Here is a 60,948-nt window from a genome sequence, read left to right as displayed (position 1 = left end):
AATCCATAAAAAAGACAAAGCTTACTGGTCTGATAGAGCCCAAAGGAACTACCAAGGCTATAGCCATAGGACACCCTTCAAACATGGAACACAAGCCACTCCGGGAGATCACCTTTCAGTGAAATAATACATGTTGTTGTTACGTGCTGTCGAGTTGGTTCCAACTCATAGCGACCCTATGCACAACAGAACAAAACACTGCCCCGTCCTGTGCCATCCTTACAATCATTGTTATGCTTCAGCTCATTGTTGCAGCCACTGTGTCAATCCACCTCATCGCGGGCCTTCCTTTTTTTCGCTGACCCTGTACTCTGCCAAGCATGATGTCCTTCTCCAGGCACTGGTCCCTCCTGACAACATGTCTAAAGTATGTAAGACGCAGTCTTGCCCTCCTTGCCTCCAAGGAGCATTCAGGCCGTACTCCTTCCAAGACAGATTTGTTCATTCTTTTGGCAGTCCATGGTACCTTCAATATTCTTCTCCAGCACCACAATTCAAAGGCATCAACTCTTCTTCAGTCTTCCTTATTCGCTGTCCAGCTTTCACATGCATATGATGCGATTGAAAATACCATGGCTTGGGTCAGGCACACCTTAGTCTCCAGGGTGCCATCTTTGCTCTTCAACACTTTGAAGAGGTCCTTTGCAGCAGATTTGCCCAATGCAATCCGTCTTTTGATTTCTTGACTGCTGCTTCCATGGCTGTTGAATTCTGGATCCAAGTAAAATGAAATCCTTGACAACTTCAATCTTTTCTCCATTTATCATGATGTTGCTCATTGGTCCAGTTGTGAGGATTTTGGTTTTCTTTATGTTGAGGTGTAATCCATACTGAAAGCTGTGGACTTGCTCTGCATCAGTAAGTGCTTCAAGTCCTCTTCACTTTCAGCAAGCAAGGTTGTGTCATCTGCATAACGCAGGTTGTTAATGAGCCTTCCTCCAATCCTGATGCCCTGTTCTTCTTCATATAGTCCAGATTCTCATATTATTTGCTCAGCATACAGATTAAATAGGTATGGTGAAAGAATACAACCCTGACACACACCTTTCCTGATTTTAACCAATCAGTATCCCCTTGTTCTGTCCGAACAACTGCTTCTTGATCTATGTAAAGGTTCCTCATGAGCACAATTAAGTGTTCTGGAATTCCCATTCTTCGCAGTGTTATCCATAGTTTGTTATGACCCACACAGTCGTATGCCTTTCCCGAGTCAATAAAACACAGGTAAACATCCTTCTGGTATTCTCTGCTTTCAGCCAGGATCCATCTGACATCAACGATGATATCCCTGGTTCCACGTCCTCTCCTGAAACCAGCCTGAATTTCCGGCAGTTCCCTGTCGATACACTGCTGCAGCTGGTTTTGAATGATCTTCAGCAAAATTTTGCTTGTGTGTGATATTAATGATATTGTTCTAGAATTTCCACGTTCGTTGGATCACCTTTCTTGGGAGTATGGATCTCTTCCAGTCAGTTGGTCAGGAAGCTGTCTTCCATATTTCTTGGCATAGACAAGTGAGCACCTCCAGCGCTGCTTCTGTTTGTTGAAACATCTCAATTGATATTCCATCAATTCCTGGAGCCTTGTTTTTCGCCAATGCCTTCAGAGCAGCTTGGACTTCTTCCTTCAGTATCATCGGTTCCTGATCATATGCCTCCTCTTGAAATGGTTGAATATCGACTAATTCTTTTTGGTATGATGACTCTGTGTATTCCTTCCATCTTCTTTTGATGCTTCCTGCGTCGTTTAATATTTTCCCCATGGAATCCTTCACTATTGCAACTCGAGGCTTGAATTTTTTCTTCAGTTCTTTCAGCTTGAGAAACGCCAAGCGTGTTCTTCTCTTTTGGTTTTCCCTCTCCAGCTCTTTGCACATGTCATTATAATACTTCACTTTGTCTTCTCCAGAGGCTCTTTGAAATCTTCTGCTCAGTTCTTTTACTTCATCAATTCTTCCTTTTGCTTTAGCTGCTCGACGCTCAAGAGCAAGTTTCAGAGTCTCCTCTGACTTCCACCTTGGTCTTTTCTTTCTTTCCTGTCTTTTCAGTGACCTTTTGATTTCTTCATAGATGATGTCCTTGATGTCATTCCACAACTCATCTGGTCTTCGGTCACCAGGGTTCAATGCATCAAGTCTATTTTTGAGATGGTCTCTAAATTCAGGTGGAATATACTCAAGGTCATATTTTGGCTCTCGTGGACTTGCTCTGATTTTCTTCAGTTTCAGCTTGAACTTGCATATGAGCAATTGATGGTCTGTTCCACAGTCGGCCCCTGGCCTTGTTCTGACTGAGGATATTGAGCTTTTCCATCATCTCTTTCCACAGATGTAGTCAGTTTGATTTCTGTGTGTTCCATCTGGCGAGGTCCATGTGTATAGTCGCCGTTTATGTTGATGAAAGAAGGTATTTGCAATGAAGAAGTCGTTGGTCTTGCAAAATTCTATCATTCGATCTCCGGCATTGTTTCTATCCCCACGGCCATATTTTCCAACTACTGATCCTTCTTCTTTGTTTCCAACTTTCCCATTCCAATCGCCAGTAATTTTCAATGCATCTTGATTGCATGTTCGATCAGTTTCAGACTGCAGCAGCTGATAAAAGTCTTCTATTTCTTCATCTTTGGCTCTAGTGGCTGGTGGGTAAATTTGAATAATGGTCATATTAACTGGTCTTCCTTGTAGGCATATTGATATTATCCTATCACTGACAGCATTGTACTTCAGGATAGATCTTGAAACATTCTTTTTGACGATGAATGCAACACCATTCCTCTTTGAGTTGTCATTCCCAGGGTAGTAGACTATATGATTGACCAATTCAAAATGGCCAATACCAATCCATTTCAGTTCACTAATGCCTAGGATATCAATGTTTATGCGTTCCATTTCATTTTTGACGATTTCCAATTTTCCTAGATTCATACTTCATACATTCCAGGTTCCAATTATTAATGGATGTTTGCAGCTCTTTCTTCTCATTTTGAGTCGTGCCCCATCAGCAAATGAAAATCCCAAAAGCTTGACTCCATCCACATCGTTAAGGTCAACTGTACTTTGAGGAGGCAGCTCTTCCCCAGTCATCTTTTGAGTGCCTTCCAACCTGGGGGGCTCGTCTTCCAGCACTATATCAGACAATGTTCTGCTGCTATTCATAAGGTTTTCACTGGCTAATGCTTTTCAGAAGTAGACTGCTGGGTCCTTCTTCCTAGTCTGTCTTAGTCTGGAATCTCAGCTGAAACCTGTCCTCCATGGGTGACCCTGCTGGTATCTGAATACCAGTGGCATAGCTTCCAGCATCACAGCAACACACAAGCCCCTACAGGACAACAAACTGACAGACACGTGGGGCGTATAAAAAATTAGGAAACACTGGTGGCATAGTGGTTAAGTGCTACGGCTGCTAACCAAAAGGTCAGCAGTTCAAATCCACCAGGCACTCCTTGGAAACCCTGTGGGGCAGTTCTACTCTGACCCATAGGGTTGCTATGAGTCAAAATTGTCTCTACAGCAATGGGTATAAAATAATAATAATGACACCCGTGAGAAACATGCTCCATAGGAAAATCAACTATAACAGACCAAAAGGGCAACAATGTCCAAAAGCAGGGATGAGAAGGCAGGAAGGACCAGGGAAACCTGAAGAATGAAAATGGGGAGGAGGATAGAAATGGGATGGGGAAATTGCTGACACATTGCAGAGATTGCAATCAATGTCAGGGAAAAATTTGTGTATGAACTATTGGATGGGAAACTAATTTACTATGTAAACTTTTACCTAAAGCACAATAAAATGTTCAAAAAAAGAAACTGTACTTGGCTCCATTTGAAAATCACAATAAGACATGTAAAAGTAAGTATAGAATGGACCATAGTTGTAAATAATCTTAATTATTCCATAGGTGAAGACTTTTTTTTTTTAAATAATAATTGAGAGCATAATAAAGTTAACATAAAGCATAGAAAATTATTCTGGTAAGACACAATCTTTCGCTATCTAGGCAGATTACACAGGAAAAAAAGAAACTTTTCATATTGTAGATGAAGACAACAAACAGTAATCCAAGGAAAAAGATCATCAAAATTGAGCAAACTTGGCTAATATTTTTAACACATATCATAGGTTTTCTGACCAATATTATAAACCCAAACAAATACAATTTATTTCCACGTTTTATCCTTGATTATGCTCTTTGATATTCCGAAACAAACTGGCACTTTATTTTAGGACCAATCTCAGGGAGTCTATGAGGTCAGAACTAATTTCAGAATATCATTAAGGCGTTATTAAAATGTAAAAGCATTCATGGTGCTACCTTCAAATGATTCAATAGGTGAGCATTTTAATTAAACATATTTCAATTTCAATTTCTGATATGGTTAATGTCGATAGTTATCCCTCCTGCCCCAATGTACACACAAACTCTTAAAGGTCCTCAATAAATTTGAAGAGTTCAAAGGTATCTGGAGATAAAACAAAGAAACACACAAAACTCATTGCTTTAAGAAAAGCTACCCTTTTTCCTTAAGAAACACAAGCATGTACACAGCAGTATTTCTCTGAAGCTGTTTCTCCTAAGTATGGTCTCAACCACTAACATATAGTATAGTATAGCTTTTAAGAAACTAATCTAGTTCAATTTCACAGAGAACACTAAAGGAGTGGGTAAGTATGAACTAGATGTCCCACATCAGCTTTTTTAGTAGACTAGTAAGGTTCATAAATTCACATAACACAACTTTCTGTAGTCACACATACCCATTATTATTACAACTCATCAAAGTAGCAAAAATAAACATTCATTAACAGACCTGAAGTTATAGCCTCTCTGTAACATATAACTATAGGAAGCAAAAGCATATAAACTTAAAATTAGGCTTAGTACTCAATGTTTCAATATGAACAAGGAAGACTGAAGAAGAATTGATGCCTTTGAATTATGGTTTTGGCGAAGAAAACTGAATATACCACAGACTGCCAGAAGAACAAACAAATCTGTCCTGGAAGAATTACACCCAGAATGCTCCTTAGGAGCAAGGGTGGCGAGACATCATCTCACGTACTTTGGACATGTTGTCAAGAGGGACCAGAAGCTGGAGAAGGATATCATGCTTGGTAAAGGAGAAGGTCAGCAAAAAAGAGGAAGACGCTCAATGAGATGGATTGACACAGTGGCTACAACAATGGGTTCAAACATAGCAACAATTGTGAAGACAGCACAGGACCAGGCAGTGTTTCATTCTGTTGTACATAGGGTCGTTATGCAGTAGAGCCAACTGGAGGGTGCCTAACAACAAGCGGCATCAAGAAAGCTTCAGGCTTGAAAAGCGGGGCCTGCCTGGAAAGCAGAAGTGCGAAGACTTCTGGTTGGTGTGATCTCCCTGCTGTATGTGAGCTTGTGAGTCTTCCCAGTTAAAACATAGCTACAAGGTTACGGAGTAAGTGGAAAAGGAAGACGCCTGCTGAAAAGAGAAAAAGAATGTCCACAAGGTGCTCAACGGATTTAAAAATATTCTTAAAGTAGATGATGATGTTTTTAATGGAAGATGTTCAAGAGATAGCAACTGTTGTGGTACCCAAGCATTGCCAAGAGAAAAGCAATGTGAGGTGAATGATGAAAAAGATGACATGAAAATGGAGACCGACATTAAGAGAAACAAAAAGAGTTTTCTAGACCAGCACAGACAGTACCCATTATGGATGAACCGCAGGCAAAGAAAAAAGCTGAAGGCAAAGCAAGAGAAAGAAAAGGGGGAAAAAAAAAAAAAAAAACAGTGAAAGGATGAGCCTGGTAGATGCTTAAAAATTTGAAAACATGCCATGTGAGGAGATATTTGATTAAAATGTGTACATTGATTTCAGCTTCCACCAGAAGAAAACTATTTATTTCCGCGTGCTAACTTGGCCTTTTTCTTTGCTACAAACCAAACACAACTCAAGTTTGTTTGGGGAACTTGAATAAAATATTTTCTTTGGTGAACGAAAGCTATACTGATATGTTAATCGGGTGTTCTCCAGTGTTTAGGCGTTCTCAGCCGTCAAAATTCAGTCAAGTATGAATGTGGTTGTAATTGTTCTTACAACTTGATAAGTATAGTCAGTAAATGTAAAACAAATGACATTATACTGACAAATTTAAGCTAACTCAGTTTCGCAGAAAACTATTATGCAAAGGTAATTTTAAAATATAATGGCATTGGATCTTTTAAGCACTGCTTGTTTGGTATTTTAATTTTGTATAATTCAGAATAAAAGATATTTTGTGTTAAAAAAAAAAAAAAAGGAAAGAAAGAAATCTTCAGGCTTTACTATGAGTTCAATTTCTTGGGCCAAGTAGGAAAATAGGGCCTTTGGGAAGGTCCCAGAATGTAGTGGCATTAATTACAACACATGGGCAGCTGCTGTAATGCAGGTTCAGAATAACAATGTCTTAAACAAGATAGGTGTTCATTTCATTCTCCTATATCAGCATGAAAATGTGCTAACATGGCAATTCTACAGAATCAGGACTCAGGGTCTTTCTGCCTCACTCTGGCATTCTTAGGTGTTACCCTTGTCTGAGGTGCAAAATGGCACACCGCCATGTTCGTGCTCCAGCCAGTGGGAAGGGGGTGAGGGGAAAAGGAGGGCCCTTCTCTCAAAGGACCTGACTCTAAACTTGCTCACTCACTTCTATTCACATCCTATTGGCCAGAATCTAGTCATGTGGCCATTCCTAGCTGCAAAGAAGACTGGGAAATGTAATGTTTATCTGGGTAGCTATATTAGTTATTTATTGCTGATAACAAATCACTTCAAAATACAGTGGATTGAAGCATCAACAATTTATTATTTCTCACAGTTGTGTGAGGTGACAATTTGGTCGGCTCTGCTGGACTTGTCTGTGGCTGCGCTGCAGTAATCGAATGGCTTGACCAGGCTGGGAGATCCACGATAGCCTTGAGCATGTGTCAGGCAGTTGTGCTGGCTGTCGGCTGGGTGTCTCAGTTGTCTCCTCCACATGGTCACCCATTCTTCACTAGGCTAGATGGATCACCACGTGGTGGTCTCAGGGTTCCAGGAGAGCAAGAGCAGAAGCTGCAATGCATTTTAAGGTCTAAGCTCCAAAACTCATACAACATCACTTCTGCCACATTCTGTTGGTCAAAGTCACAAGACCAGCCCAGATTCAAAGGTGTGGAGAAATGGGTTCCACCACCAGATAAGAGGAGCAGCAATGTCACATTGCAAAGGGACAGGACACAGGGAGGCACAATTCATTGGGGTTCATTATTGTAACAATCTACCACAGTGGCCCAGATAAAAATTCTATTATTAAGTAAGAAAAAACAACTTGTTTCCATCAAGTCGATTCTGACTCATAGCAACCCTATAGGATAGAGTAGAACTTCCCCAGAGAGTTTCCAAAGAGCGGCTGGTGAATTCGAACTGCCGAAGTTTTGGTTAGCAGCCATAGCACTAAACCAGTACACCACCAGGGTTTCCAAGTAAGAAAAAGGAGGATGGTTATTGAAGGGATAAAACCAAAAACGAAACCCAGTGCCGTCGAGTCGATTCCGACTCATAGCGACCCTATAGGACAGAGTAGAACTGCTCCATAAAGTTTCCAAGGAGCGCCAGGCGGATTTGAACTGCTGACCCTTTGGTTAGCAGCCATAGCACTTAACCACTACGCCACCAGGGTTTCCATTGAAGGGATAAAGACCCTGTTTTTCTGAAGTGAGGAAACCCAGAACATGAAAACCAGGCTAGACATTCCTGGGTTTAGTGTTTGTCATCAGAGATTTAAAGCCCTGTTTATTAGTAACTCTGTGGCTATGCTAGGGCAATTTGTTACTTGAAATGATTTACTTCTCTAATCCGTCATAAAAGTCCTGTTTGTCTGAATTCAATACAAGCTTCCAATTCAAGGATACAGGTGTGGACTCTGAGCCCACAAGGCAGGTGACTGTGGGTACAAAGGCCATCTCCCTTCCTAGCTCAACTAAGAACTTCTGGAGATACTGAGGACATTTATCTTTCAAGTTAAGGAAGAAGAAATGTTTTATATGCATATAAAACTCTAGAAAACATCAGTGGTTCCCTGGAGATGGGGATGAGGGGCAATGGGGATTCACTGGAATGAAGCCCAGGGAAACTTTTAGAGTGACAGAAAAGCTCTATATCTTCATTGGTTGCGGTTACTTGGGTGCCTAAATTTATCAAGACCCATCAAAATGTACATTTAAAATGGGTACATTTTGGTAAAATAGGTACGTATTGAATAAATTAAACTTCAATGAAATTGATTTAAAAAAAATTTATTTTTGAACTACCATACAACCCAGAAATCCCACTCCTCGGAATATACCCTAGAGATACAAGAGCCTTCACACAAACAGATATATGCACACCCATGTTTATTGTAGCGCTGTTTACAATAGCAAAAAGCTGGAAGCAACCAAGATGTTTGTCAACGGATGAATGGGTAAATAAATTGTGGTGTATTCACACAATGGAATACTACGCATTGGTAAAGAACAGTGACGAATCTCTGAAACATTTCATAACATGGAGGAATCTGGAAGGCATTATGCTGAGCGAAATGAGTCAGAGACAAAAGGACAAATATTGTATAAGACCACTATTATAAGATCTTGAGAAATAGAAAAAACGGAGAAGAACACATACCTTTGTGGTTACAAAGGGGGGAAGGAGGGAGGGAGGGAGAGGGCTTTTTATTGATCAATCAGTAGATAAGAACTGCTTTGGGTGAAGGGAAAGACAACACTCAATACAAGGAAGGTCAGCCTAATTGGACTGGACTAAAAGCAAAGAGGTTTCCGGGATAAAATGAAAGCTTCAAAGGTCAGCGGAGTAGGGGCTGGGGTCTGGGGAACTTGGTTTGAGAGGACTTCTAAGTCAATGGGCAAAATAATTCTATTATGAAAACATTCTGCATCCCACTTTGAATTGTGGCACCTGGGGTCCTAAATGCCAACAAGCGGCCATCTAAGATACATCAATTGGTCTCAACCCACCTGGAACAAAGGCAAAGGAAGAACACCAAGGTCACACGACAACTAAGAACTCAAGAGACAGAAAGGGCCACATGAACCAGAGACCTACATTACCCTGAGACCAGAAGAACTAGTTGGTACCCGGCCACAATCGATGTCTGCCCTGTCAGGGAGCACAGTAGACAACTCCTGAGGGAGCAGGAGACCAATGGGATACAGACCCCAAATTCTCATAAAAAGACCATACCTAATGGTATGACTGCGACTAGAGGAATCCCAGAGACAATGCTCCCCAGAACTTCTGATGGCACAGGACAGGAACCATCCCCGAAGACAACTCATCAGGCATGAAAAGGACTGGTCAGTGGCGGGGAGAGAGATGCTGATGAAGAGTGAGCTAATTAAATCAGGTGGACACTGGAGAGTGTGTAGGCAACTCTTGACTGAAGGGGGGATGGGAAGATAGAGAGAGAGGGAAGATGGCAAAATTGGCACGAAACGAGAGACTGAAAGGGCTGACTCAATAGGGGGAGAGCAAGTGGGAGAAGGGAGTAAGATGTATGTAAGCCTACATGTGACAGACTGATTGGAATGGTAAATGTTCACTTGAAGCTTAATAAAAATTAAAAAAAAAAAAAAAGACCAGACTTACAGGTCTGACAGAGACTAGAGAAACCCCAAGAGTATGGCCTCCAGACACCCTTTTTAGCTCAGTAATGAAGTCACTTCTGAGGTTCACCCTCAGCCAAAGATGTGACAGGCCCATAAAACAAAATGAGACTAAAGGGGCTCACCAGCCTGGGGCAAGGACTAGAAGGCAGGAGAAGACAGGAAAGCTGGTAATAGGGAACCCAAGGTCAGGAAGGGGAGAATGTTGACATGTCATGGGGTGGGTAACCAGTGTCACAAAACAATATGTGTACTGTTCAATGAGAAGCTAGTTTGTTCTGTAAACTTTCATCTAATGTACAATTAAATATATATATAAAACAAAAAAAAAAACAAAAAAAATTTTATTTTTAAGTCAGGAAATTGTGTAGAACTCTGTAAAGGTCATCATGTGTGTGGCAACCCCAAGGATGCAAATGGCTACTGTCTCATTAGACACCCCTCAATGGTATCTTACGAAATGCTGAATAAAAACGAAACTCCTTACTCTGGCTTACAAAGCACATATGTCCAAGCTCCCGCCCTCCTTCCGGCCTCACCCTGTGTTACCCTCTGCCTGGAAAACTCTGCCCCTACTTGGGTCAAGAGTAGCCGCCCCTAGGGAGCCTTTCCTCCCAAGCAGGATTAAACCCTCCCTTTTTCCTTCTATCATTTTTGGAATAGGCCATCTAAGCCATGGTTTTTTTGTGTTTGGATGAACCCTATGAAATTGACATTTTAAAAATTTTTTTCCAAAAAATTGTAGCAAGTCGGCAATTTCATATGGTTCACCCTAATATTATAACAGCTAAGTAAGAGTCACTCTGTCCCCACACCTCCCTCGGACCTGCTGCCATTCCTCTAGCACTACCAGGACAGTAGAAGAAAAGCTCTGGAACCAGACAGAGACAGGTTGGAATCCCAGCTCCAGCCCCTTCTTATCTATATGACCTCAGGTAATTGGTATGACCTATTGGTACGGCCTCAGTTTCCTTATATATGAAATTCAGATAACAATTTAAAAAGTCGGTCACTTAGCAGAACTGGTGTGAGAATTAGGATGCATTGCCACTGGTATGAGAGACAAGCACCCACATGCATTGGTAAACCAAAACTCAATGCTATTAAGTCAGTTCTGACTCATAGCAACCCATAGGGTTTACAAGGCTGTAAATCTTTATGGAAGCAGACTGCCACATCTTTCTCCCTCAGAGTAGCTGGCAGATTGGAACTGCTGACCTTTTGGTTAGCAGACTCCATCTAAAGATGAGGACTACCCCGCCACAGCTATCAAAACTTTACATGCACATACCCTTTTGTAGCTCATGTTATTGGTGCCCCTCCATATCCCCACGGTCCTTGCCAGGGGCTGTGCTCACCTGTCAGACTTCCAACTGGCAGCACCTGTATCTCCTTCTCTGGCCACCAGAACATGCTCTGTCCATACCCAAGGCAGTCCAGGAAATTAATGTCCTCAGAGCAGCCCTCATTCTATAACTATGTATAATTGGTGTATAAATACCTCAGCTCCTTGTACCCAGTGGGATAACACTGAGATGCATGTTCTACACTGTTCCCAGAGCTCTCCAGTAGGATTTAACCTGTGGAGCCCCACAGTGGTGACTATGTTGATAACACACCCTTTATTGGCTACCTTCCTTTCTCCCCCTTCTTTATTGGCATTTCCTGGAGCCACCTCTTAAAAAAACTCCTTTCGCCAAAATTCTTGTCTCAGGGTTTGAATCTGGAGGAACCCAAAGTTCTAGGAATATATCCTATAAATAGTTCTTACACATATACAAAAATCACATATATTCGATTTATTAATTCAACATTATTGTAATAGCAAGAGATTGGAAATAATATATCAAAAAGAAACTGATTAAATACATTATGATACACCCACACAAGGAAATGTTCTGCAGGTGTATAAAAGAATGAAAAGGCAATTTATGGCTTGATATCAAGCAATGTCTGAGTTATACTCATGAAAAAGCGAAGTGCAGAGCAGCATAAATAAATAACGCTACCATTTGTGAGAAAAAGCTCACCCGTGGGTATATCCATGCAGCTGTGTGTATGTATGTTGCATAGGCCTAAAATCTTTCTGAAGGAGACCCCAAAATACATAACATCAGCTGCCCTTAAGGAGAGAACTTGAATGATGAGGGTGGGGGAGAGGATTTTCACCGCACGCTCTTGCATGTCTTTTGATTTTGTACGTGGACAGCTTTATCAATACAAAAATATAGAAGTAACATTAAAATAACAAATGAATGAAAACATAAAGGGAGGTTTATCATTCCTCATTTGACATAATTGTCGAGCCCCTCAGCTGGAGTGTGGGATGGTTGGGACAGGCTGGTGCTGGCTGACCAGCACCTGGCTCCACCAGCGACTTCTCCACAGCAGCTCAGTCCCAGCAGCACAGGCTCCTGCAAGACTGCACACTTCTCCATGACGGAAGTTCTCACTTAGGAGAGGGTCTCCCTTTATTTTCACCCATAAGAGCTGCCATCACCTCCATCCTAGAAGGTCTGACACCATCTTTGCCCACATACACAAGGAAGCCCCAGCAATTCTCCTCAGCCAGAGAGACTATTCTGTGATTCAGATGTTCTAAAGACATCTGAGTCACATGCCCTCACACACACCTGCACACATACACACATACACATGAATGGAAACCCAAGCAGGTCTTTTCTGGGTTAGATGTCACAACCCCAGTCTCCTAATGGATATGTCTGCCCAGCAGCATAGGGGCCTGCATGTTGGTCTGACCAAAGATCTGCTCCTTCCAGAAGAAGCCGTTCAGTAGGGAAGGAGTCATTACTGGGGTACGTCTGCTTGGGGAGCAGTTTCACTCATCATGTCCTTGTACTGCCGTTTGAAGAAACCAAGCTGTGGGGACAGAGAGGAGGTGTTTTATGGACAGAGGAATTGAAGTCAAAGAAGCCCAGGGAGGGAGTGCAAATTATGCGATCCAGGAAGAGAGCCAGAGGGACCAAGAGGCAAAGAATGATGTGGTGCATTCTAGATGGGACCTAGAAAAAAAGGGGCAGGGAGGAAAATAGCATGGATATTGGGGCCGGGGGGAGAAACACAATATTACAGTATAACAACAATAATAATCACTGTTCCTTTTATAGTGGTCTCACTGTGCCAGGGGCCATTATAACTGCTCTACATGTATTAACCCAATTACTTCCACAATCCCAGGAGGTGGGTGTTTATTCCCGTTTTATAGCTGAAGAAACTGAGGGATAGAGAGACTCTGTGAGTTGCCCAAGGTCACACAGCTATATTCCATGGTGGGAGTCAAGCCAAGTAATGGAGCTGCTGAGTTCCTGCTTTTAGAGCTGAGGGGTGGAGAAGGAGCAAGGAGGGGGGAGTAGGCGAGAAGAGAGACAACAAGGAAATACCTTGTACAGTCCCACGGTGATGAGGGCCAGAAGCAACAGCCCCCCCACGGAACTGCCCACGATGAGTGGTACAGGGTCGTGAATTTCATACTGCTCCACTTTGGTCTCTGTCTGGGGGAAAGAGACTCTGGATTTCTGGAAATGTCCTCAATCACACCTTTAGCACTCCCTGAACCACCCCCACCTCCCCACCCCCGCTATGCTCCCAACCCACCCCTCACTCTTCCTTTTCCCTCTCTTCCCTTTCTCTCTCTAACTCTCTTTATCCAAAGAGCTCCAGTAGCCCAGCTTTCCTCCTCCCTCCAACACTCCCTCTGGGCCCCCAGACAAATACCTGGGCCCTCACAAATGCCTGCTGTCCTGGAAGCAGGGCAAACACAGAATTGTTAAACAAGATCTCCGCTGTGCTCACAACCAGGAGGTAGTTATTCGCAGTCTGTGGAAGAGAGCAGTGTGGGAGCTGAACCCGTGGGCCCTGAAGTATCACATCTGCATTTGGCTGAACCTCAGGACCCCACATACCTTGATATACCAGTCAAATGAGAGATTGCCTTTGAGGGTGACAGTGAATTCTTCCTGGGTGCTGAAGGAAGGAATGTCACACTGGATTCTCCTGCAGACTGCAATAGAGCAGTTCTGGCAAGGGTTGGAGAGAAGGGAGATGACTAAGAAAGCTGGAATGTGGAAAACATCACCGTGGATTCAGCCCACTAAATGAGGAGGCCATGTTGGGTTCTAGCGAGGGGATGGAGCTGAGGGCCCACGAGTCCCACTCACCAGCACTGAGGTCTTCTTAATCTCAGCCAGGAAATCAGTGTGAGGAGGAAGCCTTTCTTCAGTGTAGCATGAATTGTAGATGTTCTGAGGAAAGAGAGACACTGTGAGAAGAGACAGCAATGAGGGCTCCTGGGACCATCATAAAGGAGAGATGAGACTGCCTGGGTCTAGGTGAGGACCAGACTGGGTGGCTCCAAAATCTAGAGGGGGAAAGAGATTTTAGGAAAGACCAGGGCCATGGAGGGAGGAGTTGGGGCCACCCCCTCAAGCCCAGCTAGACTTACCTGGGAGAAGTTGACCTGGACGTTGTCTAACACTGTCACCTTGTTCAGCAGGACAGGGACCAAGAAGACCACACTGATGGAGGGGCTCCTCTGCCCCAGGTTATTGAACTGCATTGGGTGTGGAGGGCAGAAAGGGAGTCAGGTTTCTGGGTCTGTCTCCTCCTGCCAGATCCTGAGATCAGCTTCCCACCTCCTACAGCCCAGTACACCTGAATAAGGCCTCATTTCCCCAGGAGTCCTGCCCCCTGGATGTTTTCTGGGAGGCAGTAGAGTGTAGTAGCTAAACACTAGAGAGCCAGAAAGGCTCTTGAGTGACCTTGGACATGTTTTTTTAACATCTCTGAGCCCCAGTTCCTTCATCTGTAAACTGGGAATGATGACAGTGCTTAGTTAGTTATCTTATGAAGATAAAATGAGTTAATTATTTACGTGTGTGTGTACATATACATATGTGCATGCTTGTGTGTGTAGAGAGTGAGAAGGAGCTTAGAACTGTGCTTAGCACATAGTAGGCACTTTATACATGGTTCCCATCATTATTTCTGCATTCCTATCACATTGATTTTCCTCCCCAGCCTCCTTCTCAGAACCCAGACTTCCCCAGCTCCCCACCTGATATTGATGCTCCATAATCAGGCTGGTCTTCTCTGACGCTGTGAAGTTGAGATATTTGGTAGAGTGCTCAAGGCTGATGGGATAAAGAAGGGGTAGGGGCAGGAGACAACACAGCATCAGGGCTGTTCTGGGAAGGCATCTGGGGCTAAGAGTGTAAAGGGGTGAAGAGGCACGTGGGTAATGTGACCCTGACGGATGCAGGTAAGATGATGTGAAGGGACAATGAATGTTGGACACAGTGTGGGCCAGTTTGGGCCATTCATACACACACACAAATATATAAACACATACACAGTCACACAGGTGCACATACGTCCTTAGACACATTACACAAATACATAATTGCCCATGTCCAGCTCAGTGGTGAATGCTGAGCTAAGGCAGCACCTGGTGACCACCATGTAGACAGCGTATTTCACAGGCAGTTCCAGCTGGAATTCGCTTTTGTTGGTCTTGGGCATGTTGTTCTCACTGAAGGGAAAGAGAAAGCTCTAATCAGCTCTTCAGAACTGAGACTCAACCTTTCCTTCCTCCTGTTCCTCACCGTCCACCTCCAATAGATCACCAATTCCTGTCATCCCTGCATTCTAACATCATTATTCTCTAACTCCTTCCCCCTACCTAGCCCAGACCCATCCCCACTGATATGGATGTCTGCAGAAACCTTCTCCTAACTGGTTCCCCAATTCAAAACTGCTCCCAATCCTGGGAAGTGACCTTTCTAGCATACAAATCCAATCATGACATTCCCATAAGTTAAACCGTAAATTCCCTAACATCACCTATCAGTCATTTTATGACATGGCTGCAGCCCATCTCTCCAGCCCATATCTAACCACCAACTCCCTAAATCCTGCATGAGGTGTTTAGACCCATACTGAGCTTCCATTCCTTAAACGCACCTTGATCTTTGCAGTCTCAGGACTCTGCCTGGTACTTGCCTCCTTCTTTCTACTTCATGCCCACCATCAGTTCATGCCTTTGCTTGGCTAACTCACAGTCTAAATCTTCAGAAGTTTTCTCTGAACACCAAGCTCCAAAGAATACTCTACATCCCCCCATTTAATCATTCATTTCATACTGTATTGTAATTGCCGATTTACTTGTTTATCTTTGCCACTAAAGTATAAGCCCCGTGGGGGCAGGAACTACATCTGTCTTGTCCGTGACTGCCTCACCAGCACTGACCGCAATGCCTACCACATGGTGGGTGCTCCATCAGTGTTTGATGAGCTGAAGGGAAATTCAGTAGGAAAAAGGGCAAAGATCCACCCTGGAAATGGGGCTGGGGCTTCAAAGGGGAGGACACTTGAAGGGGGGGAGCTGGGCACAGCACACCTGGTCACATTGGCTTTGAGGAGTAATTTGTTTCCAAAAGAAGCAGCAGAGTCCACGTCGAATGTGATATTAAAGGTGACCTGGATTTGGAGAAAGGAGAGGCAGTGATGAGAATAGAAGTAGCAACCCAATGTCCATCAACTGATGAAATAAAATGTCCATACAATGAAATATTATTCATCTATAAAAAGAAATAAAGTACTGATACACGCTACAACATGGATAAACCTTAAAAACTTTATGTTAACTCAAAGAAGCCAGTCACAAAGGACCTCATACTGTATGATTCCATTTATATGAAATGTCCAGTATGGACAAATCTATAGAGAAAGAAAGATTAGTGATTGCCAACTGTGGGAGAGGATAGAAGTATTGGAGGTGGTGATGGCTAAGGGCAGCAGGGTCTCTTTTTGAGGTAATAAAAAGGTTCTGCAATCGATGATGCTAATGCAAAACTCTGTGAATGTACTAAAAGTTTTGAAAGTGCACTTTCAAAGGATGGGTTGTACAGCTTGTGAATTATCTCAAAAAAGCTGTCTTTAAAAAAAGGGATTTACCAAAAAAAAAAAAAAAATCAAAGAGCTAAATTTCAGGAGAATATAAAAGGAGGGATAAAAGAAGGAGCCAATAGTTCTGACCTCAGAGTTGTCTGGGAAGATGGGGTGGTTTATGTTGCAGCTGCTGCTCTTCAGGCGCCCAGGCTCTTCAGGAGAGGGCCCAGACTCACAGACCAGGCGCCAGGATCGCTGTGAGCGCTGGTTCTGGAAAGCAAGGGAAGTAGAGGTGGTCATTTCAACAGCCATATTAGCTAAAGGGATGAGAAAAGGTCAGATAGAACCTGAGACAAATTCTGTCACCTGGGCCCCTGACACTCTCCGATAGGACAAGCCAGATGGATAGAAGAAGGTGACCTGAGTCCTGTAGGAGTCCTCACCCTGGTTTCTCACAGTCACAGTCACATTGAGGTCCCGGGGACCACCCACCACCAGTGTGTCCAGGCTGTAGGAGGAACCAAAGACCATGAGGTGCTGTGGCAAGTCTGCTCTGGTGGAAAAATGATGTGAACATTTGAAGAGAGAAGGGAGTAGACGAGACACCTGCAAGCGACTTGTGGTACACAAATAGCAGCTCCCTCACAGGCCAGGGGAAAAGAAAGTCTTGTCATGATGTAGGTTTAGAAGAGGCAATGAGGAAAAGAAACTCACTTCATAAAACTGAAGGTGATGCTGAGGTCATCCTGGCAGATGTTGTCATTGCCACAATTTTTCTCAAAGGGGAACTGTAAAAATAGAATAAAATCAAATGAAAAGAAAGGAAACAATGGAATGATGGGAAATAAAATAATAAGATGAAATATCAAAATAAAATTATATGAAATAAAATAAAATGAGCTTCAGTAATCTTGGCTCTGGTCTTTTCCATGCCCCAAACACAAAACCACCAAACCCACTGCCGTGGAGTCCATTCTGACTCATAGCAACTCTATAGGACAGAGTAGAACTGCCCCATAGAGTTTCCAAGGAGCACCTGGCAGATTCTAACTGTCGACCTCTTGGTTAACAGCTGTAGCATTTAACCACTACGCCACCAGGATTTCCAGTTTCCATGCCCACAGGGCCCCAACTCTAGCACTCACCAAGGCTGTGAAGAGTCTCTGAGCATCCACAGCCAGCACTGGACGGAGATTCCCGAAAGAGGGTGCGGGCCGCCCCACCAAAGAGAAGTTGAGGCGCAAGACGATGGGGGTCACTGAGTCCTCTACACAACCCTAAGAGACAATGAGGGTATGGGAGTGTGCCCTCCCCAGCTTCCCATATCCACCCCATGCTCGGAGGACCTGGGGGTCCAATCACCGGCCTGCTCACCGGTAACAATAGCTTCAGGGTGCCACAATTCACCGTCATCGCCAAGGTCCTTGTTTGTCTATGTGTACTGTTCTTTGTCTCATCAAAGATGGCACGGGGGTTTGGGCGGCCAGAGTCCAGAGCCAAGTCATAAGTGATGATGCTCTGGATCTGTCCTGAAGGGGCAGAATAGCACTGGGTGAGGAGTCCAGGCTTCAGAGTCAGAAGGAGAGGGGTATGAGGCACAACTCCATTGCTCCCCAGCTGTGTGATTTCAGCTTGTTATCTAACCTTTCTGAGTCTCAACTCCTTGTTTTTAAAGTGAAAATAATAACTGCACCTTCCCATTGGTGAAGATAAATGAAATAATGCCTAAAAGAATTTAGCACTGTACCTGCCACATAGCAAGTGCTCAATAAAAGATCACCTTCTATCATGTACCATGAAGTTAATAATTTTTCAGGCTGCTTTGGTTTCCAACAGCTTGATTATAATGCACCTTGATATGGCTATGTTTATATTTATATTAAAAAAAAAACTAGTTTTTTTTTGTAGAGAATCTTGATGTCTTTCATCAGTTTTAGAGAATTCTTAACCACTGTAGCTTCTTTTTTATTTTCTTCCTCCTCTCTTTCTGGGATTCCAGTTACATGTTTGTTAGCTCTTTCACCATGTCCCACACATCGCCTATGATTTGTTTCTTGTATTTTTCATCCTTTTTTCTCTACATGTTAATCTGAACTCTTTCATTTAATGTCTTTTGGTTCACTAATCTTCTGTTCTGCTTCTAATCTGCTATTAAAACTGTTTATGAAATTCTTAATTTTAGTCATTGTATTACTTCTAGAGTTTCCATCTGACTCTATTTTATGATTTTCAGGTTTTTGCCAACGTTCTCCATTCTTCTTTTAAAGATAGTAATTGTAGTTATTCTAAGGTCCTTATCTGGTAGCTCTAATTTCTAAATTAAATGTGAGTCTGTTTCTATTGTTTATTGTTTCTCTTTGCTGCTAATCAATTGTTTTATGGATCATAGGTCTTTGCTGAAATTCTCCATCCTTTCCATTGTATTCTGGAAGACATTAATTGTAGTTACTTTTAAATCCCTATCTAATATCTTTAATCTCTGAATTCACCCATGGGTCTGTTTCTATTGTCTATTGTTTCTCTTGGTTACTAATTAATTGTCTCAATGGAAAGACCTACGTGTTTGCCAAGACTCCTCTCAAATCTTTGTCTCTTAAGTCCTAGAAATCTGCTGAATTCCCTGCTCAGCTCTTTAGTTTCCCAACTAGTTTTCTACTGGATTTCTTAGTGTATTGAACTGAGCATGCATGGCTTAGGAGTCAGCCAATGACTTGAAAGGAGTTTCTGTGTAGATTTTGCAGTACCTTGCCTGTAATTTCCTACTCTCTAAGACCTTGTCTCTCAATTTCCAGCCATGCTGACTGCCCCTAACTCTGACTGCTGTCTCCTTAGACCAATAAGACTGCTTCTAGAAAGTTAATTGTGTTCTTCCTCCACCCTGTTTCTTTTTAGTACCACCATTACCATTCCCCCACTTCAATCATCAAGCTATTCTTTGAGAATACAGATAAAGGAAGAAGTCAGGCTGGTTGTGATAAAATGTATGCTTGAATGATTTTTGAATTTGTGTTTGGTTTAATCAACTCAATTTCCCCTTTAAATGAATTCTTTCTCACATAAAAAATCCTGGTTGATTCACAGATACGGTGTACTTAGTTCTCTGGAGAACTGAGAGAATGAGGGATGATTACATGCTCACTTCTTTGATGGGGTTTTCTGAGACTCTACGACTAGCACAGAGATAGCCTGCTCACTCAGCCAAACTTGGAGAAGGCTTGTCAGAGCCTTTGAGAACTGAGCTCTGGACAGTCGGAAGGCTGAGCAGACTTGGCTGCCATTTAACCTTTTCAGACTTACCTACCAAGCCTCACCTTCTCCCAGTCGGTCCCGTGTGATTTTCCGCACACGGAAGCAGACTCTGACCTCCCCAGCATTCTGGTTTTTCAGCACCTGTTCACGACATTCAAATGCATTCCTTGCCACTTCCCTGGGTGTGAACTCCATGGCAACATCAACTTTCAATACTGGCTGGGACCTGCAGAGACATCAAAGGATCATCAGGGGCCTCAGACAGCAAAGAGGCTCCTTCAAGAGAGGACACCTGGTGTGCTCCAAAGGGATTCTCACCTGAGCAGTAGCATATGCCCCTGGGCTCCTACAGCCAGGTCCACCAGACCATCCATTGTCATATCCTGGCCCCCACTCAGTGACTGACCAAAATACTGGAGCCGGGGAGACAGCTGAGAGCCTTCAACCCGCTGAGGCAAAAAAGAGGAGAGAATGAGGAAAAACAGTAAAATATGTCATTCAGTCACTCAGGGTGACCTGATAAGTTGAGGTTCTCTGGTCTCCACTCAAGTCTCATCTTCCATAACTTTGTTTAAGGAATTAGAGGAACTGTTTACCTTATACCACAATCTTAATATAATACCCAAAATTTCCATCAAATACCTGGGTTTTCCAGGGAAAACAAAAATTTTACAGGAAAAGAAAAGTACAGAGTATACTATTTGGCTCAACTGAATCTCATTTACATGGTCAGGATAATGTAAACACTAAGTATTTATCTAACAAAAATTATCATATAAATACAAGGAATGAATGAGACAGGAGGGCAGGGGAATAGAAGGGGTGTTAATGTGTGGCAAGAGCTGAGCTGAGAGCTCAACCGTTACCTCCCATAGTGGGAAATCATTGCTAAAATGAAAATCAAGAAGTAACAACATGATCATGTTATTTGGAAGTATGGAGAATCAGTGAAAGAGCTGAAAGTAGTTTCATCGAGAGAAGGGGAAATGTGTGTGTGGAAATTGTTATTTTTTTATAATGAGCCTTTTGGAATCATTTCACTCTTCAAACTGTGTGCAAAAATGACACTGAAAAAATAAGTCAAATAATAAGTTAAAAAGAAAAATTTTAAGCGATTTTGTCAACTGGAAGGAGGCATGGAGAAACATGGGATGCTGGAAACCTGTGCAATCTTTATCTAAGTGGTTGTTACTTGTGTTTACACATATGTAAAAATCCATCACTTCGGATTTGTGTACTTACTGCATGTATATTATATCTCAAATTTTTTTCAAGAAAAAAGTAACTGTATTCTGTTTGGAGGAAGCTGTGTTTTGAAATGCTGTGTTAGTTTGGAGAATCATACCAGCTCCACCCCACTCAGCCCCAATCCTAGGAAAAAAAGGCAGTGAAAAATGCAAACAGGAGAATAGGATAGCATGATCTTTCCCGTATTTCTTTAATCCCAAAGTCTGTGTGTGTGTGTGTGTGTGTGTGTGTGTGTGTGTGTGTACGCATCTGTGGACATATGAAGCACTCTCCCTTAACCTTGTCTTCCTTTTGAGGGTGACTTATGGTGGGAATGAGGGAGTCAGGGCTTTCACTGTTAACTATAGACTTTTAAATTTCTACAAGAATATAAATCCTCTGTAATAAAAAAATAAAATAAAACCAGAGTCTTTAACCTCCATTTACACAGCAAAACAGCAGGCACCAGTGAAAAGAAAAATAATTATAACGCTCGTATAGTTGTGGAGTGAGTCTCTGCTGCCCAGAGAGAAATGTGTAAGACAGCATTTCTCAGCTTTATCTGCATCTAAAGAACATATTTAACAACAACAAAAAAAATACTAGGGTCTGTACTTATATGGTGCAAAAGAAAATGAAGGAAATCAAAGGCTCAAAGAAGAAACTAGTCCACAGGACTAATAGCCCACACAAACCACAGCCTCTTCTAATCTGAGACCAAAAGAATTAGATGGTGCCCAGCCACCACTACTGACTATTTTGACTAGGGACACAGCAGGAGGTCCTAGATGAAATGGGAGAAAAATGTAGAAAAGTCAAATTCCTAAAAAAAGGCCAGACCAATTGGACTGATAGAGGCTAGAGGAACCTCCAAGACTATCACCCTAAGATACCCTTTGAGCTTGGAACTGAAGCGATTTCTGGAGTTCACCTTTCAGCTAAATAATAGGTTGACTTATAAAATAAACAATATAACCCTTGAATAATGTGCTCTATTGAACAATCAGCTGTACGAGACCAAACTGTCAACATTTACCCAAAAGCAAAGATGAGAAGGCAAGGAGAGGAAGGGAAGCTGTATCAATGGAAACAGAGAAAACACAATGGAAATAATGAGAATGCTGACACATTATGAAAACTGTAACCAATGGTATGGAACAATTTGTATACTACTTGTTAAATGAGAACCCAATTTACTGAGTAAGGTTTCACCTAATAAAATATTATTTAGAAAAATACAGGGACGTATATAACATATTATCCCATGTATATAAAATTCCAATAATCTGTGGAGGAAAATAATCAGACCAGTAGTTGCCTCTGGGGTGAGGTTAGGGGCAGGAAGTGACAAAGAAGGGGTAAAAAAAAAAAAAAAGAAGGGGTAGGAAGAAAATTTCTGGAGGATAATGATCTTTGGTATCAATAGGGGCACATATCACACAAATGTATGCATTTGTCAAAACTCATTGAAAGGCTAAAGACACTAAAAATTTGTGCATTTCACTGTCTGTAAATTTTACTTTAAAAAAAAAAAACTGTAAACAAACAGCAGATACATAGACCAATGGGACAGAATTGAGAATCTAGACATAAATTCATCCAACTATGAGCAGGTGATATTTGACAAAGGCCCAAAGTCTGTTAAACAGGGAAAAGACAGTCTCTTTAACAAATGGTGCTGGCATAACTGGATATCCATCTGCAAAAAAAATGAAACAAGACTCATACCTCACACGATGCTCAAACGCTAACTCCAAATGGATCAAAGACCTAAATATAAAACCCAAAACAATAAAGATCATGGAAGAAAAAATAGGGACAACACTAGGAGCCCTAATACATGGCATAAACAGAATACAAGCCATAACTAATGATGCACAAACACCAGAGGAGAAACTAGACAACTGGGAGCTCCTAAAAATCAAACATTTATGCTCATCCAAAGACTTCGCCAAAAGAGTAAAGACAGCCTACAGACTGGGAAAAAAATTTTGGCTACAACAAATCTGATCAGCGTCTAATCTCTAAAATTTATAAGATACTGCAAAACCTCAACAATAAAAAGGCAAATAACCCAATTTAGAAAAGGACAAAGGATATGAACAGGCACTTCACCAAAGAAGACATTCAGGTGGCTAACGGATATGTGAGGAAATGCTCATGATCATTAGCCATTACAGAAATGCAACTAAAAACTACAGTGAGATACCATCTCACCCCAACAAGGTTAGCATTAATCCAAAAAACACAAAATAATAAATGCTGGAGAGGTTGTGGAAAGACTGGAACAGTTATACACTGCTGGTGGGGACGTAAAATGGTACAACCACTATGGGAATAGATTTGACACGTCCTTAAAAAGTTAGAAGTACCATATAATCTAGCAATCTCACTTCTTGGAATATACCCTAGAGAAATAAGAGCCCTCACATGAATAGATACAAGCACACCCAGGTTCACTGCAGCACTGTTCACGATAGCAAAAAGATGGAAACAACCTAGGTGCCCATCAAGGGATGGATAAACAAAGCACGGTATAGTCACACAATGGAATATTATGCAATGATAAAGGACAACTATAAATCCGAGAAACATCTCATAACATGGATGAATCTGGAAGGCATTATGCTGAGTGAAATCAGTCAGTCACAAAAGGACAAATACTGTATGAAACTACTATTAAAAGAACTCAAGAAAAGGTTTAAACACAGAAGAAAACATTCTTTGATGGTTATGATGGTGGGGAGGGAGGGAGAGGGGTATTCCTTAATAGTAGTCGAGAATTATCATAGGTGAAGAAAAGGACAACACACAATACAGGGGAAGTCAGTACAACTGGACTAAACCAAAAGCTAAGAAGTTACCTAAATAGAACTAAACACTTAGAAGCACAGAGTAGCAGGGGAGGGGTCTGAAGACCATGGTTTCAGGGTACATCCAGGTCAATTGGCATAACAAAGTTTATTGAGAAAACATTCTCCATCCTACTTTGGTGAGTGGCATATTGTTGTTCTTTTTAGGTGCCGTGGAGTCAGTTCTGACTCATAGCAACCCTATGCACAACAGAATGAAACACTGCCCCGTCCTACACCATCCTTACAATCGTTGTTATGCTTCAGCTCATTGTTGCAGCCGCTGTGTCAATCCATCTCATTGAGGGTCTTCCTCTTTCCCACTGATCCTGTACTCTGCCAAGCATGATGTCCTTCTCCAGGCACTGATCCCTCCTGACAACATGTCCAAAGTAAGTAAGACGCAGTCTCACCCTCCTTGCCTCCAAGGATCATTCAGGCCGTACTCCTTCCAAGACAGATTTGTTCATTCTTTTGGCAGTCCATGGTACCTTCAATATTCTTCTCCAGCACCACAATTCAAAGGCGTCAACTCTTCTTCAGTCTTCCTTATTCGTTGTCCAGCTTTCATATGCATATGATGTCACTGAAAATGCCATGGCTTGGGTCAGGCACACCTTAGTCTCCAGGGTGACATCTTTGTTCTTCAACACTTTGAAGAGGTCCGTTGCAGCAGATTTGCCCAATGCAATCCGTCTTTTGATTTCTTGACTGCTGCTTCCACGGCTGTTGAATTCTGGATCCAGGTAAAAAGAAATCCTTGACAACTTCAATCTTTTCTCCGTTTATCATGATGTTGCTCATTGGTCCAGTTGTGAGGATTTTGGTTTTCTTTATGTTGAGGTGTAATCCATACTGAAAGCTGTGGTCTTTGATCCTCATTAGTAAGCGCTTCAGGTCCTCTTCACTTTCAGCAAGCAAGGTTGTGTCATCTGCATAACGCAGGTTGTTAATGAGCCTTCCTCCAATCCTGATGCCCTGTTCTTCTTCATATAGTCCAGATTCTCATATTATTTGCTCAGCATACAGGTTAAATAGGTATGGTGAAAGAATACAACCCTGATGCACACCTTTCCTGACTTTAAACCAATCAGTATCCCCTTGTTCTGTCCAAACAACTGCCTCTTGCTCTATGTAAAGGTTCCTCATGAGCACAATTAAGTGTTCTGGAATTCCCATTCTTCGCAGTGTTATCCATAGTTTGTTATGACACACACAGTCGAATGCCTTTGCATAGTCAAAAAAACACAGGTAAACATCCTTCTGGTATTCTCTGCTTTCAGCCAGGATCCATCTGACATCAACGATGATATCCCTGGTTCCACGTCCTCCCCTGAAACCAGCCTGAATTTCCGGCGGTTCCCTGTCGATACACTGCTGCAGGTGGTTTTGAATGATCTTCAGCAAAATTTTGCTTGCGTGTGATATTAATGATATTGTTCTGTAATTTCCACGTTCGGTTGGATCACCTTTCTTGGGAATATGGATCTCTTCCAGTCAGTTGGTCAGGAAGCTGTCTTCCATATTTCTTGGCATAGACAAGTGAACACCTCCAGCGCTGCATCTGTTTGTTGAAACATCTCAATTGATATTCCATCAATTCCTGGAGCCTTGTTTTTCGCCAATGCCTTCAGAGCAGCTTGGACTTCTTCCTTCAGTATCATCGGTTCCTGATCATATGCCTCCTCTTGAAATGGTTGAATATCGACTAATTCTTTTTGGTATGATGACTCTGTGTATTCCTTCCATCTTCTTTTGATGCTTCCTGCGTCGTTTAATATTTTCCCCATGGAATCCTTCACTATTGCAACTCGAGGCTTGAATTTTTTCTTCAGTTCTTTCAGCTTGAGAAACGCCAAGCGTGTTCTTCTCTTTTGGTTTTCCCTCTCCAGCTCTTTGCACATGTCATTATAATACTTCACTTTGTCTTCTCCAGAGGCTCTTTGAAATCTTCTGCTCAGTTCTTTTACTTCATCAATTCTTCCTTTTGCTTTAGCTGCTCGACGCTCAAGAGCAAGTTTCAGAGTCTCCTCTGACATCCACCTTGGTCTTTTCTTTCTTTCCTGTCTTTTCAGTGACCTTTTGATTTCTTCATGGATGATGTCCTTGATGTCATTCCACAACTCATCTGGTCTTCGGTCACCAGTGTTCAATGCATCAAGTCTATTTTTGAGATGGTCTCTAAATTCAGGTGGAATATACTCAAGGTCATATTTTGGCTCTCGTGGACTTGCTCTGATTTTCTTCAGTTTCACCTTGAACTTGCGTATGAACAATGGACGGTCTGTTCCACAGTCGGCCCCTGGCCTTGTTCTGACTGAGGATATTGAGCTTTTCCATCATCTCTTTCCACAGATGTAGTCAATTTGATTTCTGTGTGTTCCATCTGGCGAGGTCCATGTGGATAGTCACCGTTTATGTTGATGAAAGAAGGTATTTGCAATGAAGAAGTCGTTGGTCTTGCAAAATTCTATCATTCGATCTCCGGCATTGTTTCTATCCCCATGGCCATATTTTCCAACTACTGATCCTTCTTCTTTGTTTCCAACTTTCCCATTCCAATCGCCAGTAATTATCAATGCATCTTGATTGCATGTTCGATCAATTTCAGACTGCAGCAGCTGATAAAAGTCTTCTATTTCTTCATCTTTGGCCCTAGTGGCTGGTGGGTAAATTTGAATAATAGCCATATTAACTGGTCTTCCTTGTAGGCATATTGATATTATCCTATCACTGACAGCATTGTACTTCAGGATAGATCTTGAAACATTCTTTTTGACGATGAATGCAACACCATTCCTCTTTGAGTTGTCATTCCCAGGGTAGTAGACTATATGATTGTCCAATTCAAAATGGCCAATACCAATCCATTTCAGTTCACTAATGCCTAGGATATCAATGTTTATGCGTTCCATTTCATTTTTGACGATTTCCAGTTTTCCTAGATTCATACTTTGTACATTCCAGGTTCCAATTATTACTGGATGTTTGCAGCTCTTTCTTCTCATTTTGAGTCGTGCCCCATCAGCAAATGAAAATCCCAAAAGCTTGACTCCATCCACATCGTTAAGGTCAACTGTACTTTGAGGAGGCAGCTCTTCCCCAGTCATCTTTTGAGTGCCTTCCAACCTGGGGGACTCGTCTTCCAGCACTATATCAGACAATGTTCCGCTGCTATTCATAAGGTTTTCACTGGCTAATGCTTTTCAGAAGTAGACTGCTGGGTCCTTCTTCCTAGTCTGTCTTAGTCTGGAATCTCAGCTGAAACCTGTCCTCCATGGGTGACCCTGCTGGTATCTGAATACCAGTGACATAGCTTCCAGCATCACAGCAACACACAAGCCCCCACAGTACGACAAACTGACAGACACAGGTGAGTGGCATATGGGGTCTTAAAAGTTAGCAAGTGACCATCTAAGATGCACCAACTGGTCCCAACCCACCTGGAACAAAGGAGAATGAAGAATACCAAAGACACAAGGAAAACATGAGCCCCAGAGACAGAAAGGGCCATATAAACCAGAGACTCCATCAGCCTGAGACCAAAAGAAATTGATGGTGCCCAGCTACTACCAATGACTGCCCTGACAGGGAACACAACAGAGAGTCCCTGACGCAGCAGGAGAACTGTGGGGTGCAGAATTCAAATTCTAGTAAAAAGACCAGGCTTAGTGGTCTGAGACAGCAGGGAACCCAGAAAACATGGCCCCCAGACTCTTTGTTAGCCCAAAACTAAATCTGTTCTGGAAGCTGACTCTTCAGACAAAGATTAGACTGGAATATAAGACATAAAATGATACTCATGAGGAGTGTGCTTCTTAGCTCAAGTAGATACATAAGACCAAATGGGCAGCTCCTGTCCAGAGGCAAGATGAAAAGGCAGAAAGGGACAGGAGCTGGTTGAATGGACAAGGGAAATCCAGATTAGAAAGGAGGAGTGTGCTGTCACATTATACGTAGAGCAACTAAGGTCACATAACAATGTGTATATAAATTCTTGTAAGAGAAACTAACTTGAATGTAAACTTTCACTTAAAGCACAATAAAAAAGAAAAAAAACTGTAAACAAATATTGATTTCTACTAAATATACATGCTGAAGCTTAGGTGGAAAGTGGACAGATGCTACACCTTACTTTTAAATGAATTAAAATGTACATAAAATGGACTGATGGATGAATAGAAAAGGACAGATAAAAGGATGATTATGACATAGTAAATATAGTAAAATGTTACTGATAGGTGATAGATATATCAGTGCTCACTATACAATTCTTTCAACTTTGTTGTATATTTGAAAGATTTTCAAATAAAATGTAAAATGATCTACTGATACCTGGTGTTCCAACCTCAGAACAATTAAATCAGAACCCCTATTGGTGGGGTCAAGCCCCTGGGTGGCACAAGCAGTTTGCACTCAGCTACTAACCTAAAGGTTGGCAGTTCAAATCCACCCAGTGGCGTGAGGGAAGAAAGCCCTGGCGATGTGCTGCCATAAAGATTATAGCCAAAGAAAACCCCTACGGAGCAGTTTTACTCCGTAACACATGAGGTTGCCGTGAGTCAGAATTGACTTCACAGCAATAGGTTTGGTTTTTTGGTGTTATTAATGGGGTCCAAACATCTGCTTTTTTTTTTTTTTTAAGACCTTCAGGTGATTTTAATGTGTGGGCAGGGTTCTCTGGGATTTGGCAGAAGTTAGGGTACACAGAGAGAAAGGACTTAAGAAAAATGTGAGGCTGGAAAAGAGCTGGAGACTGAGGCCAGACAACAGAGATAGCCTAAGCTGGCTGCAGTGACAGAGAATATGACACAGGTGAGATGGAACCAGACTGTGAGGGTCCCTCCACACAGTAGGCTTCATAGGGTAGGCAACAGGGAGCCATTTTAGAGAAGTAACCAGTTGTGGAGACCAGGATGCAAGGTGACAACCTATCAAGACGTGCAACATAATTTGCTGAACTCAGCGCAAAAGAAAAATGCAGAGCCCCTTGTCCAAAAATTATGAAGAATTTCAAGACAGGGACAGAAGAGCATCGAACCAAGTGTAGGACCCTTCTGAGAGTGGGATCCTGTGGGACTTCACAAGTTGTGCATCCCTGAAGTGTACACTCCTAGTAGAGGGACCAACCATGGGGACTTCCCGGGGTGTGAGACTTTCAGTGCTAAAAACCAGGATGGGCTTGGGCAAACCACTGGTCATCTACCAGTATTTTAACTTAAATAAAGGAATTACATCCCAACACATCCAGCTTGCCATTTTATCATTTCTGACTCCCTCATCACTAAAGTGGAGGTAATGATCTCCCCCTCTCCACCAGGCACCTTCTGGTTTGTGGTGAGGATTAATCCAGCGGCTACTTTGAGGTTTCTCTGAAGTGTGTGTTATTATTCTTGAAGATTCTGCAATGGAAACCTGGGAGGACTGATCTAGCAATTGTTGGAACCGTTGTATTAGAAAGGGACAGATCATTGAAGAAGCAACTGTCATGACAAAGACAGTGACAGGGCCTCACCTGGCTGTGGGAGGGGCTGATGCCCAGTCCTGATGTTCCATGAAATAGGTAGACAGCACCCCGGTTCTCCTGCTCCCCCGGTGCCCCAATGGCCACATCTGTCAGCTTGTCTCCATTCATGTCTCCCAGCACTGTCAGGGCTGCCCCAAAGCGGCCCCATGGATGGCCCTGCTCCCCGCGGAGAACAGCCTCACACCGCCACTTGGCCCGCTGTTGAGCAAAACTAGTGTTAGCCCCAACTGGGACAACCCCTCCACCCCACACCTGGGGCCCACCCAGCCCAGGCCCTGTCAGTCACTCACCCCTTGGGGCAGGGGACAGACAGACACCTGGCCCCCCCGGGCCTGCTCATAGTAATGGGGGGCCCCAATGAGGACCAAGTCAGTGCTGCTGTCTCTGTTCACATCCACAGAGCAGAGGGAGGCTCCAAAATAGGAGCCGATCTGAAAGAAATGGGGCCAGGATCACATACCTCTTCCCACTAAAAGCGAAGCGGGGGGAGGGTTTCACCTTGAAGAAAAGTCACATCTGCTGGGGAAAGCCCTTTGGAGCCAATATGATCCTGTATATAATTCATGTTAAATTCTTATTTGAATGTGCTGCCAGCTAGAGGAGACTATTACAGTCAATGGGCCATGGGTGAGGATTTACCCCCAATGGTCTTCCAGGGAGATTATTACAGTAGCAAAGGAGAAGTTGGATTGGGCGATAAAGAGAAAAAAGCCTGGAAGGACAGACAGGACACCTATTCAATATATTGGACGTCTTTACAAAAAAACCAAACCCAGCGCCGTCCAGTCAATTCTGACTCATAGCGACTCTATAGGACAAAGTAGAACTGCCCCATAGAGTTTCCAAGGAGCGCCTGGCGGATTCGAACTACTGACCCTAAGGTTACCAGCCTTAGCACTTAACCACTACGCCACCAGGGTTTCCACTGGACGTCTTTAGGGGAATAAAAATTAAAACTGACAGTCTGATTGATGAAGAATCAACTGGCTTGAATTAAAAATAACTATTGCTACCCAGAAATTGTTTTGTGATATTGAAAAACAATGTTTACATATCAGTAAAAGAATTTTAAAAGGATGTTTAATATCAAGATGTAGAATTTATGTGTAAGATTTGTCCATTTAATCCATCATTCATTCACTCATTCATTCATTCAACAAATAAGGGTTTGCTGTTTGTCAAGTCAAGGCCAAGTTATGGAGACACAGCACCTTTTAGAACTTTCAGTGCAGGAGGGTGGGGGGAACGAATAGTAAATGGATAACCAGGGAGATGTATATACCATTTATGAACTGGGACAAGTTCTAGGAAGGAAAAATGTGAGAGGCATCATGCCACGACTCCCTGCAACCTGATTTCTGCCACATGTACCATTGAGGTGGCCTCACTGATAGCCCAGCAAAGGCATGTATGGTTTCATGAGTTTTGACAAACACATAAAATCATATAACCACCACCACAGTCAAGATACAGTTTCATCACCCTCATGCCCCATTATAATTAACCTCTCCCCGCTTGCAGTGATTGAGCCCAGCAATCACCGATCTGCTTTTTGTCTCTATAATTTTGCCTTTTCCTGAATGTCATATAAAGGGAATTACATAGTATGTCACCCGTGGGTTTGGCATCTTTCACCTAAGAAAAAAATTCACCTAGAATGATACATTTGAGGTTCGTCCATGCTGTTCTATGTCCATTCTTTTACATTGCTGAATATTGTATTCCGTTTTACGGATGTACCACAGTTTGTTTATCCATTTCCAGTTGAAGGACATTTGGTTTGTTTCTAGTTTTCAGTGATTAGAAATAGAGCTACTAGAAACATTTGCATGCAATTTTCATGTGGACACATGTTTTCACTTCCCTTAGGCAAATATCCAGGAGTAGGATTGCTGGTATGGTAAGTGTATGTTGAACTTTCTAAGAATTTGGCAAACTGTTTACCAAAGTAGCCCTGCCATTTTCCATTCTCATAGCACTGTATTAGAGTACCAACTGCTACATACTCCTGTCTGCACTTGATATTGCCAGTTTATATTTATCTCAGCCATTCCAACAAGTGTCCAGCATCCCTGGTGGTGCAGTGGTTAAGCGCTCAGCTGCTAAGTGGCAGGTCAACAGCTTCAACCCAATGGCCACTCCACAGGAGAAAGATGTGGCAGTCTGCTTCCCTAAAAATTTACAGCCTTGAAAACACTATGGTGAAGCTCTACTCTGTCCTTAGGGTCACTATGACTCCACAGCAGCGGGTTTGGTTTGTTTCAGTTTTAATGATCAATGACGTTGAACATATTTTCACGTGTTTTTTTGCTATTAGAATATCTTTTTTGTGAAGTGTCTCTTCAAATCTTTTGCTCATTTTTTAGTTGAGTTTTTAGATTTCTTATTGTTGAGTTCTGAGGGTTCCTTATATATTCTGCATATGTCTTCTGTCAGATAAAACCCCACTGCCGCCAAGTCGATTCCAACTCATAGTAACCATATAGGACAGAGTAGAACTCTCCCACAGGGTTTCCAAGGAGCACCCGATGGATTCAAACTGCAGACCTTTTGGTTAGGAGTCGTAGCTCTTAACCACTACACCACAAGGGTTTCCATATACAATGTAACCAAAAACAATTTTTGCAAATATTTTCCCCAGTTTGTGGCATGCCTTTTCATTCTCTTAATAGTGTCTTTCTCAAAACAAGCTTTTCTAATTTTCATGAAGTCTGATTTATTATTTTTTCTTTTTTGAATCATGCTTTTAGTGTCAGGCCTAAGAACTATGCATAACCCAAGGTCATAAAGATTATCTCTTGTGTTTTCTTCTGAAAGCTTTATAGTTTTAGATTTTACATTTTGTTCTATGACCTATTTTGGATTAATTTTTTATATGGTGCAAGGCATGGGTAGAGGTTTGGTTTTGGTTTTTTTGTTGTTGGTGTTTTTGCCTATGGATGTCCAATTGTTCCAGCACCATTTGTTGGAAAGATCCTCCATCAAATCGTCTTTATGTTTTTCTTGGAAATCAGTTGGCCATATATGAATCAATTTATTTCAGGACACTCTATTCTGTTTCACTGGCCTATGTGTCTACCTTTTTTCCAATGTCACCTTCTTGATTACTGTAACTTTATACTAAATCTTAAAATCAGTAGCATATAAATTCTTCACTAAATACCTCAGAGGTATTTATCTAAATTTTTTTTTAGAACTGTTTTGGATGTTCTACTTCCTTTGATTTTTCCATGTCAATTTTAGAAGCAGTTTGTTGAGTCTATAAAATCCCTTTTAGGGCTTTGATTGGGGTTGTGTTCAATCTATAAATAAATTTGGGGAAAATCAATACCTTAATATTCAGTCTTCTAATCCAGGAAAACAGTATACCTTTCCATTCATTTAGGTCTTTGATTTTTCTCATCACTGATTTATAGTTTTCATCATACAGGTATTATATGTATTTTGTTAGATTTACACCTAAGTATTATATAGGTTTGGTATTATTGTAAATGGTACTGATTTTTTTATTTAGATCTCCAATTTTTTGTTGCTAGTACAGAAATAGGAGCCCTGGGGGCACACTGGTTAAGAACTTGGCTGCTAACCAAACTGTCGACAGTTCAAATCCACTAGCTGCTCCTTGGAAACCCTATGGGGTATTTTTGGTTTAGTATAGAAATACAATTGGTTTTTATATATATTGATCTTGTATCCTGCAAACTTAATAAAATAATTTATAGTTATAAGAGCTTTTTTATAGAATCTTTGGAATTTTCCACAGAGTCAAGCATGTCTTTTTTTTTTTTCCTTGCCTTATTGCACGTGCTAGGTCTTCCAATATGATATCAAATACAAATAGAGAAAATAGATACGCTTGCTTTCCTTCCAGTTCTAGGACAAAAGCATTTTCTTTCACTATTAAGTATGATGTTAGTTGTAGGTTTTTTGTATGTGCTCTTTTCCAGGTTGAGAAAGTTCCCTTTAGTTCCTAGTTTGCTACAAGTTTTTATCATGAAAGGATGTTGTATTATGTCAAATTACTTTTCTGTATCTATTAAGGTGATCATATTTCTTTTTCTTCTCTACTCTCTTGCTATAGTGAAATTAAAAATTTTTTTCAAAATAGTTTTGTTTTATTGAGATAAAATTTACATAACACGATGTTGTTGTTAGATGCTGTCGAGTCTATTTTCAACTCATAGCAACCCCATGTGTCAGAATAAAACTACCCAATAGGGTTTTCTAGGTTGTAATCTTTATGGAAGCAGATCACCAGATCTTCCCTGCAGAGTTATTGGGTGGGTTTGAACTGCCAACCTTTAGGTTAGTAGCCAAGCACTTAACCATAGTGCCACCAGGGCTCCTTTACATAACACAGAATTCATTATCTTAAAGTGCACAATCAGTGGTTTTCCATAGATTCACAATGTTGTGTGAACATCACTACTACCTAGTTCCAGAACATTTCCATCGCCCCAAAAAGAAACCCTATATTTCTTAGCAGCCAATCCCAATTCCCCCTTTCCCCTATCCCCTGGTAACCACTAATCTACTTTCTGTCTCTCTTGTCTATTCTGGACATTTCATATTCCTCCTTTCCCCTATCCCCTGGTAACCACTAATCTACTTTCTGTCTCTATTGTCTATTCTGGACATTTCATATAAATGAATTCACACAGGTGTAGTCTTTTATGACTGGTTTCTTTCTCTTAGGAAAATATTTTTAAGATTTATCGGTATTGTAGCATGTATCAGCACTTTGTTCTTTTTATTGCCGAATGATGCTTCATTTTACGGATATACCACATTTCGTTTAATCGTTCGTCAGCTGACAGACACTTGGGTTGTTTCTACCATTTGTCTGTTATATATAATGCTGCTTTGAAGACCCACGCACAACTTTCTGTATGAATATATGCTTTCATTTCTTCTGGGAATATATCTAGGAGTAGAACTGCTAGGTCATGGGGTAACTCTACATTTAAATGCTTGAGGAACTGCCAGACTGTTTTCCAAAGGGGGTGCACCATTTTACATTTGAAACAGCAATGTTCGAGAGTCCCAATTTCTCCACATCGTGGCCAACACTTTTTTTTTAAATATCTTTTTAATATTCTAATGAGTGCAAAGTGGTATCTCATTGTGGTTTTGATTTGCATTTCCCTAATAATTAATGTTTTTTTTTTTTTAATAATGATGTGGAGCATCTTTTCCTGTGTTTATTGGCCATTTGCATATCTTCCTTAGAAAAATATCTACCCACATCTTTGCCCATTTTTAATTAGGTTATTCATCTTTTTATTAGAAAAGTTTGAAGTTTGCTTTATTATATTCTGGATACTAAACCCTTGCCAGATATATGATTCACAAATATTTTCTCCTGTTCTGTAAACTGTCATTTCACTTTCTTGATGGCGTCCTTTAACATAAAAGAGTTTTTTTTTTATGAAGTTTAATTTTCTAGTTTTCTTTGGTTGTTGTGCTTTTTGTGTCATATCTAAGAAACCATTGCCAAACTCAACACCATGAACATTCACACCTATGTCTCCTTCTAAGACCTTTATACTTTTAGTTCTTACGTTTAGGTGTTTGATTCATTTTGAGTTAATTTTTGTATATGATATGAGGCAAGGGTCCAATTTTATCCTTTGCATGTAGATATCCGATGTCCCAGCACCATTTGTTAAAAAGACTATTTCTTTCTCCATTGAATGATCTTGGCACTCTTGTGGAAAATCAATTAGCAATAGATGCATGAGTTTATTTTTGGACTTTCAATTCTATTCCTTTGATGTATAGGTCTATTTTTACACTAGTACCAAGCTGTTCTGATCATTCAAAATTTTTTAGTACGTTTGAAACCAGGAAGTGAGGGTCCTCCAACTATGTTTCTTTTTTTTCTTTTTTATTTCAAGATGGTTTTGGCTATTCTTGGACCCTTGCATTTCCCTATGAACTTTAGGATCAGTTTGTCCATTTCCGCAACACTGATGGATTTTTAAATGTTGAACAAACCTTCTATTGCCTGGGATAAACCACATTTGGTCATGACGCATTATCCTTTTTACATATTGTTGTATTCGATTTGCTAATGTTTTGTTGAGGATGTTTTGGCCTGTAGTCAACAAAGGGTCTTAAACTGAAGACTTATATAAACAGTTTCTCATTTAGAAACTTTACCTTCCCTCTATAGATTAGAAGGGGGGCAATTTTGGACTTTGGGAGACCAGTAAGTCCACATAAGAGATGACCATGGCCTGGATCAGGTTGATGGCTGTAGAAATGGAGGCAGTGGACAGATTCTGGAGGTTCCTGTCTCCCACCCTCCTTCCCAATGTTTTCTCTCATGACTCCATCACCCCATACACACACACTCTGAACTCCAGTTTTACTGAACTCTGACCTATGCTCTCTCCTTCCTTTAGCCCTTTTCTTCCCTCACACTTCACTTTTCTAGCTCCTCCACCTCAGGCCTTGGCTTAACTGTTCCTTCTTCCAGAAAGCCTTCCCTGATACCTTTGTGTGGATGCCCCCCTATTTTCAACCACAGCACCCAGACTGTCCCAGTTTAAGAATTTGTTTGTGTGACTACGTTTGCGTGAAGAAGCGGGGTGAGGGAATTGACCAGCCAGCCTTTCTCATGTAATCCTGAACTGGACACACAAAACAGAGAAGTAGCGTCACACCCACACTTGACTTCTGGAATTTCCCTACACATTCTCCCCCATCCCTCCCTTGTATGTATCAGGCACTGATGCCATCAAAATTCATGTGTTGATGAAATCTTCGGAAAGACTATGTGAAGATTTGACTATTAGCAAAGAATTGGGACAAGCTATTCAGGTGTCAGGGCAAACTTGTTTGATCCACATATGATATATTAACTGTAGACCAAAGAGAGCCTCTGATAAAAAAAATTAAAAGAAAAGACATAGAACTGTATGTACAATATTGTGGGTGCGGTTCTGTTTCAGGGATTTGCAAGAATGGTTTTGAACAAGGATTTTTGCCTCACAAATCAGCCTCTACAGCAACCATACTGCTTGTGCAAGGTGATAATGAAAATATTTAACAGCTGGGGCTGCACAGGCACAGTCCAGTGGTTTTGCTAGAGTAGGTCCTAGACGCCCCTGAGGTGTCCTGCCTTGGCCTCATAGTCCCTAAATCATGGGGAAGTCCGAAGCATTCTGGGGGAGGGGCCAGAGTACATTGGCAGAGGGAGCATCTCAGGGAAGCAGCTCTTTATTGACAGGTACAGATATATTTCAATACTTTAATAGCTAGTATAACTGTAACAGTTCAGGTACTGGTTGAATAAAGTCTCTGGGAACAGGTAAACTGGTAGAGAGCTCTGTACAAGCCAAGTATTGTTATTTATTGTTGTTAGAAAAGCTGAGAGCACAACATTGTCAAATGCAAAGCCCTCTGCGGACTCCTTCACAAGGCTCTGCCATGTATCACATCTGGCGATGCCCCTTCTGGCATCCCTCAGCCCCCACAGAGCCTCTGTTTGCACATTCATGCTACACACACTGTGCACTCACCTGGCTCCCCTGGACAGAAGCATGTGTCTTCCAGGTGCCAACATCCTGTTTGAACATCACCACCAGGCCAGTATGTTGATATCGAGGTGCCCCCAGAACCAGACTCTGTACCCGGTTTCGCAAGATGACTTCAGCAGCATAACCTGAAAACAGTGGTCTAAGGGGAGAAGTGCTTTCCCTTGCAGACACTGCTCCCTCTCCGACAAGCAGGCCCATCCCTTGGGTATGAACAATGAGATAGCCCCATGCTTGTTAAGTTAGGGCCTCTGGTCCCCATACTATATTCTACTTTGTAAACATAATTAAAGTTAAATTTTGAAATTTTTCTCTTTAAATCTATTCCAAAGGCCTGTGAAAGAAGTAAAGACATCCACGCGAGTTGAGTTACACCACATGCTGCTCCTTTCTTTGAGTAACCTTGCCCTCCCCACTTACCTAAGTAAGCATCATTCATGTCTGAATCCACTCTGGTTGTGTTGATGAAGGTCACTTTATTCTCTGAAGTTCTCAAAAAAGCTCCACCAGCCCAGTCAAAACTCCCCACGGCACCCATCAAGGGACCATTCTGGGGAAAGGGTTAGATCAGAATTGACGAGAAAGGGAGGAGAAACTTCTGCTGCCCATCAAAACAGTACCCCTCAATGAGTACCCAGCACAGAGAACCCCAAACCTTTGTGCTTCTTCTCTACCCCCCACAATCTAATGGGGGGCCACTTACAGATGTGATGGCAGCACTGAAGCCTTCCTGAGACATCTCATACTCAAATGAGCTGCTGCTTCCTGTCTGAGTACCTGTGAGGAGGAGAACTTTCTACATTAAGAAAGCAAAAGAATCTAAAACAGGGGCTGTAAATGCAAATGCCTATGGTGGCCAGACAAAAAAGACTCGGGTGGGAATTGTGTTGCAGTGGAGTTTGAATCCACACCAGCTGCTCCTTGGAAACCCTGTGGGGCAGTTCTATTCTGTCCTATAGGGTCACTGTAAGTCAGAATCAACTCGATGGCAGAATTTGATCTTTTTGGTTTTGGAAAACACATGTTCTTTTTCTTAAAGGTGTGGCTGAATTGACTCGACGGCGGTTGAGTTTGGTTTTAGTTTTGGTTTCACTGCTATTCAGCTCTACCAAGTGGGAATATGGTCCTTGAAGTGTCTAATCTTCCAAATTCCCAAGAGAAGCCAGAAATTCAGATTGTATCAGAAATTCCACAATTTTGAAGTTCCTTTATTCATCAAAGATTTATTGAGCACCTTCTGTCTGCCCAGCATTGGGATATAGAATTGAACCAAACAGACAAATGTTGGCAACACATCCAAATTTTTGGAAGTATACTATGTGGGATTTGGCTCCCCTGCCTTCCAAATTTCAAACTATAGCCAAGACTTGTAAAATTAGAGAGCCTAGATTCCTCAGTTGCAAAGAAATTGACCAAAAGAGGCCAGGATGACTGGATCCTGGAGGAATTGGAGAGAGAGTTGGTGTTGAGGGTCAGGATACCAATGGTTGAGAGGTCCTAGTTTCTAGAGGGGAACAAGTGTCTAGGTGAGGGGCTGTCTCTGGAGGTGCCTTGGAACACAGAAGCCTGACTCACCCTCAATTGCAAAGATCTTTTCTTGCAGCTGGTTTTGAATAGTCTTCAGAGCTTCAAAGTTATCCACCTGGAACACGTGTTCAGAAGATGGCTTGCTTGCAATGATATCAAGCTCTTCACGGTTTTTCTTACTAAAAAAGGCATCTCCCACCTGTTACCAAGGAACAGAGACCAAAGAAGACACTGTCTGGGGGCAGCAGTCCTCATCCAGCAAAGAAAATTCTTAAGGAAAAAATCTGAAACATTATTTGTCACATGAGGGAATGTACCAGAAGGCCCCTGGGACAGGGCTTTTGGGTACAGGGGGCAGGTTGTGTGCTGCACAAGAGCACTGTGCCGAGGGGGGAAATTGGGGGCTGAAATCTAGCCTTTGAACCATTTGCTATGCTATGCATTTTGGTGCAGGGTTGGTCTCCCCCAAGAAGTGGAGTCTTCTTGACATGAAGGTGCTCCTGCTTGCCAAACCACACACCCATGGCAATGCCTTTTTCTAATTCACACAAGTTTTTGTGGTAGTTTGATTACCTTAATGGTCTCAACTCTTTAATCTTTCCTATATCCAAGTCTTTTCCCCCAAAACTTTGCTGTGCCTTCCTACTCTTGGTGGGGCAAACTGTCACACTCATTTTCTCTGGATTCAGGCATGTGTCTTGCTATGGTCACTGGCTGTTGTCAAATGTGATGCAAGCGAGGCTTGAAAAAGCACTTCCACATTTCCACCTGCTCCTTTGTTCCTTGCCTTCACCATGAGGACATGCCCAAGGTAGCCCATTGAAGGATGAGATACTGGGAACAAAGCCAAGTCACCCCAGTTGTCCCAGCCAAAGTAATTCCAATCCAACAGAAAGAGCTAACAACCCCCAGACATGTGACAGAGGTCAGCCAAGAGAAGCAGCTGGCCATAGATCTTCGGTGAACCCAGCTGAGACCAAAAAACTGCACAGCTGACCTACACACTTACTGTTTTAAGCCACTGAATATTGGATGGTTTGTTACACAATATTACTGTGACAATAGAGGACTAATACAGGTGTATATGCACTAGCAGTGACTCTTGCCCTGCTTTGATTTTATTGATATTTTCAAGTTGAAGATAGGGTGAATCCAGTCAAAAACCCTCCAAGGAAGCATCAGGCCCAAGAGCCACATTTCCTACCCCAATGACATAGCGAATGACCCCTTCTCTGTCTGCTTCGGGAATGACATCCTCGTAGTTCAAGGGATCGCCGTACTTTTCTCCATCTGTGATGACAACTAAGATCTTAAGGGCATTCTTCCGGGCCCCATAGCTGCTGTGAAACAGTTCCCTTCTGTCCAGGGAAGAGAAGTGACAAAGTCAAATGCAAGTAGACAGAAGTACTATTAATGCTCAAGAGGAAATGTCAGCTGAGTCACAGACACAGGTACAGCTGGACTTGTCTAGGAGGGTCTCAGTTTCCTCTGAGACTGACACTGAAATGTGGCTGCCCAAGATCTGGAAAGGTACCATGGGAGCGGGGGGACAGTGGGAGAAAGGAATGTGGAAAGGAAGTTCTCTTGCCTTTATATACTTTTGCATAGCTTGGTTTTTTTAGACTAAGCATTATTAATTTAAATTTTTAAAAATTAAAAATAAATAAGCCCTCATCGAGCCTCTGCTGGAATGCTGCCACTGCTCTTCAGCTCATCTTCCTGGACTTTTGTCCCGACATCCACTATTGCCTCTACACACACGCACACACACACACAGAAGCTGAAATCAGAGTGAGCATTCCAAAACACCAATGTGGCGATGTCTCCTCATTAGTTAGTACCTTCAATGAATCACCACTAAGACATAAAATCCAAACCTTTGGTTATCTTTAGTGACCTGGCCTCAACTAGCCTTTCTATCCTCCCACCAGCCACCTCCACACTTTCTCCCTTTACTCACACCTTTACTCACAACTTGTTATTTTAGGAACATCCCATCACAGTCATTCCTCAACACTTTCACACATGCTGCTCCCTCCACCAGAAACATCGTTTACCCCATCCCTGACTGAACAACTCCCTTCATCCTTCAAAGCCTAGCTGAGAGTATAACCTCCTCCTTCCACCCTAAGCAAAGAGGGAAGAACCTTACACTACTTTGCGGATTCCTGTGGCAGTGTGTGTCCACCCATTTAGCTGTCTTATTGGCTTCACCAGCGATCTTGGGTTAGGATTTTTCTTGAAATTATTGAAGGTGAAATGAGTCCAGAATTCATTGGAGTACTGCATCAAAGAGAACTGGGAACAGGCACCTGGCATTATACTGGAGAAGGTGCTCCCCCCCGCCGCCCCACTCCTTTAGACATCTCCCCCCCCCCAGGAAAATGCTTTGTTTACCCAAGCAAGCCCTACATAAATCTTAAAACACCCACCCTCCAAATGCCTTCTCTCCACTGCCCCTCAATTCCTCTGCCTCACCAGGACAGAGATCTGCCATATAGCTCCCACCTCTCAGTATTAGAACTCAACCAGAGAGGACATGTGGGTTTCATCCCCCAAGCCAACCCATATCCATTGATAGGGCTGAAATGAATGCTGAGTCTGCATCTAGACACAGCTGGAAAGAGAATCATGAAAGAAAATCATGATTGAGTGGCAATGTCTGCAACTGAAGAAGAAGAGGACTCATTGGCCCTCACCAAGGTTTTGGAATCTTTGAATTGTGCCATCACAGTTGAGACAAATTCCTTCATACGCTGAAAGTCAGTTGGGTTAATGCTACCGGAGCCATCAATCAAGAAGGCGATGTCACTTTCCTGTCGAGGACATTCTAGGCAAGAGGAAAAAGAATATGAATTGATTAATTAAATAATTAGAGATTCAATGTTCATTTTTTGCACGTCATCTCTCTGCTGAGCACTGAGGATAAAAGGATAAATAAGACACAACCCAGGCTCCAAGTGAAGCAAAAACATGGACAAAGTGATATGGAAGAATTTGGTTAACTCTTTTTTTTTTTTTCTATCTGAGGAAATCAGGGAAAGCAATGATATTTGAAGTGGATCATGAAGAATAAGTAACAATTTTCCAGAAATACGAATGGAGAAATAAATTACAGACAGAGGGAATAAACCAAAAACAAACAAAACCCGCTGCCATTAAGTTGATTGCAACTCACAGCTACCCTATAAGGGATTGCATTATGTCCCCCCAAAAATGTCAGCATTAACTTGGTTAGGCCATGATTCCCAGTATTCTGTGGTTGTCTTCCATTTTATGACTGTAATTTTATGTTAAAGAGGATTCAGGTGGGATTGTAACACCCTTACCAGGTCGCATCCTTGATCCAATGTAAAGGGAGTTTCCCTCGGGTGTAGCCTGCCCCACCTTTTATCTCTCAAGAGATAAAAGGAAAGGGAAGCTAGCAGAGAGTGGGAACCTCATACCACCAAGAAAGCAGTGCCAGGAGCAGAGTGTGTCCTTTGGACCTGAGATTCCTGAGCTGAGATGCTCCCAGACCAAGAGAAGACTGAGGAAAGGACCTTCCTCCAGAGCCAACAGAGAGAGAAAGCCTTCCCCTGAATTTGAACTTCTAGCCTATTGGACTGTGAGAGAATAAACTTGTCTTTATTAAAGCCATCCACTTGTGTTATTTCTGTTATAACAACACTAGATGACTAAGACGGAACCTATAGGACAGAGTAGAACTGTCCCATAGGGTTTTCAAGACTGTAAATCTTTACAGAAGCAGACTGCTACATCTTTCTCCCATGGAGCAGTGGTGGGTTTAATTTGCAAACCTTTCAGTTAGCAGCCAAGTGCTTAACCACGGAGCCACCAAGACTCCTTAAAGGAAATATAGCACATATGAAACTGTGCTGTATGTTTTTCTCTGCCCCATCCTCAATTCTTCTTTCTACCTTTCTCCACCCTGCCCTGTGACCCAGGAGAATGGCACATAAAGACCATATGAACAGGGATCTCTCCTGCTCGGCTTGACTTCTCGTTGGATTTGGCCAATTAGGAGCCTCAGAAGGAGATTAAAGGGAGGGAGCAAAGTGACATCAGGGTATATTCCCCTTGGCTCCCCTGCAAGGTTGCTTTAGGCCAGCTCTGTCCCTGACAGAAGACCACTGCTTTTCTCAAGGAGGTCTGCTCCACTCCTCTCTCCTTCCAAGTTCTGGTAACCTCTCTTTCTCTTCATCTCATCTGCTGAGGGGTGGTAACAGGTGCTTGCCCTAAGTTACTGGACCATCCCTTGTAATTTCCCTAGACCCTACCCCCACACTTTTATCCTAATTGGAGTGTGCCATCTGTTACAGTTGGGACTCTGACTGATGTAGAAGGAATGGAGGCTAAAAGGATTCTGGCACAATCAAGAAATGGAAATGGAGAGACAGAAAGGGCCACATAAACCAGAGACTACATCAGCCTGAGACCAGAAGGACTAGATGTTGCCTGGCTACTACCAACAACTGCCCTGACAGGCAACACAACAGAGAATCCCTGACGGAGCAGGAGAACAGTGGGATGAAGACCTCAAATTCTCATAAAAAGACCAGAATTAATGGTCTAACTGAGACTGGAGGGGTCCCAGAGGTCATGGCCCCTGACTCTCTGTTAGCCCAAGACTGGAACCATTCCAGAAGCCAACTCTTCAGACAGGAATTGGACTGGACTATAAGACAGAAAATGACACTGATGAGGAGTGAGCTTCTTGGTTCAAGTAAACACATGAGACTATGTGGGCAGCTCCTGTCTGCAGGAGAGATGAGAAGGTACAGGCAGACAAGAGCTGCTTGAATGGACACGGAGAATACAGGGTGGAGAGGAGGAGTGTGCTGTCACATTAGGGGGAGAGCAGCTAGGGTTACATAGCAAGATGTGTATAAGTTTTTATATGTGAGACTGACTTGATTTGTAAACTTTCACTTAAGGCACAATGAATTTTTTTAAAAAATGGAAATGGCACTAAAGGGGTAAATGTCTGCGATGGGGATGAAGACAAAGCTATGACGTTAAGCAAAGACCAGATTGGGAAGGGTCTGTCTACCTCAATAAACCAAACCAAAAACCCATTGCTGTCGAGTCAATTCTGACTCATAGCAACCCTATAGGACAGAGTAGAATTGCCCCATAGGGTTTCCAACGAGCGCCTGAGTGTATCTGAACTGCAACTTTTGGTTAGCAGCCGTAGCTCTTAACCACTACTCCACCAGGGTTTCCACTCCAATAAGAAGTTTGACTTTATCCTCTAGGAAGTGGGCAGCCACTGAAAATTCTTAGAAAACCAAGTGAGATGATTCATTTTGTATTTTAGGAAAATTGCCATATCAGTGAGGTGTTTATTGCTGCTCTATTCATGATTGCCAAACCCTGAAAACAACACAAACATCTTTCAGGGAGTGAATAGATGAGCTGGTGAATGAAACTGTGATAAATTCAAGCAATGAAATTATTCAGCAGGAAAAATGGTATGAACTACTGATACACACACCTACTTGGATGAATCTCAAATGGTGTATGCTAGGTGAAGGAAGCCAATTCCATTTATATGACATTCTTGAAAAGACAAAACTAGAGTGATGGAGAACAGATCATTGGTTGCCAGGGGCGAGGGAAATGGGTAGGAGGTGACTGACTGTGAAAGGATAGACAAAGGAGTCTTTGGAGGTAATAGAATTGATTATGGTGGTGGTTACACAAATCTATACATACATCAAAATTAATAGAACTGTATACTAAAAGAAAAAAAGTCAATTTTACAGTATGGTAGTTGAAAAATAAATAAAATGAAATTTGCCCAAAAAAAGCATTGATTTTTTTTCCCCCAGGCAAGCAGACCTTAACGTTTATACAGAAAATATACACAGAAGAGTAGATAGGAAATTTTTTTAAGATCTCAAAGATATGTTGTTAAGTGAAAAAAATCAAGGCGCAAAACAGTGTACAAGGCTACAGATACCTATGTGTATAGAGGAGTCTTGGTGGTACGGTGATTAAGAGCTTGGCTGCTAATCAAAGGGTCAGCAGTTTGAATCCACCAGTTGCTCCTTGGAACCCCTATGGGGGAGCTCTACTCTGTCCTATAGGGTTGCCATGAGTCGGCATCGACTGGACAGCAACGAGTTTGGTTTTTTGGTGTTTGTAAATAAATGAAGCATTTCTGGAAGAAGTCACAAGAAACTGCTAATAGTGGCTGCCTCTCAGGAAGGAAATAGGGGGCTGGGGAACACAGGAGGAGGAGATTTTTACAGTATATCCTCCTTTGGTGCCATTTGAATTTTGAACCAAGAGCAGTATTATCTACTTTAAAAGAAATGAATGTGTTTAACAGAAACAATCTTAAACTCATGAAAATGAGGAATAAAGAGAGAAATGCGGGGGAAGTAGCTGAAGCGCCGGGACAGGTAGCTGAAGCTCTGGGACTGGATGAGATCATGCAGGAAGAATGTGTGGGCAAGAAGAGACACTGTATCCTCAGTGCCCCTGAGCACACATACGAATATATAGATATGAAGATACTGAAGTAGGGCAAGGCGGTAAGAAGTGACAGTGGATGGGTGGGAATGATTAGAAGGGATGGTAAGGGAAGGCCTCTTTGAGGAGGTAACATCTGAGCTGAGATGACAATGAATTGTCAGCCACACTGAGACCTGGGGAAAGAGCACGGCAGGCTGAAGAATAGTAAATGCAAAGGTCCTGAGGCTGGTACAAGCTTGGTATGGTTCTTAGAAAAGAAAAGTGGCCAGGATGGCTGGAACACAATGACTGAGGTGGAAGGGATGGGAGAGAATTTGGAGACGTGGGCAGGGGCCACACCATCTAGACCCTCAAAGACTATGGTTGGGAGACTCGGGCACTTACTCTAAGGACAGTGGTTGTGACATCTGTGAAATCAGATGGCCCGGTTCCCTTCTCTCACAAAGGACTATATTAAGATCTGCGTTAAAATGCAAAGCCCTAGGAGTTCCTTTCTCTCTATTATAACCCATTTGCTCAGCCCTCTGTGTCTTAGACCTTTAAGTCACCCACCAGGCCATGAATAGGCCCCAATCCAGCCCTGCCCCCATCCCTCCTGTCTCCTGCTGCCCATTGTGCATTCTGCCAAAGGCAACCTACCTCTGAGGGTCTCAGGAAACCTCCGGGGCTGCTGAAGTAAGTTGGATCCAAACATGAAGCAGAAGCCATTCACATAGGTGTTCTCCTTGCAGATTTGGTGCACAGTGGGGCCGCAGGCCTGGGGAACAGAATGCCCGTAGGAGGAGCTGACCCTGCTTTCTGGTCTTTTTCCCTCAGCATCTCTACCCTCCACAAGACCCCTGATCCCAGTGCCTCTGAGCTCTCAACTCCTCCCACTACCATCCCATCCCAAGACCCAGGCCAACTTACCAACAGCCGGGAAGGGGTGGTAGTGGCTGCCAGAGAGAGCCCCAGGGACATATTCACAGCCTGCAAGGGGACTGAGGAGGCAGATATGAACACAGTTACCCTCAGAGGCATGGAGGGGACAACTTTGGGGCTCACTGGACTGTGGAAAGCTGATCTGGGACCACCTCGGCCCTGGGAGATAGGAAAGTCAAGGGGGGCATCTAGGTCATGGGACAGGAACATGAAGAGGCTATCTAAGGGTATCTGGGGTAGAGTCTGTGGACTACACTAAAGACTGAGGAATTGGAATCTTCAGTCCCCACCATGGACATCCCCCCACCCCCCACCCAGAGCACAGGAATGCCCAGCAAGTTGAGTCCAGGTGTATGCACAGGTAGGACTCTACACCTGGGTCCCAGCCATAGGCAGTGACCTACCCTGCAGGGGGATGGGCTCACACCTGCCCACGCTGTAGTCACACTGGTAGAGGCTGCCAGTTTGGTTGGGAGCCTTTATCTCCTGGGGGGCTCCAACCACCATGCTGTGGGGAGATGTAGGAAGAGATCACCATGGGGACAGTAAGAACTCTCACATTTTGGGAGAGACAGCAACCATGGAAAAAGTTCTACAGCCCAGAGGAACGTGGGGGAGCAAACTCTCACACAGATTCTCCAATTCCCGGAAATAAGAGAAAGAATTAGAGAAGCAAAATATGGGAAAATTATAAGCCTTGGAATGGGAAAGCCCTTTCTAAGAATAACACAAAATCCAGATGTCACTAAAGACTGGTAAATTTAACCGCATAGAACTTTTTAAAATAAATGTCTGCATGTAATAAACTAAACTACCATAAACAAAGCTGGGGGAGGGAGGTTAGAAACTCATATCCTAGATTACTTTCCTCAATATAGTGAAAAAAAAATCCCACTTCTGTCTAGTCAATTCCTACTCAGAGTGACCCTGTAGTCAAAGCCCTTACAAAAAATAAGAAAAATAAATAAATAACCTAATAAAAATTCGGGCAACAGAAAAGAAAAAAGTGTTTACAGAAAAGGAAATAAATCACTCATAAAAAAAGTGACGAAATTTAAAATTATACTGAGAATTCCAACTGCCTTTTTTGCAGAGATGGAAAATCTCATCCTAAAATTTGCATGAATGTGCAAGGGACCCCAAAAAGCCAAAACAATCCAGAAAAAAAAAGAACAAAGTATGAAGTGCTCACACTTTCTACTTTCAAAACTTTCCATTTTACAATAATCAAAAGAGCGTGGTACTGGAATAAGGCAAGACGCATAGATCTAAGGAATGGAAGTGAAAGTCCAGAAATAGATCCAAACATCTATGATCAATTGATTTTCCATAAGAGTGCCAAGACCGCTCAACAGGGAATAAATACTCTTTTCAACCAATGGTGCTGGGACAACTGGATATCTACATGCAAAGAATGAACCTGGAGATACAACTATTGGTCTCTACTCATCTGGAGCAAAAGAGGAGGAAGGAAACCAAAGACACAAAGAAGAAATTAGTCTACAGGACAAATAGTCTACACGAACCATGGCCTCATCTACCCTGAAACAAGAAGAACTAGTTGGTGTCCGGCTATTATTACCACCCATTCTAATCAGGGTCACAATAGATGGACCCTGATACTAAAAAGTGGGAGAAAAATATGGAAAAGAACCACAAATTCCTTAAAAAAAAAAAAAAAAAGACAGACCTACTGACCTGGTTGAGACTGGGGGACTCTCCAAAACTACTGCCCTGAGATATTCTTCAAACCTTGAACTGAAACTAACCCCTGAGGTCACCTTGTAGCTAAATAACAAATTGGCTCAAAAAATAATGAATATCGCTCTTAAGTACTGTGTTCCTGTTAAAAAATCGCCTATATGAGGCCAAACAGTCAATAATTACATTACAACAAAGGTAAGGCTATAAAAAGGCAGGGACTAGATTAATAATGAAAACAGAACAACCAGAATGGAAATAATGAGAATGTTCACACATTGTGACGAATGTAAACAATGTTACTCAACAACCTGTGTAAAAATTGTTGATGGGAACCTAACTGCTGTGTAAACCTTCACCAAAAGCATGATAAAACACTATTTTAAAAAATGAAGCTGAAACCATGCCCCAGACCTTACACAAAAAAATTAATTCAAAATGGATCAAAGACCTAAATGTAAGAATTAAAACTATATAACTCTTAGAAGAAAACATACAGGTAAATCTTCATGATCTGATTTGACAATGAATTCTCAGATATCACAACTAAAGTACAAGCAACAACAGAAATAGATAAATTGGACTTCACCAAAATTAAAAACTTGCATGTCGAAGGACACTATTATAAAAGCAAAGAGATAACCCACAGAGTGGGAGAAAATATTTTCAAATCATACAGCTGATAAAAGCCTAGTATCAAAAACCTAGAAAGAACTCTTACAACTCACCAGCAAAAAGACAAACAACCCAATTAAAAAATGGGCAAAAGATTTGAAAGAAAGAAGATATATGAATGGCCAACAAGCTTATGAAAAGATGCTCAACATCCTTAGCCATCAGAGAAATGCAAATCAAAACTACAGTGAGATGCCACTTCACACACATGGTAATAATAACAAGTGTTGGCAAGAATGTGAAAAAATTGAAACCCTCACAGATTGCAAGGTGCAGCTCCTTTGGAAAAGAGTTTGACCATTCTTCAAAAAGTTAATCATGAGTTACCATATAACCCAACAGTTCCATTCCTAGATATATATAAAAAAAAAGATATATACCCCCCAAAATTGAAAATAATTGTTCAAATAAAAAGTTGTACACAAATGTTCATAGCAGTACTATTCACAATAGCCAAAATGTGGAAACAATGAAAATGCCCATCAACTGATGGATGAATAAGCAAAATAAGGTGTACCCATAAAATCAAATATTATATGACCATAAAAAGGAATGACGTACTGATACATGCTACAACATGGATGAATCTTGAAAACTTCAGGCTAAGTGACAGAAGCCAGACATGAAAGGCCACATATTGTATGATTCCATTTATAGAAAATATCCAGAATAGACAAATTTATAGAAACAGAAAGTAGATTAGTGGTTGTCAGGAGATGCAAGAACAGAGGAATGAGGAGGGACTGCTTAATGGGGGCTCCATTTGGGGTGATGAAAAAGTTTTGGAACCAGATAGTGATGATAGTTGCACAACACTGCAAATGTACTAAAATGTACTAAAAGTCATTAAAGTGGTAGATTTTATATTATGTGAATTTTACCTCAATTCAAAAAAACCTAAATTAAGATGCCATTTCTCACCTACCCAAATTGCAAAAATCACTGTTTTATAACACACTAGTTTTGCAAGGTGGTAGGGAAGTAAGTGTTTTCATAAATGTCTAGTGCAAGTGTAAATTGTTGCCACCTCTAGGGAGGGTAGTCTGGAAAAACTGTTAAAATTACTTTTGCATGTGTACCCTAAGATCCAGCAATCCCACTTCTAGGAATTTATTTCAAAATATGCTTGCACATGTGCAAAATGACAGCAGTGCTTACACGGCAAAAGTTTGGAAACAATCTAAATGTCAACTATGAAAAAATTTTTTTAAAGAAAAGATTTAACGTAATGTAAATGTTATAGTGCTTCCATATAATGGAATACAATGAAAGCATAAAAAAGAATGAGGAAGCTCTTTATGTACTTATCTGGCAAAATCACCAAGCCAAATAAAGAAAAGAAAAAAAAAGGGCAAGGGACAGTACGTAGCAGAGGCCGGCAACTTTTTCTGTAGGGCCAGATAGTAAATATTTTAGGCTTTGCAAACCAGACAGTCTCTGTCTCAGCTACTCAATTCAGCCATTGTAGCTCAAAAACAGCTACAAAAAAAATCAAACCAAACCCACTGCCTACAAGTTGATCCTGACCCCTAGCGACCCTATAGGGCAGAGTAGAGCTGCCCCCATAGGGTTTCCAAGGCTGTAATCCTTTACGGAAGCAGACAGTCACATCTTTCTCCAACAGAGTGGCAGATGGGTTCTAACCACTGAACTTTCAGTTAGCAGCCTAGTGCTTTTAAAAAATAGCCACAGACAATAAGTAATGAATGAGTAGAGCCACGTTCAGTAAAACTGTATTTACAAAAACAGGCAGCAGCCCACAGGCCATAGTTTGCCCAGTCTCTGGTAGAGAGTATAAGGTGTGGTAGAAATTGTGGGTAGGTGGGGAGGTGGGATGAGAATGCCTATGTATATAAAAGCACAGAATCTCTCTGCAAGAACTCACAAGAAGCCATTTGCTGGAGTTCGCTCTTAGGAAGGGAAATGGGAGAAGAGAATGAGAGGGAGACTTTTTACTATCATCCCCTTTTGTATTTTTTGAATTTTGAATTTACCACCACTACTATTAAAAAAAAAATTTTTTTTAGTTTTTTACTATTTAACATTGTGCTGGAAGTCCTAGCTAGAGCAATAAGGCAAGAAAAAGAAATAAATGGCATCCAAATTGGTAACAAAGAAGTAAAACTGTCCCTATTTGCAGATGATATGATACTATACACAGAAAACCCAAAAGACCCTACGAGAAAACTACTGGAACTAGTAGAAAGATTCAGCAGATTAGCAGGATACAAGATAAACATACAAAAATCAGTTGTATTCCTATACACCAGTAAGGAGAATGACGAAAAGGAAATTAGGAAAACACTACCATTTATAATATCCCCTAAAAAACAAAATAAAATACTTAGGAATAAACCTAACCAGAGATGTAAAAGACCTATACAAAGAAAACTACAAAACACTACTGCAAGAAACCAAAAGAGAACTACATAAATGGAAGCACATGCCATGCTCATGGATAGGTAGACTCAACATTGTGAAAATGTCAATTCTACCCAAAGCAACCTACAAATATAATGCAATCCCGATCCAAATACCAACAGCATTCTTTAAAGAGGCGGAAAAACTAGTCACTAACTTTATATCAAAAGGGAAGAGGCCCCGATAAGTAAAGCACTATTAAAGAAGATAGTAGGAGGGCTTGCATTACCTGACCTCAGAACCTACTATACAGCTACAGTAGTAAAAACACTCTGGTTCTGGTTCAACGACAGATACATTGACCAGTGGAACAAATTGAGAACCCAGATGTAAATCCATCCACCTATGGTCACCTGACCTTCAACAAGGACTCAAAGTCCATCAAATGGGGAAAATACTGTCTTTTTAACAAACAGTACTGGCAAACCGGATGTCCATCCGCAAAAAAAGAAACAGGACCTATAACTCACACCAAAAACTAATTCAAAATGGATCAAAGACCTAAATATAAAACTATGAATATCATAGAAGAAAAAAATAGAGTCAACGTTAGAGGCCCTAATACATGGCATTAACAGAATACAAACCACAATTAACAACATACAAACTCTAGAAGACAGGCTAGACAAGTGAGATCCTCTAAAAATTAAACACTTATGTTCATCAAAAGACTTCACCAAAAGAGTAAAAAGAGAACCTACAGACTGGGAAAAAATTTTTGGCTATGACAAGTCTGACAAAGGTCTAATCTCTAAAATCTACAGGAAAATCCAACACCTCTACAATAAGAAGACATAATCCAATTTTTAAAAAATGGGCAAAGGATATGAACAGACACTTCACCAAAGAAGACATTCAAGTAGCTATCAGACACGTGAGGAAATGCTCATGATCACTAACCATTAAACCAAAACTCCAAACCCGTTGCTCATAGTGACCCTACAGAACAGTGTAGAACTGCTCCATATGATTTCCAAGGAGCCCCTGGTGGATTCAAACTGCTGACTTTTTGGTTAGCAGCTATAGCTCTTAACCACTGCTCCACCAGGGTTTCCCACTAGTCGTTAGAGAAATGGAAACCAAAACTACAACAAAATACTATCTCACCCTAACATTACAGGCGCAAATTAAAAAAAAAAAACCAGAAAATAACAAATGTTAGAGAGGCTGCAGAGAGATTGGAGCTCTTATGCACTGTTGGTGGGAATGCAAAATGGTACAACCATTTTTGGAAAACGATATGGCACTTCCTTAAAAAGCTAGAAATAGAAATACCATGTGATCCAGCAATCCCACTCCTAGAAACATATCCTAGAGAAATAAGAGCTGTCACATGAATAGATATATGCACACTCATGGTCATTGCAGCCTTGCTCACAGCAGCAAAAAGATGGAAACAAGCTAGCTGCCCACCAACAGATGAATGGATAGACAAACTACGGTACATACACACAATGGAATACTATGCAATGATAAAGAACAGTGATCAATCTGTGAAGCATCTCACAACATGGATGAATCTGGAGGGCGTTATGCTGTGTGAAATAAGTCTATAACAAAAGGACAAATACTGTATAAGACCGCTACTATAAAAACTCACAAAAAGGTTTACACACAGAAAGAAACAATCTCTGATGGTTACGAGCAACGAGAGGAGTTGGGATGGAAAACACTAAATAGACAAATTCATTGCCATCAATCCAATTTTGACTCATACCGACCCTAAAAGACAGAGTAGAACTGACCCATAGGGTTTCCAAGGAGCACCTGGATGATTCGAACTGCCGACCTTTTGGTTAGCAGCAAAACTCTTAAAGCCTCCAAGGTTTCCAAATAGAAGATAGATAAGTGGTAATTTTGGTGACGGGTAAGACAGTACACAGTACTGGGGAAGCCAGCACAAATTCTCCTAGGCAAGGTCATGAAAGCTCCATAGACACGTCCAAACTCCCTGAGGGAACAAATTAGTGGTCTGAGGGCTGTGAGGACCATGACCTCAGGAAACATCTAGCTCAATTGGCATAACATAGCTTATAAAGAAAATGCTCTACGTTCTACTTTGGTGAGTAGCATCTGGGGTCTTAAAAGCTTGTGAGCAGCCATCTAAGATACTCCACTGATCTCACCCCAAATGGAGCAAGGGAGAATGAAGACAACCAAAGACACAAGGGAAAGATTAGTCCAGAGGACTAAAGGACCACAAGTATTACAGCCCCCACCAGACTGCATCCAGCACAACTGTATGGTACCCAGATACCACCACTGACTGCTTTGACAGGGATCACAACAGAGGGTCCCAGACGGAGCTGGAGAAAAATGTAGAACAAAATTCTAACTTACAAAAAAAGACCAGCCTGACAGAAACTGGAGAAACCCCAAGAGTATGGCCCCTGAACATTCTTTTAACTCAGTAATGAGATCACTCCCGTGGTTCACCCTTCAGCCAAAGATTAGACAGGACCATAAAACAAAACAAGACTAAATGAGCACACCGGCCCAGAGGAAAGGGCAAGAAGGGAGGAAGGGACAGAAAAGCTGGTAATGGGAACCCAAGGTCAAGAAGGGGAGAGTGTTGACATGTTGTGGGGTTGGCAACCAATGCCACAAAACTATATGTGTACTAATTGTTTAATGAGAAACTAGTTTGTTCTGTAAACCTTCAACTAAAGTACTATATATATATATATATATATATAAGAAAATAGCCATTTTTTCAAGTATTTAAGTCCTAGAGGGAAAAGGTATGAGGCAGGAAACTCCACCAGAGGTTCTTACCGGGATCCCTCAAACTGGACCACACTCTGTCCAAAGCCCCTTGCATTCTCTTGGAAAATCATTGCATTTTCCGTGTCCAGGTTGAACCCGTGACATAAGGCCAGGCCTGGAGGGAGAATAAAGGGGTAAGAGTCAGGCAGAGAAAAATTTCCTCCCTGCTCCGTGCATCTTCATACCAGGATCCACCCTAACCCAGCATCCTCACATCTGCCTCCCACCTAGGTCCAGCTCTACTAGCCTGGGGCAAGGATCAGCACGCTTTTCTATAAAGGGCCAGATGGCAAACATTTTAGGCTTTGTGGATCAAGGGACGAAATAGAGTATACTATGTAGATACTTATATAACAAGAGAGAAAATACATTTCCACAAATTTTGATTGAAGGAATTCTGAATATAACAATAATAATTAAGCTTGTTCTTTTTGTAATACAAGTCTACTAATGAGACAAATGGTATTCTTTGGGAGAGATAACATTTAATTTAATTGGGGTTCAAAAATTCATCTGTAAAAACCATTCTTAGTGTCACATGTTGTACGAAAACACTCTGTGGATCACATTTGGCCCACAAGCTGTAGTTTTCTGACCTCCAGCCTGAGGTCTACTCAGACCACCACTTTGGGGCACATTCGGCCCTTCTCTGGACTCCACTCAGCTCCTGAGCTCACAGGAGTTCTTTCCTCCAATGTCCCCGTTCTGCTGATTTGCCCAATAATCAAGTTCCTTTTTATAGTCTCTCCATTACATAAATTCCTTCCTGCACAACTCTCAAGCATTTTCTTTCCTTCTTTGATCCATTCTCCACAAAACGCAGTCATAAAAGGAGGCAAACTTGAATCATTTTGCTCAGTCATTCAACAAACATTTACCCCCTGGATCCTTAAAAAATAGAACTGGAGGCAAAGTGAAGGTAGTTAAGGTACCGTCCAAAAGGAAACATGCCAGAAGAGAAGTCCAATACCAGTCATGCACTGTCGGGCAAGTCACTTCACCTTTCTGGACCTCAGTTCCCTCATCCGGAAAGTGAAGAGTACCAGCCAGATCCCCTTGCCCAGTCTATGGGCTTAGTCATTTGTCCGTGTTTCTCTGGCCATCCCATCTCGGTTTAGCTCTACTCTCTGCTTCTTAAACCATTTATCTTTCTCCATGCCCTCTTTCCCTCCCCCAGTCTAACCCCTAGCTATTCTGCACCCTCAGTCTCCACTCACAGACCCAAAAGTTCCTTCTCCCCACCCTGAGGACCTCCCCTCACACCCCTTGCATACCTGTCAACAGAAAGAATTTGGTAGTCATCCTAACCATGGCTGAAAGGAGCAGGAGCCACAGGACTCCAGGGGCCACTGAGATACCTCAGGAGAGTCACCAAAGCCAGAGAGGGCAGAAAAAAGAGAAGTAGGAGGCAGAAGTCTGATTAGAGACTCAAAGGAAGAAGGCGGGGGCTCAGTGAGCGCACAGCTTTGCTTGACCTTCCTCCCACGACCTCCTGCAGTCTGTTCTCCCTCCCCACCTAGCTTCCTGGCCCAAACCATCAAGGATACTATCAAAAAAGTGTAATTTGTCACCCACTAATTTCTGGGGTTGACCAAAGCATCATGAAAAGAAAGCTGAATAGACTTAGGACCTGCCTCTGGAAAAGTGTCTCTGTGTCTCCCCCTAAAACAAACTGCAAAATGTCCTTTCTGCAGCCCACAGAAATAAGAGTTATCCACTTTTGTAGCCATCGTCGAGGACAACTCAGGAGCAGAGGAAACATGTACTCTTTGAATAACATTTTGCTTTAAAAAAAAATAAAAGTGCTCTAACCCTTTGCCTAGAATTTTCACTTCCAAGAATTTATCCTAAGGAATAACTAAGAAGTACAGTCAACGACATATATACAAGTTTGTTCATTGCAGCATTGTTTTTAGTAGTGAAAAACTAGAACAACATAAACATCTCACACCAAAGTAATGGTTAAATGATGCCTCATTGTGTGGTATATCTTTACATTTCATTGCGTGCTGTCACTTCCAATGATTCCAAAGACACAGGAAAATACTTTTAGCATCAATGTGTATGAAATACGTAGAATAGCAAACTGTGTCATGTATGTGACTGTTACAAGTGATTCACAACCCAATAACCTACACAGTCTTTCTCTAACGCTTTTTCTTTTGCCTCTAGTACTACTTTCCTAAAACCCAAATGGAGATAAATGTTTGCTGACTATAAAAAGACCATAAAAATTCTGTATAGTTTGTTTTTAAATTATCTGTTTAAAAATATATATGTGCAGGAACCTCAAGGGTTAACAGTCGTTATACGCAGATGATAGGATATGGGCTGAGTTCCAGTAACTTGTTGCTTCATAGCAAACCACACCAAAACTTAGTGGCTTAAAACAACAATTTATTATTATCTCTCACGGTTCTGTGGGTTGACTGACCCCTACGGGGTTGTTCTCACGTGGTTGCAGTCAGATCGTGGCTGGGGTCAGAATCATCCAATGGCTTGGTTGGGCTGGACTTGCAAAATGGGCCACTCACATGGCAAGCAATCCGCCCCGACTGTAGGCGAGGAGCTCAGTTGGAACTGTGGACTAAAGCACTTACCTGTGACCATTCCACTTGGTTTGACCTTTTCACGATTTGGTAGCTAAATTTCAAGAGCAAGTATTCCAAGAGACAGGAAGTGGAAGCTGCTAGTCTCTTCAGATCTTGATTTGTAAACTGGCACAGAATCACTTTTACCATATTCTGTTGGCCAACCAGTCACAAAGAATTGGTGGCGATCTTTAATCTGTCATAGAATTATCTCCTGTGTTTTTTATTTAAAACTTTTATACAAAAAAATGAGTGACTTTTATAATCAGGGGAAAAAAATAATTTAAAAATAACAAAATGCCTATGCTTGTTAAGAGGTTAAACAAAAAAAAAAAAACCCCCGTTGTCATCAAGTCAACTCTGACTCATAGTGACCCTATAAGACAGGGTACAACTGCCCCACATGGTTTCCAAGGAGCACCTGGTGGATTCAAACTGCTAGCCTTTTGATTAACAGCTGTAAAAAGACTGAGGAAAGAGGACGAAGACCATGGGCCCAGGTTGAGAAAATACAAACTTGTGTGTGGGGTTGATTAGTTTAAGAGATAAGCTGTGGTTCTTTGGGTAAGTGTTTTCACTGCTCTTGATCAGACATAGCAACTCCTCCCTACCCTGAACAGTGGCTGAGGGTCCACTCTCTGTAAGGTATAGGCAGAATCTCACAATGTCCCACCTGCAAAGCCTTTCTCAATGACCCACCAATGGGTGTGTACCTGATCAGGTGACAGCAGGTGGGTACCTGACCCCAGGCCAGTCCATCTATAGACTACCAGCCATTCCCTCCCACCTGTCTCCCACCCTCACTCTTGATAAAATCTTAGCTTGGATTCCCCTATAAATGGACCCTGAAACAAGAATTTGAGTGTAAGTACTTTATTTGGGACTTGATCCAGGAAACATGGATGGGGGAGCGGGAAAGGGAAGGAGCCTACGAAATAAGTTACCACTGTGGGCAACTGGAGCTCAATCCACTAAGGAACTCTAGAAACCAATGCAGAGCACATCTCAAAGTTATTCCATCTGAGGGGCAAGGGAACTAGATTTTTACCCACAACTCACACCAGCTATTGATTGAGGGGTGCTCTGTAGGGAAGCCTTAATTCTCTGGCACTCCCAGTCTGCCCTGCACCCAGGCAGAGGAGGATCCAGAGAGAGCCCTCAGGTGAGCAGTTATAGGTTCTGACAGCTGGAAATCTGGCCATCTTGAATGAGAATGTTAAATGCTGGTGGGAAAAGGATGAAGTAGCTACAGCATCTGCTACAGGTACTCAAATATTTTTTCATAGCATTTATTGTTATCTTTGATAATTATCCAATATATTTATTCATTGTCTATTGTCTGACTTCCCTACTAGAGTATATAAACTCCATGAGAGCACAGATTCTTATCTGTCTTATTCACCATTCTCTATAGAACAGTGCCTGGCTCATAATAGACACCAAATAAAAATTAATTGAATGAATGAATGAGGTGACATGGAATGAAAAGATAAACTAATCCATTCAGATTCACTTTCCCAGGGAATGTGAACTAAGAAATAAGACCTACTGAGAGAAAGACCCAGTTAGCAATGAGAGCTGAGGGTGAAAACTCAAGATATGGATTTGGAGCAAGAGAGAGAACTTGTATAAGCTGAAGTTATAAGTAAGCAGGAGAAGCTGGCTTGTTAGTGAGAGAAGATTAGCACTGACTTGCAGAGGGAGAGACACCGTGCATGAGGGACAGTGTGATCCCCAGAAGAGAGAATTAGAGAAATACCCTGAAGACGCCTCTGCTTCAGATGGATTTTCAGTTCAGACTATGGATTTCTGTATTAGAAAGAATAGGCTTGGAGTCCCTGGGTGGCACAAACAGTTAAGCACTCGACTACTATCTGAAAGGTTGATGGTTCAAACCCACCCAGAGGCACCTTAGAAGACAGGCCTGGCAATCTGCCTCTGAAAGGTCACAGCCTTGAAAACCCTATGGAACAGTTCTACTCTGCACACATGGGGTCCCATGAGTCAGAATAAACTCGATGGCAACTAACAGCAACAGCAACAAGGATAGGCTAGGTTATGCTGCAGTAACAAACAGTATCAGTGCTTTATATAACAAAAAAATCTCAATGCCTCGAAGTTTATTTCTCAGTCCTCCAAAATTCACTGCAGAGCTAAGAAACGCTCCCTGGAAGATATCCTCCATGTGTTACCTCAGAATTCCAATCTGCTTTATTTCATCAAGGTTCCATATCAGCACATGCCTCCATGATTACCAAGGCAGAAGACCAAAGAGCACAGACAACTGCACGCAGGCTCTTCAGTGCTTCTACCCAGAAGTGACACTCATCACTTCTGCTCACATTTCAGTGGTCAAAGAAGTCATATGTCCACACCCAGCTTCAGGGTCAGAAAAGTACAATCATCTCTTGTACCTGGAAACAGAGCAAAAAATTAGTAATCAATGACAAAGCCCATCATGGAAACCTAACTGCAAATTGTCCAGAACTTGAAATAATTCAAGTGAAACCAGTGTTTCTAATATCGAATCAACCTAAGACAACTTGCTGGGGGATTCTAAGGTAAAAACAACCACCATTTGCCTACTGCTTTACAAGGTAACATCTTTTCTGATACACATGTTCAAACTGTATGTTACATATTGTTACTATTATTTTCTTTTCCATTGGGCAGAAATTCTATGTTTAATGTGGCCAAATTTATTAGCCTTTTCTGTTACTTGTTTAAGAAATCTCCAAGTTTAGAAAAAGATAAGTATCTTCTCAAATACTTGTTCTACTTAAGTATTTAAGTACTTACTTGGTATAGAGTTGTGGTGCGTGTGTGCAGACATGCATGTGTCATATGCAGTAGGGAATTGAATTTCATTTTTGTCCATACGGATAAATAATTTTCCAGTTCCATTTATTGAATTGTAACTTTTTTTACCTGTAAAGAATCTAATTTTTTACTGCTCATCTATTCTCTACCCAAGTCAATATAAAGCAAAATCCTAATATTACATGTCACCACTGGTGTAATCTCTTTTTAAGTCTGTGAAAAACTGAATGCCTATAGCCCAACTCCAAAGGCACATCTAGGAAACTACTTCAAAGGAAAGAATTGTTCTGACCCACTTATTGTCTTCCGAAGTGCAAAAATGATGGGTAGCAGTAACATCCCATCATAGCTCTATTTCCTTCTTGAGGTGAGTTCAATGGGCAAAAAAGTCATTATTTGCGGACAGTATGATTAACTACGTTGAAAATCCAAGATCGTTAACTGACAACTTATTGATTAATCTTGTTCAGTGAGTTCAACGTATAAAAACTTAATGCATATTTTGTTGAGCAGTGATAATTAATTAGAAAATATAATAGAAAAAACACCATTCATAACACCAAAAAAGCTATAAAATCCCTAGGCATATATATAACAAGAAATATGCAATAACTGTGTGATGGATTGAATTAAGCCCCCCCAAAAATGTGTGTATTAACTTGGTTAGGCCATGATTCCCAGTATTCTGTGGTTGTCCTCCATTTTGTGATTGTAATTTTATGTTGAGAGGATTAGGGTGGGATTGTAACCACCTTTACTCAGATCCAAAGTAAAGGGAGTTTCCCTGGCTTGTGGCCTGTACCACCTTTTATCTCTCAAGAGATAAAAGGAAAGGGAAGCAAGCAGAGAGTTGGGGACCTTATACCACCAAGAAAGAAATGCTGGGAGCAGAACATGTCCTTTGGACTTTGGGTCCCTGTGCGAAGAAGCTCCTGGTCCGGGGGAACATTGGTGAGAAGGCCAAGAGAGAGAGAAAGCCTTCACCTGGAGCCAACACCTTGAATTTGAACTTTTAGTCTGCTTTACTGTAAAGGAATAAATTCCTCTTTGTTAAAACCACACACTTGTGGTATTTCTATTATAGCAGCACTAGATAACTAAGACAAACTGTATTTTTTTAAACTGTTAGACTTTTCTAAAGAACATAAAAGAATAGAAAGACATGCCATATTCATGGATGATAACAATCCCTCAGGTTACTCAGTAATTTGGTATAATTTTTCTCAACAGAATTTTTATGGAATTTCACAAGCTGATTCTAAAATTTAGCTGGAAGATAAAATGCACACTAATAGCCTAGAAAACTGCAAAATATACGTTACTATTTTTTTTTATAACATGCCATGATATGGCATGTTCCATAACCAAACATGCCATATCAAAGCAATACCTTAAAGCTATAGTAAGTAAAAATATGGTGTAAGCTTGGGAATAAATACATAAGACCAGTGGAAAGGATACAGACTCTACATATAGAAATCTGGTATTTCCATAAGAAATAATATATTTCTCTTAAAGAAAAAAACAAACCTTTTTTGATCCCACTTCCCCCACCAACCACCACCCTATTTTTTTATTGAAATGCATTCCAATCAAGCTTTCACCCCACTCCCCCACTCCACAAAAAAACTGCTTTCATCAAGGTCACCAAGGGTATGTGGTTAACATGAGTAGTCAGTTCTAACTTTTCATCTTAAGTGATTCACCAGCAGCTTTTGACAACTGACCAATCTTTCTTGGAACTGCTTTCTACTTTTGGCCTCTGGGGCCCAACCATCTCCTTATTCTTCTCCTACCATTCCAGTGCCTTCTTCTCAGTGTCTTTTGTCAATCCCTCCTCCTCTTCTCAATCTCTTAAGGGGAGCTTCTCAGTCCTCAGACCTCTTTTTTTATCTATGTTCTCCCTTGCGTGGTGTAACGCAGTCTCGGGTTTTAAATGTCATCTATAAGCTAATGAGTCACTATGAGTCAGAATCAACTCAATGGCAACTAAAACAACAACATATGCTGATGACTTCCAGGTTTATGTCTCTCTCCTGAGCTCCAGCCTCAAATATCCAACTTCTCACTTGAT

At 41.7% G+C, this 60,948-nt stretch overlaps 1 protein-coding gene across 3 annotated transcripts; it reads right to left on the bottom strand.

Moving 5' to 3' along the window:
- Positions 1-6,513: 6,513 nt before the first annotated feature.
- Positions 6,514-54,866, bottom strand: ITGAM (integrin subunit alpha M). 3 transcript variants are annotated; one of them, XM_064294835.1, is made up of 30 exons: positions 54,738-54,866; positions 53,473-53,578; positions 46,305-46,408; positions 45,889-45,959; positions 45,619-45,736; positions 41,196-41,326; positions 40,649-40,794; positions 39,701-39,854; positions 38,545-38,695; positions 37,673-37,746; positions 37,390-37,519; positions 36,955-37,097; positions 29,719-29,859; positions 29,417-29,626; positions 20,141-20,271; positions 19,885-20,048; positions 17,948-18,102; positions 17,719-17,850; positions 17,288-17,361; positions 16,940-17,081; positions 16,721-16,843; positions 16,083-16,162; positions 15,132-15,215; positions 14,742-14,817; positions 14,130-14,237; positions 13,846-13,929; positions 13,591-13,704; positions 13,403-13,504; positions 13,069-13,179; positions 6,514-12,547 (listed from the first exon to the last, which is right to left on the bottom strand). In XM_064294835.1, the coding sequence occupies exons 1-30, from the start codon at positions 54,772-54,774 to the stop codon at positions 12,476-12,478; spliced, it is 3,468 nt and encodes a 1,155-aa protein (XP_064150905.1). In that variant the 5' UTR covers positions 54,775-54,866; the 3' UTR covers positions 6,514-12,475. The 3 variants fall into 3 exon arrangements, with proteins under 3 accessions (XP_064150905.1, XP_064150906.1, XP_064150907.1); XM_064294836.1 differs by having other exon boundaries at positions 13,069-13,175; XM_064294837.1 differs by lacking the exons at positions 45,889-45,959; positions 53,473-53,578; positions 54,738-54,866 and having other exon boundaries at positions 46,305-46,391.
- Positions 54,867-60,948: the final 6,082 nt, after the last annotated feature.

This window comes from Loxodonta africana, chromosome 12 (assembly GCF_030014295.1).
Source record: "Loxodonta africana isolate mLoxAfr1 chromosome 12, mLoxAfr1.hap2, whole genome shotgun sequence".
In the NCBI taxonomy this organism is placed as follows: Eukaryota; Metazoa; Chordata; class Mammalia; order Proboscidea; family Elephantidae; genus Loxodonta; species Loxodonta africana.
This window is presented reverse-complemented; position numbering and strand designations above follow the sequence as displayed.

Bases quoted from the DNA above. Each gene is read 5' to 3' on its own strand.
- ITGAM (XM_064294835.1), bottom strand. From the start codon at position 54,774: ATGGTTAGGATGACTACCAAATTCTTTCTGTTGACAG. The intron at 41,327-45,618 runs GTAGGTTGCCTT...CCTCTTGCCTAG, and splicing joins GTTTCCTGAGACCCTCAGAG to AATGTCCTCGACAGGAAAGT. The intron at 17,362-17,718 runs GTGAGTGCTAGA...CTATTTTTACAG, and splicing joins AGAGACTCTTCACAGCCTTG to TTCCCCTTTGAGAAAAATTG.